The following is a 60,948-nucleotide window of genomic DNA, read 5'->3' as shown; positions in this document are numbered from 1 at the left end:
GCGCGCAGACCGCTGGTAGGCAGTATCCACGCGTGTAACCACAGTAGCAGCGCCACCGTCAAAGAAGAAGAAGCTTGACAAGTTAACCACAAACGAAGAAGAAACAGTAATTTGTTGTGTATGATTTGAGAAGACCAGCAATGATGAAAGTAAATAAACAGCGACTTTTGATGCAGTTTGAGTTAAATCACTCCTCAACTTGGCCATTCTTTGTTTTCATCGTCGCAAACGGAAATACCTATGACGCAGGTTTTTTTACCTGACGGGAGGGGTTCTTGTGGACCAATCACAGCGCTTGTGGTCCGCGTAGAACTGACACGCTTTTAAAATTTTTGTGAGGTGCACGTCAGGCTACGCAGAGCTACGCACAGGCTATGGATAGCCTACGGCGTAGAACTTACGCATGACTATAAATTGGGCTTTACATGATCACGTCAAAATTTTTCCGAAAATGGCGATCGCCCCCTGGTGGCTGTCTGCAGTAAAGTCATACCTATCCATGCAAACCAACGGGACTCGGCTCTAAATAAAAAAAATATTTACACTTCCAATTACGTTTTCCGAAAGATGTTTTTGGTCCTTTAAGGTAGTTGTTATCAGGCTGATATATGTTCAATTGTTCATTTTTGCGATTATCTTCATTTTAGCTAGTAATTTGATGCTATAGAAGCGGGGCGTGTTGTTATGATTGGCGTGGTTGAATTAGGCGCGCAAGTGTTTGAGTGGAAGTTTGATACAGCGGCTCCCCCTCGGGCTCTACGGACGATTCCTTCTGCGCACCAAACTAACGTTTTTACGTAACATGCCAGCGCCTATGATCAGACATTTTTGGGCTTAATTCATTACAATGGAAGGAAGCGACATCACGTCGTCCATCTTTTTTTTACAGTCTAGGGTTGAGGTCCATTAAAGTCCACTATATGGAGAGAAAAAACTGGGAATATTTTCCTCCAAATATTTTATTTATTTTTGACTGAACACACAAAGACATAAACATCTTGGATGATATGGGGGGGGATTAAACTATCGGGATTTTTCTATGAAAGTGAAGTAATTCTTTAAATGCACACACAATGCTCTTCTAATTCTGCTATAGCTATTGCTAAATCTAATGAATATAAATTAAACATACATATAAAACCCCTAAACCAACATTTTACTGGTGGTCAAATGTCCTATCAACGCTGTGCAAAAACAGAATTATATTAATGTAGCCTAGCTGTATGATATAGATCATAAAATCAAACTGTAAGGCACTTATCTATGAATGGCTATTTGTGTAATTTAACATATTATACTTGTTTAAAAAAAACTTACTAACAAACTCTTTACTTGAGCAGTAATTAAGCAATCAGGCATGCATTATTTCCTGATCATTTTAATGCTATTACTTCTGAGAGGCATTTTTAAGATGTGTTTAGTAAGTTGGCTCAAGTGTTCTTGCTATGGAAATTAGCAGGACCCCTTTAATCCAGCACTTTAATCCACTAATTACCTTTAGGCCCCGAAGGGTTTACACTTATGCCCTCATTAATTTAATCAGAGCTTGTTTTTCACCCCTCCTTGTGAACAATACAACTTAACAACAATAGCCTAACGTTATATGAAAAGGAATGACGTGGTGTTTGTAAATGCAGTCCTAAAAATAAGTCACAATAAGCAGTATTAGCGGCACATGGGTGCAAAATGGGTTTCATACAAAATCAGATGCTTGTTTTGGACTGGACAGTAGTTGGATATGTAAAAATTGTTGACTCATGTACATTTACACGTAACTCTTGCCCTGTTAACAAAATCTAACAACAGAAGGAGCAGGGCCGGTGATCCACTTGCATTGGGGTCGCCCCCCTCCTTCCTATTCCCCCTTTTGTTTGGTACCCAGCGGTAACCATGGCAACCAGCATCACAAAGCCACCTGTACTTTAAGAAATGCTGGCGAGTATCAGGAAGGTCTACATATACAAGCATGGGTGTGACCTATGCCACACTACAGAAAAATAAACACAAATTAATAATAAAAAATTATACGTTCATCATAATTATAAAGATCCCTCAGTGTTCTGTGCTTGCATAAAAAGGCACGGCAGTAGGCGGTGTGCAATAAATGTACGTAAACATACACATGCACATCAGATGAGGGAACTAACAAGTGCTGTCACCATGAGTAGATCAAGCGATGCAACAATTCATGCAGTCTAGTCATGTTCCTTAGCAACAGAGACCTGTCATTTTGATGGCTAATCATCCAAGCAATCCCTCGTTGGACCTTTTAGACAAACCAAATGCTGCATGTGGTAGTTTGTTTTGCTGCTGCTGCCAATTTAAACCACTTGTGCAGGTGTGTTTGGTCACTTAAAGGAATATTCCACTTTCATAAAAAAAAATTCCCAATAATTTACACACCCCCATGTGATCCAAGATGTTTATGTCTTTATTTGTTCAGTCTAGAATAAATAAAAATATTTTTTTTGAGGAAAAACATTCCAGGTTTTTTCTCCATATATTGGATCGCAACGGTTTACAGTTTAAATGCAGCTTCAAAGGTGATCCCAACCGATGCATAAGGATCTTATCTAGCGAAACGATCATCATTTTCGGCAAGAAAAAAAATCACTTTAAACCACAACCTCATGTCATGCACCAGCCGTATAACGCATCAGCGCGACCTTACGTATTATGTAATCACGTTGAAAGGTCACACGTTACAAATGTGACTGCAACAAACACACGGATTGTAGGCAACAGTTTACTTCCTGGGATTGGTGACGTGGACAAGGCCAACATTATCATAATTCCTCCAGCTTTGACTCAAAGACTGTAAATTAACTCCTGTTAGCATTGCATTAAGAGCGAATCTTTCAAACATGGTAAGGAGCGTCACATTTCCGGCTGACGTCAGAGATATTCAGGCCAATCACAACATACAGATCAGCTGGCCAATCAGGAACACAGAGATTTTCAATTCAAATAGTTTTGTACTTGAATCAGTGCGTTTCAGTAAGAGAAGGAAATCCAGAGCTACAGAAAATAATGGGCCCTATCTTGCACCCAGCGCAATTGACTTTGTCAGTGACGCATGTATCATTCGTATTTTGCACCGGCGCACAGCGGGTTTTTCCCTCCACAGACGCACGTCGGCAAACTAGGGAATGAACTTGCGCTCCCTGGGCGGTTCAGCGCAAAAAAGGAGGCGTGTTCCGGCGCAAACCATCCCTGATGCTATTTTGCAGTTTCAAAAAACAATTGCGCGTTGTTCATTATGCTATTTTAAGGGCGCATGCTTGACCATAATGTATAGCGTGCACAACCCACACACACTTTGCTTATCTAATCTACACAGATGCAAGTTATTTTTGCAAATCATAAATTGTTACAATAAAAAATATTAACACATGAGATAAGGGAAATCATAGTGGTGAGCATCGTGGTGATAGTTTTTTATTTATTGTGTGGCTGCGTTAAAAAATTCTCATGCAAATAACGATTAAAATATTTTCATAAGTTTGTTGTGTGGCTGTATTACGTTTATTTTATGTAAATAATAATTAAAATGTTTTCATAAGAAACCTTAATGTATGTGAACTTGATTTGTAAGTGTTCTTTGGGGTTGGACTGCTTGCTTTTCTTGGCTTTCTGGGGTGAGGGTAGACGCAGCGATGTCCTCTGCTGGCGTCAGGTCATGTGTAGAGGCAGATCCACCTACCGTTACATGGCGTGCCCGATTTATGCTGGCAAGCTTGGGATTCCCCCGTCTCCTGACATCATTGTAGCGCTTGGCGCAACGATGGGGATGCCAGCTGATGAGACTGTGGCTATTTCCTCTCACGCCTGTTTAACCTACGCTGATTTGGGCGGGTTTCTCCCATCCCCATACAAAACAACTTCTCTGCCTTTGACTGCTCTTACAAGAACCTCGGTCTCCTCGGCTGTGAGCCGCTCCTGGCGTGCGCCTGGTAAATCCGTCATAATAATAGCAACCCACCATGGAACTTGCGCCCTTGCGTTTAAAGGGAATGTTGGAAAGCTTTCTGATTGGTTTATTTGACGTTACACCCAAACCACACCTATGAATAATGAACCTACTTCAGATCAACCCCTTATTGATTTGCGCCTGGCGCAAGAGTTATTTTTCCCGCCGGGAAAATAGCAACAGCGCCCAAGATCCGCCCACAAAGTCACTTGCGCTTTGCGCTTCGCACTTGGGTTTCAGATCGTTAAAATAGGGCCCAATGTGTTTTTTAACCATAAACCACGCAAACACATTCTAGGGGTGTGCGGGGCAAAGACTAAAGCGGGGTTAGTTGTAACACGGACTGTTAAAATTGTTAAAAGTTGAGCGTTTATTTTTTTCTGGTATTTTTTTCACGCTGCCAAAAGACAGAGAAATGTATAATGTTTTTCCAGAGAGTTATTGATGAACGAGTGTTTTGGTGGCATGTAAGTAAATTTTTCATCATATGTGGGTTTTTTTTGTTTCTAAGTTTGGTGTGTAAGATACCAAATCCAATGCTATGTCATATTAATAAGTGTCTTGTTGACTAAAACAAAGCATCGTTTTGAAATATGTCTTCAGCTCTTAGCAACTTTTTTGGTGGGCTTGAAAATATTTTGACCCAGCGGGGTTAATTGTAACGCTGTGTTACAACTAACCCCTCAGCACTTACGATATGAAAACCGCTAACGTTAGCGTAATTCTTGCTGTTGTTTTAAATAGGCTACACACGAATGATTACTGACTGCCAACAAAATAAATGTCCCTCACTTATTAAAAACTGTATGTCAAAATTTATTTTTGTTGATATCTTTAATATTGATTATTGAATAAGGTCACGTCAAAGATTGAAATCATAATGAAATGAATGGCTAAAATCAGACTTTGATGCTCATTATCTCAGAATATGATTTTGAAACTGTAGTATGGTTATTACAGACTGGGTCACATATAAAAAATGTTTTGTCATAATTGTGCTGCTTTTTCTCACATATTTAGACATTTGTATCCATTTATAATTGAATTATTGTTAGAAAAGCGCTGGATGAATGAATACAATGTGGATACCTGTCTATTATAGACAGATATATAAACAATATCCACTTCAAAGTATATAGACAAAATAGTATTGAAATATTTGCCTGCAAACTTCATTTTTAACAAGTGTTACAACTAACCCCCTGCCTGTTACAATGAACCCCACCTATGGGGTAAGTTGTAACGTTTGCACTTCTGTCACGTTTGGTGTAATTGTCCTAGAATGGTAAGTACTAGAAACAAACTTCAAATGTTCAGAGATGTGTGTGTTGCTCGTGTAAAAATATAATTCATCAAACTCAAATATTTTTTTAATGATTGAGCCAAAACCAAAAAGTGTTCCCCTAATATACCAAATACACAAAATAACATTGTTTTTAGCAATGAAATAGGTCTACTTTAATTTCCTATCGACTACACAAAGAAAGACAAAACATCTTGACAATCTTAATAAATAATTTGATGAAAGTGGAATTAGTGATTTAGATAGCTTATGAATATCAAAATAAAATAGAAAATGTAAAGCGGATGAGCGATCAGATTCCCTCAGTAACATATTTTGTTTAAGGTGATAAGGTCACCATTATGCCCCAAGTTCAAAACTAGTAAAACTAGTAAATCAGATTACATTAAGCCAAAGATGTCATCCAAAGTACAAGAGTTGACAAAAGAATACAAAACCCCCCATTAATATAATGTTTTAACAATTAGTGCCGGTCTGTGGGTTGCGCATTACTCATAATATCATCTCCCAAATGTCTCACCCACCATTGCATCTCATAATGCTTTGTGTTGCCGTAAACGTTCGCTAGACCCCAACGGCTGTACAATCTTGCCCTGCTCTTCTCCTCTAGAACAAAGATGCTATTCAGTGCAGCAGGACAGGTAAGAGCGCCCAAATGGAGCTCAAGTGGGCACTAGGCTTCTTGACTAAATAACCAATGAGCATTCTAATCTTCCATTCTCTGCCTCCCATTCCATTTTGATAATGCACCATCGCCAGCAGCTGCTAAAAGCCTGTCCGCCAAGGGGGAGGGGACATTTTTGGATGAAAACAAAAAGGGGAAAGCGGTCGTCTTCAAGATGCTTCTGTCGAGCCGGCTTCAGCATTTTGTAAAGGCCAGCACATTATGACCAACTCTCGTGGTTGAAAAAGGCAGCAGTGCGCATATCACTGTTCCTCTAACATCCTTTTTATTATTTTATCCTTTTTTCACCAAAGCCCACAGCCTGCCATTACAGAAAATTACAACTTATATGTCTACATTCTTAGAAGCGGATAATTTGATGGAAGCCCATTATCAAGCACTCAAGTTATACGCGGCACTGGATTTTTCTGCTTTTAATACCCTTACGCTAACCTATTTTAATTTTTGCCTTCAAGATATATGAGGACTGTAAAAAGAAGAAGATGTCCAACCAAATGTCTCCATCAGAAAGACTTTTCATTTAGCCATTTTCGTTATTGTGTTAGTTTGATTTTCACTTTCTTGCTGGAAAAAGAAAAGCCTCCAAATTCAGTTTCATCCAATGTGGTCCGCCGCCATGTTGATTTCAAACCGAGGCTGTGAGGGATGGATGTCCAGGGCGTGCACTTTAAACCTACTGTTTTGTATCAGGATGCTGGTCATTGAGACATCAAAATACACCGTTTTAAATTTCAATAGGACAAAGAACCTCAGAAAACGTGGAAAAATGTGGATTGTTAAGAAGGGACATATGACCTAATTTGATGAGAATAGCGTTTTGGGTACATAATATCTGTTTTGGATATTAGCCTGTTGGCTAATCGCTAATTTTGCATGTTGTAAACATGCTTACTTTTGTTTAAAACACCAATATAGTGCAACAATACAGTATTTTATAAGTATACATCTCCAGTTATGTCGCATAAGAGTATGTCTTATGTATTTTCTTTTATATGTTTTTTCAAGACTTAAAGAGCATCTATTTCATTTCTAAAAAAAACAACGTTATTTGTGTGTTTTGTATAATACACTGTGTTTGTGTGGTTTATGGTTAAAAAACACATTGGCCCTCAGCTCTCATCCCCTTTAAAAGCCAGTTGCGCTGGCGCTATGTCTAATCCCTATTTAGATGGCGATCCCCAGTTTAAGATTAATGTTAAATAATTGTGTTGTTTTTCACTTGAATGTAAATTGTTATTTTTTTATTAAAACCTTTTAAACCCGTTTTCTTTTAGTCATGGAAGTAAAAAAGCAGGCTTTTAATTGCTTTAAATGTATGGCTATCCAGTGTCATCAAAAAATAACTTACAAGTATGTAAGAAAAGGTTTGTACTCTAAAAATACTTTATTTGTAACAAACAGGAGATAAAGAATTTACAAACGGCTCTCCGCACGTTTCAGCACTTGGACAGCGTCATGAGTTTTTTTTAAGCATTACTTAAAAATGTTTCTCATCTCACCATATCCACAGGTACAGAGTCATCATATACAATAAATCCATGAGGTAGCATTTAAAAAAAAAATATTTAAAAACAGATGCATTTGTTTAAAGCAAAGCATTTATTTACTTACCCGGCTGCAGGTGAAGCAGCTCTTTGTGCTTTCAAACGTCTCATAATTCGTCCTCATTTATGTCCAAGAGACTCAATAATAATCTTTTACATTCAATCCTTTAATCTTTCATATTTAAAAGTGTTTTTGTGTTGCTGCGCATTCATGTATGTGATAAGCAAACCCACGTTGTCGTCCCGTTTATAGGCGTATATTACTAATGCGCTCTTTAAATAACAAAAAACATATTGTGCCATTGACTTTAGAGCAGGTTTTTGTTGGTAAATGGCGTAGTCTATTTTAGTTGCCTCAAAAAAGCAACGCGCCAACAATGCGCCCGAACTCACCTCGTTTTCAGACCAGAACGCCCATGGGCACAAAAGGGGGTGCAAATGCATTTCCTATTTAAACAATGTGGCGCTAAACGTGAAAATGATAATTGAGCAGGGTGGAAACTAGCAAAAGACACTTGCATCACGCATTGCGCCGGGTGTAATGCGGCTTTCACATAGGAAGCGGTGCACGCTGCGCAATGAAACCCATTCATTTCAATGGCTTGCGCCGCGCAAGGGCGGTTTGTTGTTGTGACGAGCAAAGCGCGGGCGCAGCGAACTTTTGCGCTGCGCTCTGTGACGATTACCCGCGCGGGCAATAGAAATGGGGCGTTCAAACAAAATGGACGAAAAAGCTTATACTCAGGTCTGGCCAGCAGAGCACAAGCGGCGAGCGCAGCGCACACTGCTTCCTATGTGAAAGCCGCTTAAAGGGGATCACACACCGGCCGCGCAGCTCAGCGTCGCGTCGCGTCTAGGACAACTCGGAGGTATTGTAAACCCGAAGTGCACATTAAATAGCGCAAGCTTCGTCAGATAGCGTCTACTATATAAATATACGTTAGCAGCCAATTTTAATTATTAATGATTTGGGACAAATATGATGTTCTTTAATGTTAAGCTATGTGAGTGGCGCTGTGGCGCGACAGGGATTTGAGCAACTTCCTGAGTAACAGCTGGGCGGCGCGGACAGGCACCACCTGGCGGCGCCGGTGTGCGTATACTCATAGAAAACAATGTGTTAGATTTTTTTAGAACGGTGCGGGGCTGGCCGGCCAGTGTGCGATCCCCTTAAGATAGAGCCCATTATTTTCCACAAACCATACATTTTTGTAGCTGCATATTTCACTGTCTTTCTGAAACGCACAGACTTTATACAAAACTCATAGATTTGAAAATCGCTGTGTCCCTGATTGGCCAGCTAATCTGGGGTGCGTTTCCCAAAAGCATCATTGCTAACCTGTTAGCAACTTAATTGGTTGGCAATTAGGATGGCCATTTGTGCCAGTTCCGCCGGACACATCCCGAACATGTTTTCGGGTGCGTTCTCCGGAAGTCGCGTTGGTTGACCCCATACGTCAACAAGGTTTAATATTTCGGGTTCAATTTTAGAAAAGCAACCGTTACATTTCAAGGTAAGAATGAAACTACAATGATTGTATGTCTTAAAAGAAATAAATCTTATTTTTTTATGTATTTTAACTGAAATGTGAGAACCTCGATGACGTATGCGGTCGCGCAACGCGACTTGAACCGGAAACATGTTCGGGACGTGTCCGGCAGAACTGGCACGAATAGCCACCATATTGGCAATGGGAAATTGCATTGAAACCAACAAAGTTAGCAACAATGCTTTTGGGAAACGCACCCCTGTACGCTGTGATTGGCCTGAATACCTATGACGTCAGTCGGAAATGTGACGCTCCTTACCATGTTTAAAAGATTCGCTCACAATGCAATGCTAACAGGAGTTAACTTACAGGCTGTGAGTCTGAAATGGGAGGGATTATGATAATGTTGGCCTTCTCTACATCACCAAACCAAGGAAGTAAACTGTTGCCTACAATTCCTGTGTTTGTTGTAGTCCATGAAAAGAGATTTACGTCGGAAACGATAACTAGCGTCATCGTTTACTTTGGGGTATGTACTGTTTACATGTACTTATACACACTTACACACCAAAGGAAATCGTGAGTTGGACAATAGGTGCTCTTTAATAACATGTGATTGACTTGATAACAAGCTGTTTGTGATAATTGGTTGTGCAAGTATTGTTAGAGGTAAAACCCCACATGAACCCCAAAATTTGTGTACAAATGTTATTTAGTCAGAAATGAATCCTGCTTGCGTTGATTTCGATCAATGTACTTAAAAAAGTTACCGGAGGAAAGTTTTCAACGTATTCATGCCTTATGTCACGACTTGGAGATATGTACTTAGTTATAGGACTATATTAGTGTTTTAAAGAGAAGTAAGCATGCGCACAACATTAAAAATTAATGATTAACCAACAAGCTAATAACAAAACAGATTTTATGTACACATTGCACTGCTCTTATCTTAAAATTTGGTCATATATCCCTTCTCATTTTATCAATCCATGATTTCTGAGGTGTGCTGTCCTGTGGAAATTAGTAAAATGATATATTTTATGTGTTTTAATGGATGAATGACCAGCATCCCGATACAAAACAACATGTTTAAAGTGCACGCTCTGGACGTCCATCCCTCACAGCCTTCGGTTTCGTATCAACATGACAGCAGGCTGAATGAGGCGCGTGCCAAAAACGTTATTGCCTGTTTTTTGTAATTAAAATTGTCATATAGGACACTTGATTTGAATTTATAAATGAATAAATCACAAGGGCAGCTGATCCTTTTTACATTTATGCATTTGGCAGACACTTCCAATCCAAAGTGACTTGCATACAGTGCATTAAAAGCTACACATTAGGATCAAACTCACCACTGGGCTAAAGGAAGACTATTTGCTACAATAAAAAACAAAAGCGAATCACATTGTGCCATAAAACTTTATAATTCAGTATAATGTTTAAAGTAAAATGAACCTGAGGTATTTGCGTAACAGAACTGGGGGTTTGGGTAGTTTGGGTGCATAGGAGGAGGTCCACTTGAAAGGTTAGTTAGGTAGGTTGTCACACAGAGCTGTTGAGAAGTCTGACAGCTTGTGAGAAGTCTGGCAGTTAAATGAGGAGATGATGGTCACAACAGGGTTACAAAAGGTGTAATGCAGTCCTCAAACCCATCTCGTTCTGAAATATGGCTCCTTACTTGCGTTGACAGTGCGACTTAGTAGCTGACTAGTAAAGTGAGCGTTTAAAGTCCATAGATTTTCACCGTCAAAGCTTTAAAAGCTTTAATTTAGCCGAAGCCGTTCTGAGAAAAACAATAATCACATTTCATCGTTTCTTCTTAGAGAGAAATTTTATCGCCGATTGCAATGTTTACATTCACATAATATAGTCAATCCGACTGAATTTAATCTGATTGCAGGTTATGACTGTAACATTTGTCATGCACCCTGTCAAGCAATCTGATTAAAATGTTTGTTTACATGTACATTCTATATAATTCCAACTCAGTAAAGCGCAAGCGCACAGCCAGGGTTGCCAGATTCGTGAATCAAAACCATCCCAATGGACATTCAAAACTAGCCTCACTGCAAAAAATGACTTTCTTACTTAGTATTTTTGTCTCGTTTTCAATAGAAATATCTAAAAATTTTTAAATTAAGATGCTTTTTCTTGATGAGCAAAATGACCTAAGAAAATAAGTCTAGTTTTAAGACAAATAATATACAATTTAAGTGAAATTGTCCTTAAAACAAGCAAAAATATCTGCCAATGGGCTGAGAAAAAAAATTGTGAAATAAGATTTCTTTTTTCTTAAACACTTAATTCAAGTAAATTTTTCTCACCCCATTGGCAGATATTTTTGATTGTTTTAAGCACAAATTCACTTAATTTGTATTTTTTTGTTTAAAAACTAGCATTATTTTCTTAGGTCATTTGCTCATCAAGAAAATACATCTTGATTTAAGAATTTTTAGATATTTTTACTGAAACAAGACAAAAATACTAAGTTAGAAAGTAATTTTTTGCAGTGCTTAAAGCATCCCAATGACTATTTCCATCCCAAATGCCAATAATTAATGAACTTTCATCTTTAAACCCCAGAAAAAAAGTTTACACTTGGCATCACGGCATCGAGTTAAATCTACAAATGTTTATAAGTAAACATGGCTAAAATATAAAATAAGTTAAATATACCTAAATACAATGTATTTTGAATCCGATTGAGATAAAAAATTTGCATTTGATCGACCTCAATTGTATGATTAAGGGGTTTACATGAAGGCCTATCAATACGATTGAGCCATAAAAATGGTCACAAATGGATTATTTGGTTGCATGTAAATGTAATGTTAAAGACGACTAGTAAAGGTTGTCAGTTCCAGTCCTGTTGAGACAACTTTAGATTTCAAAAGCACTGCGATGCTTCATGCAGAGAGAAGGGACCTGATGAACACACGTTTGTAATAAATGTTTCAATCACTATGTTGCGCAATTACTTCATTGACAAGTAAATTGCTATATGTCCACAAGCAAATGCATTTTATTTTCAGATGCTGTTAAAGACATGCTGCGCAGTTCTGTAATGTGGCATCAAAACGCCTTATTTTTAAAGACTGGACAGCGTGAAGTAACGGCTAATTTCTTTTAAATCAAATCCACCAAAAGGATTTATCAAAAATAAAGTATATAATTTAATTGTCATTGTATTAAATATAATCATTGATAAGAGTACTGCTGTAGGGTAGATACATTTGATTTATTATTCAGAGGGCAAAATATATTATTCTACATTAAGATGTTAACACCAAAAACATGATTTATTGTTTTAATGAAGCAGTGACCCAAAAACTAGAAATGATTTGGCATCTCGTGAACACAATCTTCGAAAGTAGGTGTTAAACCATGTTTCCGAGCTGCATTACGTATAACATGAGTTCATTGCTCAAAAAAATCATTTTAGGTAAAATATGTACAGTATGTGACTTTCATATGATTACCTCTTTTAAATAAGTGTGCTATTAAATGTAAAATGCACATTATGATTGCAAGGTCTATGCAGATATCCTGCAGGGTCTCCCCAGCAGTAAGAAAGTGTGTGCTACTAATATGTGCAAATGGATGCCTGAGTAGCTCTCATTATATGGCTCCTAGGGTTACTAGGGTCATGCACACTTTCAAATGGATCTGTAATATTTAAACCTGGTTCAACCCCTGCCCCTTAAAGGTGCTCTAAGCGAATTGAAGCGTTTTAGACCATAAAACATTTTTTGTTTCATACCGGAAACATCTCCTCACTATCTGCTTGCTGCCTGTCCGCTGATCAAACTGTAAAAAAACGCGATCTCTGTAGACAGCCCAGGCTTCACAAACGGCAATATCAACAAATGGCCAAACCTAGCAGCACAAAACAAAACAAAGTATTCCAGCCAATAAACGACAAGAAGGATTTGGGGGTGGGGGTTGGGCGCGTTCATGAAAGCACGGAAGGGAGGGGGAGGGGGAGGAGTTAGCTACGCTCTGTCTGTTTGAAAACAGTTCAAACATCAACAGGAAGTGACGTCGCACATAATTCGCTTAGAGCGCCTTTAAGAAATGTTGAGGCGAAGATAAAATATCATGGCTTGATTTCGAGTGAATATCACAATGTAACACACATTATTCAGTAACATATAAACATTACGCAACCTTACAAAATGTTGTAATAAGCGGTTTCTTATAGATGTATGATCACGTTTGATTAAGACCTTAAAGGGACACTCCACTTCTTTTGAAAATATGCTCATTTTTAGTTCCACTAGAGTTAAACATTTGATTGTTACAGTTTTGGAATCCTGAAGCTGATCTTCGGGTCTGGCGGTACCACTTTTAGCATAGCTTAGCATAATCCATTGAATTTGATTAGACCATTAGCATTGCGCAAAAAAAAACCAAAGTCTCGATATTTTTATTTTATTAAAAGTAACTTTGTTGCCTCCTTGGTTACTTTTTATTAACAGTAACCAAGGGGACTATTTTCGGCTGCGTAATATCATTGCGCCTCCCGCAGCCATTTTACGGCAGCAAAGTCCTTGATTATTACGCTAGAATGAGAGTATAGCGCCTAGCCATATCGGCCTAGAAAATCACAACTTTTTATTTTCCGTTGGTTTTAGTACACAATGTAATTACAGAAGACTCAAGTTTAAAATGGGAAAAATATCCAAACTCTTTGGTCATTTTTTTAGGGCGATGCTAATGGTCTAATCAGATTCAATGGATTGTGCTAAGCTATGCTAAAAGTTTTACCGCCAGACCCGGAGATCGGCTGAATGGATTTAAAAACGGTAAAATCAAATGTTTAACTCTAGGGAAGCTGGAAAATGATCATATTTTCAAAAAAATATGAGTATATTAATGATAATGATAATATTTTAAATATCATATTTTATAGACAGCAAAATCCACTTTTTGGTGTTTGGACATAAATGTGTGTTGGCAGTGTGTGAACACAACCACCCTACAATAAAAAAAATCCACCCACTCATTAGACATGCCGTTTTGATTCTTTTACCAATGTGATGTCACACTGATAAAACCCCGCCCACAGCCACTGACTGACAGTCTTGCATTACCATAGTTTCCGTCCTGAGTGAGATTTATATATATATATATATATATATATATATATATATATATATATATATATATATATATATATATATATATATATATATATATATATATATATATATATATATATATATATATATATTTATATATATATAAATATATCTTAAAAATTAGATACTATTGTCTCAGACTGTTTTAACAGGAAACAGATCTATTTTAACTGAAAGCGCGCACTGGCGCTTGTTTTACGTGTACTACGTACATGCACAGTTGAACGCACAGCCTGCACATGCATGCATGCACGACCTACGTGTACAATGTATGCAGGGTTTCAAAAATCTGCCGATGTGCTTACAGTATGCGCACACTCTTCTGATGACGAAAATTGCGCCACACGCACTGTACGCAGACCCTCGTGTACACTTAAAACAGACTATACTTCGGCCTTTACCCTTTAAATTGCACAAAAGTAAATAGCAATTGTGCATCAATTTTCATATATCACAAGTTTTTATGCTATATTGATGTGGTTTTTTTCAGGCAATATCGCAGTGTCTAAAGGTGAAAATATTAAATACTTTTTTATTTGTAATAAATAAATTATATTGTAATAAATAAATAAATGCAATAAAGTATATATTTTATACATAAAATTATCACAAAAACGTTTTATTGGTTAGTGTTACACTCTTAGAGGTTTTACCAACAACGGCCACTAGGTGTCTTGTCACAAATTAATAAATGACTGTCACTGCATTATTATTACTGCTAAAAGGTTTTTAAATGAAACTACATTCTTAGTCCTTTACAACTATATATAGTTTTTTCGTAATAGATGAAAATGTACATGCAAAATATTGAAGTAAACTTAAGTGCCAGTTAAGGGTTTAAATATGGTACGGCATGTTTGGTTGGAGGATAAAGCTGCATTCAGACAGCCAGCGATATTATCGCTGTGTGTCGCCCGTCTCTTTCAATGAGGCATTTCTAAATCTGCTTGTCATAAACGAATGAGTACCATCCAGTAATTCAGGAGTCGACAGGGGTATTTTGATGTCATCCGCCCAACACCGTATGAAGTCGACCATGCCCAACGGCATTGTTTTTGGAATGATTTATCGTGAGACAACTAAATTACGTTTCAGTCGTATAACATCGGTTATTGGAAATGCTCTCATTTCACAATAGTTGTTTTTCAACAATAAGAAAATAACGCTAAAGTTTTGCACAAATCTTGAATGGAAACGCAGCTACTGTCTCTTTTGGTAAACGAGTGAGGAGCTCATTTGCATTTAAATGGAAAATGTCATGCAATCCCATTTACTAAAGGGGCTCACACACCGGAAGAGAAGCGCAGCGCCGTGCCACGCCACGTCTAGGACAACTCGGAGGTATCATACACCGGAAGTGCACATTAAATAGCGTGAGCTTCGTCAGATAGCGTCAAAATGCAAAATATACGTTAGCAGTCAATGTTAATCGTTAATGATTTGTGACAAATATGATGTAATTTAATGTAAAGTATGTGAGTGGCGCGACAGGGATTTGAGCAACTTTCTGAGTCGTAGCTGGGCGCCGTGGACAGGCGAAAACAATGTGTTTGCTTTTTTTAGAATGGCGCGGCGCTAAGCTGCGCGACCCCATTTATTCACTTATTGCTTTACTTCGAACCAAATTGTGTCTTGATGTAATTACAAAATTACCTCTGCTATTTTAATAGCAATTTGTTTTGGGTTTTAATGCAACCTATAGTTGAACTAAATGCCAAAATGTTTGTTACATGTCAAATCTATTGTTTGCGATTTATTAAAACAACCTTCCCCAACCATTTGTGCTACAGATGTAAAGAATAATAAAAGATGAGAGGTCTTTTAGGACCTTACCACTGGAAGGTCTAATGTTTACCTTGGACCGCATAAATATCCAGGTAAAGCATTTGAAGTTATTCAACAAATAAACACACACAAACAGGATTTCAATCGATAGCCTAGCAAAGAAATCACATAATGCACCAAGCATGCTTTTTTCAAGGCCAGGGATACTTTCTGATGTGCAAATCACAAATATATAGCGAGTAAACCATTAAACTGTATTCAGTCAAACGCGTTGGCTGTAGTTTCTAATCACTGCCCACAAAAGCCCAGCAGGGAAACTTTGGTTTCATGTCGGATAGACACAGGCTATCCGCGGACATCTGAAATCTTCGGCCATCTGGGTTAAACGCTAGGTAGGAGTAGAGGAGACGCGTTTTCGTGTTGGCTCTGAAAGGACAGCCGTGGCCGAAAAAGGGATTTCTAACAAAATGTGGCAATAAAATACAATCGTCTAGCAAGCATATTGTTACGTCTTTGAAAGGGTCACACACTTACATGCCAGTCTTTTGTTTTAAACCGCCCCTTTTTTTATTTATTTCCAGCCCTCGAGCTACAGCGCGCACTAAAGCTGGGCTTGTATAAAAGCAGATGTGCGTTGCAGGCCTGACCTTGGTTGCTATGGGTACTAGGGACAGACTTATATTCAACCGCCTGCCTGAGTTCCTGCTAATTGCCGTTGCCGTAGCAACGAAGCACCTGATGTAATGGTAGGAAAGGGCAATAATCTTACAAGGGTCCATTTATTTATAGGGAGCTATTCCACCCCGAGCCTGTCAACTTGAAACGGACCTTAAACCTTAATGTTTATTATTTGAAATATGTATGTATATTTAAAACAACATACTTTCGAGAGCACACAGTGGGGAATCAAATTTCCTGAAACAATCAGTCACATTTTAATGCCTTTATCAGGAAGTACTTGAGATTTATGCGTAGCTGAAAGCCACATATGACCTAATATGAAAGCAAACGGATAACATGAGCATTAATATTTCACTCTTTAATAATTATCAAAAAGGTAAATAGCATGTACATATTATTGGAGATGGGAAAATGATTGAAAAAAAAACACACGCTGAACTGGGTTGACCTTCATCGTTCAGCCTGTATCACTCATGGAGATGCTGTGCAGAAAACGACAGTCAAGACGTCTTGGTTTACAGGGTTTGTTCCTCCTCACATCCTTCGAGCTTTGCGAGGGCGACAGCCATTGTGTGGCACCGGGGTGTTGTCTGTGATGGAAACAACCTCCAGTCCTCCCATGGTTAACCCTTTAATGGCAGACTACACACAGAGGGAAAAGAAATCAATGTAGGCCAAGTATGTTAGCTCATGGCAACACGATTTCTCTAATGGACAAAAAGAGCACCTGGTTCCAAATACTCCTAAACCTGTTACATATGTAAGTGTTCATATTATTGCATACATAATAAAAACTAGGATTGCATGATATTGAACAAAAATGCGATGTGTTATAACTTGCTAAAATGCAATATAATAATGCTTTAAATTTGTAAAATCTGATTAAAAGTCCACTATGTAGATTTTTAGCAGCATCTAGTGGGAGATTGTGAATTGCAACCAACAGCTCAGTCCCAGTGCAACATGACTTAGGATAACAGTGCTGCTTACACACCAAAGACGAATCATCGCGTTCCTAACTCTAGATTACTCGCGGGATTTAACTTGTCATGTGTCTTGACATTTAACTTGTCGCTGGAGTTAAATATTTTCAACTTGCGCAAAGACGCGTTTGGGACGAATAGCGCATTTTTGCGTCAATCACAACGGCCTGTGCGAGTTTGCGTCTATTCGCATCTTTGCATTGATTTTGTACGTAATCTACTTGTGCAATCGTTGAATTTGCGTTTTGGTGTGTATGCCCCATAACAGTTTGAGGCCGGAAGTTGGCGGAGAGAAACACGCTACTTCCATGTTTTGGACCGTTTCAAAGTTTTAAACCACGTTAATATTAAGCAAGTTATTTAAAAGATTTAATTGAAAATATATATTTATGATATATGAGATGCAATTACATTTTATATAAATATATACTTTATTTTATATAAATATATGAAGTTTTGTTGCAAAACGAGATACATCCGTTTTTAACATTTGTCAAAAAAAGTTTATTAATCATGTTATTATTAATTATTAATGTTATAATCATGTTATTATTTTGTTTTTTGGTGCTACTTAGCTGTATTTTTTAAGTTATGAAGGTTTAAATCAAAACAAACCAACTGCAGTTGAATTGATATTAATTGGAATGCACAACCAAAAAACGAGATTTCTGAAAAATTAAAAAAAAGTTTATCTCGTTTTGCAAAGAAACTCTTCATATACTATATTATATATAAATATGTAGGGTGATTGCAGAATAAGTGAGACATTTTTTGCCATTGAGGTGTGTGTGTGTGTGTGTGTGTCTGTAAAATAATGTAAAAGGTAGACAATTGTTAAGTTTTTTGTTTGTTTGTTTTAAGTCAAATGTATAGTTTAGTATCCATCTGTTTTGTTATAAATAATATGATAGCAATATAAATTGGACACAAACCTTAAATAAAAATAACAATAACAAGGCTTGAGCATTTGATTTTATTGAAAAAACATTTTTATACTCCATTTCACAACTAAATAAAAAAAACAATATTATAGTGATCATTTAATTTTTTTTAATTTAAATTATTAATTTTTTACACAATAATCAACACACACATCTCTGCTACAAATGAACACATAGGGCTCTATCTTACACCCGGCCCAATGCAGCGCAATGCAAAGTGTCTTTTGTTTCCACCCTGCGCAATTATCATTTTAACGTTCAGTTCAGCGCCACGTTGTTTAAATAGCAAATGCATTTGCGCCCCCTTATGCACCCATGGGCGTTCTGGTCTGAAAACGAGGTGTGTTCAGGCGCATTGTTGACCCGTTGCTTTTTTGAGGCAACTAAAATAGACTACGCCATTGACCAACAAAAACCTGGTCTAAAGTCTAAAGTCAATGGCGCAATATGTTTTTTTGTTATTTAATGAGCGTGTTAGTAATATGCGCTTATAAATGGGACGACAATGCGGGTTTGCTTATCACATACATGAATGCGCAGCAGCACAGAAACGCTTTTAAATATGAAAGATTAAAGGATTGAATATAAAAGATTATTACTGAGTCTCTTGGACATAAATGAGGAATAATTAAGAGACGTTATGCTGCATTTAGGGGTTGTGTACACCAAAACTTTTACGCCCGCGGCCGGCGCATGTTTTCAATTGTTTCCAATGGAAGCTCTGCGTTTTTCAAATAAGCCAGCAGCTAGCGGGTTTTTTCCGCCCTGAAAACCGGCGCTCGGCGGTTTTTCCGCGCTCGGCGCTGAGCGTCGAGAGTTGAAAGAGATTCAACTTTGGGAGAAAAGCTCCGCTCGTCAATGTCAGTTCTCACACGGCCGCCCAATCACAGTGGAGGAGGGGCGGGACATTACCACAGCAACCAACCGGCTCGCAGCTGAAGTATCACAGCTACCAAAGTGCAGAGCGGAAGAAAGCTGGCACTCAGCTGAAAAACAGCTGGCATTCGGCGTCCTCAAGACGTTTTCAGCCGCGTTTAAAAGTTTTGGTGTGTCCAGCCCCTTACACCAACCGCGGTAGAGGCGTGAAGCGTTTTTCCCGTCGTTAAATTAGCAAAAGTGGAATCGGACACGCCCATTTACACCGTGTGCTTTAGACGATGCGCTTAGATCGTTAAAATAGGGCCCTTAAAGTTTGTTTGTGGGACCTGCTGTTATCGTACAATTACACCGAAAGTGACAGGAGTGCAAACGTTACAACTTACCCCATAGGTGGGGTTCATTGTAACAAACAGAGGGTTTGTTGTAACACCTGCTAGAAAATGTAAATGTAAAAGTTAAACTTAAATATAAAAATTAAACTTAAAAAAGTCAGAATTTTTTTACTGTATAAAACACAATGGACCTGGCGTAAATCAAGGTGAACTGGCCTCTACTACTGTAGTAGTCAGGTGAACCCGATTTACATCACCACAGTTGCGGCCTCGCATTGATGCGTGTATGCCGACCGCTGTTTGCCTAAATGCATCTTTATTCTAGAAGTTTCTGACCTCACTGAATAAAGCAGGGTAGGTAAAGGAGTCGTGCGAGTCTTAAAGCCCTCCTGTTGCCAGCAGCTCTGGAGGGGTTCATTAGATCCTCATCCAGTCTTAATGTCCTCCTCTGGCTCAGACTAAAAGCATGTGGACCACAACGGAGCTCGGGGAACTCATCGGTCAGTTTCAGAGTATTGATTGAACACCCATCTTTCATAACTGATGTTATTGCTATTGAAATGATGACTTGGATGATGAAGTGATTGTAAAAATTTTATATAAATCACATGAAGCATTATTAATCTACTGTAATAATGTTACCTCACTCAATGGTACTGAGATTCACTGAAATAATACACTGATGCCAAGCGTTTTGTATTGTTGCAATCCCACTTCAAACCTGTTCTCGATTATTTTCTGATAAATGTTGAATTTCATAACAACCACTTCAATTAAACTATATGTTTTGTGTGTTTTCTCAGGTTTGATTTTTTTTTATAGAAGTGTTCGCTGAGGCAGCTGCCCACACATAGGGTTAAAAATCGACACAACTCCTTAAAGGAAGAGTTCATTACTATTTGAAAATGTATTCAGTGAAATTGATTGTAATAATTTCACTCTTTAGATTGTCACGGTTTTTCAAAAGTGCTAATGAAATATTGTGTTAATATAAATCAGCCTCTTGGGACAGAACAAGTGTCTGTAGTTGAAGACCCAGTCTGTAAAAACCCAGCTTATTTGTCATTTTTTCATCCTGGATAATTTAAAGAACATTTTGTCAAAATCTAACCTTGATATCTTTAATATGGGTTGAAATAAATGCCAGGATATTTAAGAATTTTATGTTAATAAATATTGCAATGCTTATCAAACTGCATAAGTCAATCATTTTATATTTAGCCATTTTACTTCATTAAATTGAAATAAAAATTATAATAGTGACAGTTACAAATGTAATACACCGCATTTGCATATACAGTTTTTACAGGCAATGGACTACTTGCACAACTACTACCGTGTTTACTTCTACATCTCGGTTGTTTCAAAAATGAAAATGTTTTATGCTCAGAATACTTAAAAAAATAAGGCCATGTGTCTCAACTAGTTTTGATCTAAATTAGTTAAAATTACAAAAAAAGTAGTGCTTTTACCAGCAAAGGCCACCATGTGTCATTGGTTTGCTACATCCTATTGTCACAAATTAATAAATTACTGTCAATGCATTATTATTACTGCAAAAAATGTTTTAAAATATGAAAAGGAGATTCTAAGAGCTTTTCAATGATATATAGGTTGTCCAGATTTTTAAAGATTTAAATAATAAAATATAAGTGTTATAAATATGTATTAACTCTTTCCCAACCATTGACGAGTTAACTCATCAATTAAAGTGCACCCATTTCATTGCTAAAAAACAATACTATTTTGTGTATTTTCGATCTGAAAAGCGTGAAAAGTGTCCCTGATTGGCCAGCTTATCTGTACGTTGTGATTGGCCTGAATACCGCTGACGTCAGCGGAAATGTGACGCTCCTTACCATGTTTAAAAGATTGGCTTACAATTCAATGCTAATTAAATAGGCTGTGAGTCAAAGCAGGAGGAATTATGATAATGTTGGTCTTGTCTACATCACCAATCCCAGGAAGTGAACTGTTACCTACAATCCGTGTGTTTGTTGTAGTCCAAAAAAGAGATTTATGATAACTCGCGTCATTGTTTACTTTGGGTTTGTACCTTTTGCATATCGTTAACATGTACTAATACACACTTACACACCAAAGGAAATGTAAAATTGTGAATCGGTGCTTCTTTAAAGGAAAAGTTGCCTTGCAATGACCCTGCAATCCGTATTTCCTCTATTATCCACCAGGTGGCGCTCCTACACAACTTATAAAACCCGGACGCAACCCCTTAGGGCAAACAGTAAGAACTTTGTGTACGTTTTGATCATCACATATTTGAGAGGGGATAAAAAGAGAACAAATGAAGATAGGATGAATTTTTTTTAAAGGGATAGTTCGGCCAAAAATGATATTAAACCCATGATTTACTCACCCCCAAGCTGTCCGAGTTGCATATGTTCATCGTTTTTCAGACAAACACATTTTCGGATATTTTAGAAATGTTTTAGATCTTTATGTTGATTAAATGTAAAGTTATGGGGTCCACGACCTTCAAGTCCAAAAAAAGTGCGTCCATCCTTCACAAATTAAATCCAAACGGCTCCAGGATGATAAACAAAGGTCTTCTGAGGGTAATCCGAGCGGTGTTGTTGTAGAAATATCCATATTTAAAACTTTATTAATGAAAATAAATACCTTCCGGTATCGCCACCATCTTAGACTCCTCTGTATTCAGGAGAGAGTATTAGCGTAGTGTACGCACTTTTCTTAGTGACGTATGACAAATTCGGAGGGCGGGGGCACAGAGCAGCAGCAGAGTAGCCTCTGTAGGCTGCGTAAGCTCTCACCCTGAATGCGGACGCGAATAAGATGGCGGCGCTACCGGAAGGTAGTTATTTACGTTAATAAAGTTTTAAATGTGGATATTTCTACAACAACACCGCGCGGATTACCCTCAGAAGACCTTTGTTTATCATCCTGGAGCCGTTTGGATTTATTTTGTGAAGGATGGACACACATTTTTTGGACTTGAAGGTCGTGGACCCCGTAACATTACATTTAATCAACTGAAAGATCTAAAACATTTTATAAAATATCCGAAAATGTGTTTGTCTGAAAAACGATGGACATATGCAACTCGGACAGCTTGGGGGTGAGTAAATCATGGGTTTAATATCATTTTTGGCCGAACTATCCCTTTAAGCATAGGGTCTGTTCTTTCATTTTATATATTGTATGTTTATATATTTAAAGAACATTTCTGGAAGGCATTAAACTTTTGTGAAAATCATAAAAAAATTATATTAACGCAAATTGCTCATAGAAATCTCATTCTTTTCTCAAAATGGTGATGAAATATGTAAATGAGGTTCTTAGAGCTTTCCAACGATATATAGGTTTTCAAGATTATTTTAGCTTTAGAATAAGCTATTATCGGTTTAATAGTTCCGTAAACAATTTGGGCCCACCTGTGGGCCCGTGACCATGGGTGTTGGACCAATTATACTTTTTAAGACCAATGTTATTGGACCCTTTCTCTAATTTAACACATATGTATGTTCACTTTTCAGAGCGCCATCAGTCAAATCAATTCCACTGTAGAAATACCCTAATAAATTAAACTGTCTGTTTTTTTTAAAACTGTCTAGTCTGTTCTGTGTTTCAGCTACAACTTCCATGCGGCTGCTTCCTCAAAATCATTCCACTTGGCTTATAAATTAAACTCCATTTCGTGTTTTCACTACTTTCACCTGCTGCACTACAGGTCTGCGCGTTTTTGTACCTCTCCCCCAATGTTCTGTTCCACACCCACCCGCTCAAACAAAACATTAAATTATACAAAGTAGTGCTGTTGGTTAGTAGTCTTATTATTATTATTTTTAATTACACAAAATTCATGATAAATTAATGTATTTTATAAAATGTCATAAAACTGGGGCCCCCTGGCACTATCTCGCGTCCCCCAGTTTGAGAACCACTGAGATAGTTAATATAAATGAAGGAAACCTGCTGGCTTATGCCAAATGAAATCGCCTTTTAACTGACATGTCCCACGCCGACCATCTTTTCGGAAAACCGACCATGATATGCTCTCTCTCTTTTAAAGTGCACTTGTGGCAACACTGTTGGGGTGGACGAGGGGACCCACACACATTTTTTTGCTTCCGTGCACATGCCCGTGAGAGTTAGTGGGTTAACACTATTGGCAAGGGTTTAAACAGCAATGGTACTTTTACCCATCATTAGTCTTATTTACCTTCTGTTAGTTGCTAAGGAGTAAAACTGAACTGCTATTGTTTGCCAGCTAATCCATTTTCAGATCGGTCTCTGCTGAACTAAAGCTTTAAAAATGGTTATTTTCCTTTTTAGGATAGTGTTGGTGACATTAAGAATATTTTTTGCTTTTGTCTCTATGAATGCAATTTAAAATCTGCTTTCGAAAACTTTTGGTTTCAAACGTAGCTACGGCACATTGTAAACACATATAAAAGGAAAATTGCGTGATGTACTATTTCAAGCCGGAAGTACGTCACAATGTCTTTTGCAATCAAATAATATACTGAAAAAGTGTCACAAAAAATATTAAATATAATTGTGTGATTTATGTATGATAATATTGTATAACATCTCTCAGATCAACCAAAAACTACTCACCAAGCGTCCAGGACCGAGTCCTTTAACCAGCACACGGACATACGTGACCCCCTTCGCCCTCGCCTTCTGCTTAAGACAAACATGCATAAATTCCGGACATTTAGCATAATATAGAACTAATAAATCGCTGAAGAAAACAAAATTGCTGGGGCTTAGAGTCTGGGGTTTGTCTGAAACCACTAATTTATATCATAACGCTTGTGTCCATACAGCAAATGAATGGTTATCAGCGAGAAGTCATATACTGATTATACAGACTGCTGTGAGTCAGACTTCTCATTAGACTCTTCATAGCGGACGCTGATGAAATTACAAAAAAATAGCATGAAAATAGACAAGTGGATGTATAAACATGAAACGGAAATTCTGAATGTTATTTCAATACGCGGACGGTCTAATTATCACTATAAGCATCAACGAAATAGTCGATCGCATACTGCTGTTTAACATTATCTCCAAAGGAAAACAAATAAAAACTTTATCACATACATAATAACACACACACATACACACAAAACATGCAGGTATCTATGGACATGAATTATATGACACTACATACCAAAATAGTGTTTGTTTGAAAGACAACATTTCAATACTTTAAGATCACTTCGCTATGACCCCTATGTGCTGTGTAGGGGTGCTAAAAAGTTCATTTAGCTCTGTGGATGTCTAGCAACATTTGTTTGCTTCAGTTGTGTTTCAATTGCATTATTGCAATGGATTTTTGTTTAAAAAGTGTATTTGTAGGTGTCTACATTTTTTGGGCTCCCTAAAACTCATAAATAATTTTTATTTTTCCATGTTCCTCATATTTAAAAAAATAAAATAATAATGCATCTGTTCAGACTGGCGGCAGGCCTTTAAAATCCAAATAAAGCATGAAAACCAGTCCAACAGTACCTCAAGGACATCTTGGTGTACTTTTAAAGCAAAAAATGACTAGAAAGCAACGTGCTGCCATCCAGTGGACAACATCAAAATAGCAAACATGGTATTGTGACAACAAAAATAAAGTGCATCACTGCATAAAAAAAAGTATAATTCTTCAAATTTAGCAGATGGTTTATCCAAAGCGACTTACAAGGTTTAGGAAACAATAATCTTCAGAAACAAATGAGTAGTTATATACACAGCCATGGAAAAAAATTAAAAGACCACTCCAGTTTTGCCTTTAATTATCGATATGGTATTACGACCATTTCTGTCCAGTGTCTGTTGAATTCCAACAAAAGCAAACCTCATGAGGATAGTAAAGTCACCCAAAAGCAGTGTGAAAAGATGTGTTTACAAATTAGGGTTATTCCATAAAATTTATATTTTTGCAATTTTCCTAAAATACATTACTAGCATTTTGTGTCCGTATAGTTCAATTAAATGTAAAAGGGTTGAAATTTCAAAATAAATTAACAGATTACTTGCATACATTCTCTTTTTGAGGACCAAGACCAATTTCCGGTTTTATTTCATTTTGACAAAATATTTGGGGGATAATTGCAAAAATGTCAATGTGGTGTTACCGGTATGTGTCAATTGGTGTAACTAACTGTTTTTTTTAAAGAAAATATAAATATATTCATAAAAAATGTGGAATAAAATATAATCATCTAGTTTAGTGTAATATGATTTTGAAAATTAATATGATATGATAATTTGTCAAAGATTATTTAGAAAACAGAGCTGTTTTCAGCATATGTCAGGACAAATATTACAAAAACGCATTAAAATTTACATTTAGAAATAACTAATAAAATGATATTTTTATATGTTTTTTTATGATTATGCTTACATGCCATCAAGGTGGATAAAATATTCAATATTTCTCATTCTTTGACGCAATTGGTTACACCATTTAACATTTTCAGATCCACTCAGTCTTAACTTTCATAAAATTGGTGCAAAAGTTTTTTTTTTAAAGATTTTTGAATTTCTCATCTTGCCAAACTGTTTTTGTCAGTGACCCAAATAACTGCAAATAAAATCATTATTTTTTTTACAAACTTGGCAGAAATGTTGTCGGTAGTTGGCAGAATTAAACAAAAATGATAATTTTAATTAAAGGTGCCAAAGAATGCATTAAAATATTTTGCTAAATTGTTCTCTGATATCTACATAGAAGATATGTGGCTTTATTTCAGCATGGAAAGAGAGAGTGTTCAACACTACAGACAGGCTATTAAAACCGCCAGATCTACCTATCTCAGTACGCTTATTAAAGAAAATCATAACAACCCTCGTTTCCTCTTTAGCACAGTTGCGAAACTGACTAGAAACAAAGAACAAACAGAAACCAATAGTAAATTCCAACACAATAGTAACGACTTCATGAACTTCTTTACTAACAAAATTATTTCTATTAGGGAAAACATAGAAACTACGCAAGCAGCCACCACTCAACCCAATAGTACATTTACCACTAGATTATCATACGAACATCTTGAGTTATTTAAACCTACTACAATAGAAGAGCTCTCTAAATTAGTAACGTCATCTAAATCATCGTCCTGTATATTAGACCCCATTCCCACAAAATTACTAAAAGAGGTATTTCATGTAGTGTCCGACTCGGTACTAAATATCTTTAACTCATCGCTAGAATTAGGATACGTTCCAACAGCTTTCAAACTAGCAGTTATTAGACCGCTCATTAAAAAACCAAACCTTGACCAGGGAGATCTTAATAACTTTAGACCAATCTCAAATCTACCTTTTCTTTCTAAAATACTAGAAAAAATAGTGGCAAGCCAGCTACGCACATTCATAGCGAATAATAATACATATGAAAAGTTCCAATCAGGATTCAGGCCCCACCATAGCACAGAGACAGCGCTGCTTAGAGTTACAAATGACCTCCTATTAACATCCGATCGTGGTGAAATCTCAATCCTTATATTACTAGACCTTAGTGCAGCCTTTGACACAATAGATCACAGAATCCTACTCAATAGACTAGAAAACTATGTTGGCATCAGTGGTCAGGCGTTAGCCTGGTTTAGATCGTATCTAACCAATCGATATCACTTTGTTTATGTAAATGAGGAAGAGTCACATCACTCCCCCGTTACATACGGCGTACCTCAGGGATCAGTTCTAGGCCCTATCCTATTCTCGTTATATATGTTACCTCTAGGAGACATTATCAGGAAACATAACATAAGTTTTCACTGCTATGCGGATGATACCCAGCTTTACATCTCGTCACATCCTAGCGAAACCCACCAGTTTGCTAAGCTAACAGACTGCATTAGTGATATTAGGGACTGGATGGCACATAACTTTCTTATGCTAAACTCCAATAAGACAGAGATACTTATTATTGAACCAAATCGCTCCAAACATAATATGTCAGATTACAAGTTGCCCATAGATGGCTGCACGGTGGTGCCATCTTCCACGGTTAAGAATTTAGGCGTAATGTTTGACAGCAATCTATCTTTCGATAGTCATATCTCCAACGTCTGCCGCACAGCATTCTTCCATCTTAGAAATATCTCAAAAATACGCCATATGCTGTCTGCATCAGATGCAGAAAAGCTTATCCATGCTTTTATGACCTCTAGATTAGACTATTGTAACTCGTTACTCGGGGGATGCCATGCAAATCAGGTAAACAAGCTACAGCTGGTTCAAAACGCCGCCGCAAGAGTGCTTACTCGATCTAAAAAGTATGACCACATTAGTCCAATTCTGGCATCTTTACACTGGCTACCAGTTAAATATCGCATACAATTTAAAATATTACTAATCACCTACAAAGCCTTAAATGGCCTAGCGCCCTCGTATATAAAAGAACTACTATCAGAATACAATCCACCACGTAAACTGCGATCACAAAATTCTGGTTACTTAATTATCCCTAGAATATCAAAAGTGTCTAAAGGTGGTAGATCCTTTTCCTACTTAGCCCCTAAGCTCTGGAATGATTTACCAAATAATGTTCGAGTATCAGACACAGTCGATCAATTTAAATCTAAACTTAAGACATTCTTCTTTAACCAAGCATTCACATAGAATGTCCAGTAAATGTACTTTTCACGCAGTAGTTATTTTGTCTAGAACAAAGCACTCACATACCTCATACGGGTAATTTACTCTTGCCGCAATAGTTAGCCTGTCTGGAACCGAGCTGAATTAAACCACTATAATGTATGACACTTGCATTACATGCGAACGGCCCCTACGCTAATAGAATTCTGTTTTTGTCTCCCTGTCTCGTCCTCGACTCTGAGGACAATGAGACAAACAGACCCAGTTCCTGTTGCTGTGAAGGTCATCGCACCACTAATCAACTGGCTGTCCTTCAACGTGACGCCCAACCGATGCGCGACCAACGGCCACCGGCTGAACCAGTTTAATCCGCTTACACGCTTCCTATCCCTACCGTGTCTATATATTATAAATATAAATATTAATCTCTCCCTAGGGTTTTTTGTCCTTCTAGGATTTTTTCCCATTGGGTTTTCTCCTAGGGGGTTTTTTAGTCCCAGGGAGAGTCAGCCAACTTTGGCTTAACTTAGCACTTTACTGTACACGTTACATTATTAATATGCTCGCTTACACGGTTTTTTATCCTTAGCCGCTATATTCTACTTCTTATACTATGTATTGATTTTCAATGTTCTCCTCTACATCTACTCATGTAAAGCTGCTTTGCAACAATTAACAATTGTGAAAAGCGCTATATAAATAAAATTGAATTGAAATTGAATATTAAGTGCAAAAATGATCCAGAAACAGATTATTATGTCCATTTACAACCTTAGGATTTGTCTTTAGAATGAAATGGTCTATTATTACCTTATTTGAAAGGGTCATGAATAATAATGTTGAGCTCTACTCTGATTGGCTGTTTCTCAGAGCAGCCCCTTCAGTAGCTCTGTGTGTGTATAAACAGATCTTATGTTTGAGTCTGTATCAGATGAAGACAGTGTTTCCCATACATAGGCTCTACTTGGGCGCTGCGCCCAGGTAAATTGCGACCCGCCCAGGTAAAAAAAATCACTTTACGAATTTCCGTATTTTCTGAACTCGACTGGATGACCCGTGTTTTGGAGAGACAGAGAGAGAGAGGTGAGGGCCGGGTGACCGTGAAGATGATGCATGCGTCATAAACTCATCATCCAGCGCGGCAAACTGGATCAACTGCTGCACATACAGAGCAGCCAGGGAACAACACTGCGACCAAAATGGTTGCATATGCTTATGTGCATATGTGTTTATAGCATCCAAGTTGGCTTCATTTTGCGTGCAAGCACGTTGTGTCTCTCCCGTTGAGTGTCCGTTCACGTGCTCTCTGTTTCTCAATGAATTGGGTGCGACGCGAAGCAACCTCAGTGTCACATTGTATCCTTTCATGTTTCTGAACTTGAGCAGAGTTTTACCATTAGAGGTCTTTCTTCACTGAGGACGCGGGACCCGTACGGTTCCGGGTTTATATTTCAAATGGTCAGTCGGGTCCGGGTCGGTCCTAGTTCATAACTTCGGGTCCCAAGTCTGATTAATATTGTGTGTAAAACCCGAGTCGATCGGAGAACGGCCGCGAGCGCATAACAACTGGCTCTTGTCACGACCACGTGCCGCTTCATTTTCTTTATCCCATTTTTTTATAATCTTACTATTAATAGACCATATCTTTACTAAAATCTAAACAGTTTGCACAGAGATTGTAGCAAAAAGCAGTGCTAATAATGAATGAGCAAAGCTCTAGCTGACTCAGGATATAAAAAACGCAAAGCTGTAATGTAAAGCGTGTCATCGGGACAGCAAGTAGACTTTTAAATCTGAAATAATTAGTGGATTATAATCGGCAAAAGGGAAATAGAAAGCAGAAGCAGTAAAAGTGCCTATCTAATAGAAATTATTAACATTATAACATCAGTAACATTTATAATCTATAGACCTGCACTGTCTATTAATAGGCTGAAGTATACATAGTATTGTATATAATTGAGTTTGATAAAAGGGGTCATCAAATTGCTTCATATATCAGTGCAAAAACATAGTGTTTTCGTGGTGCTTTGACAAACAGTGTCAGCTTTGTTTATGGCAAAGAAAGTTTGGGGTGGTTAGATTAATGAACTATAATGTGAAATTAATATTAATGTTTAATAAATCAAAGTATTGTGTTGTGTCACACATTATTAGTTCTTTGTCACATGTATAATAGACCATTTTTTGTCGGTGGATAATAATGATTGCCCTTTTCACCAGCTACCACCACAAGTAAATTTCAGATCTGTGGGAAACACTGGAAGATACAGATTTTGAGGGATAATCAATTGTTTGGAGATTGTTAATGAACGTCTCTCAGTGGTAAGTTTGTGTTTTTTTTTTCAGTATGGACCTGCAAAACGTAACTGTAATGTAAATAGTAGAACTTCAGCCTAAGCGCTAGCATTAACTAGCATATAGCGCTAACTCAACAGTCACAACTTTTTTTGAGCATTGTAACTACATTGTAATTAATTTAATGTGTAATTTAATGTTAAGAGCGTACATCTCGACTGTAATATCACAGTTGGTGTTATGTTGAGATTGGTCTGTTTTCCAGCGGTCTTTTGCATGCATGAGGTTTGAGGAAACAATCGAGTTTGAGGCTCACGATATTTCATTTCCACACACAGAACTCTTAGTATTCATCTATGCTGAGGTAAATATAAGCTTAAAGGTGCCATAGAATGTAAAGCTATTCTATGGAACCTTTAAACTTATATAAATGGTAAATTTAGAATAACTAAATATAATCTTGAAGTGGTCTCTTAATTATTTCTGCGGCTGTGAATGTGTATATATTACTCTGTATGATAAATCTCACCGCAGCAGCAGAAATCCCAGCAGTCTGTGCAGCAACAGGGGTGGATTTCTTCACGTTCTTGAAGCCCTCTGAGCCGCACGAGGTTCGGACCATGTACTGACCCGCGCTGTCTGTCACCTGAATGTGTGTGCTGGTTCGAAATCAAAATCAGAATACAATGAGAACGTTTATCACAACAAACATGTCTGACCTAAAGTTAACAAGGACAGTTGGATTTATGTTTGGTAATTCGTACTTGTTGTACGTGGCTTTGATGTGTGCGATTGGTAACTCTTCATACTTCTTGCTGTCCCATCTCTGCGAGCTCTCCTCGCCGGGAAATGGAGGGAAGAGACTAAGCAGAATAAAATACAAGCAAAAGCATTTATATTTTACTATGAAAAATAATTATATCTATACTATTCAAATGCATAAGTTATTTTCAGAAAAAAATGTAATAATGAATATGTTCAACTGTACAGATGGTCAGTGTTTGTGTATAAGACATACTCCTTCAATCTTGTTCTGATGGGTGCCGATGGGTTATTTGTGTCCACGCCGGGTTTGACTTCAGCCTCTTGTAATCGGATGGCACTGCATGACAGCGGACGTGAAAGTCTTACATTTTCTTCACTGCAAGAGACAAACAATGTGTGTGCTTTTAGGGGCTACAAAAATTGAATTTGGGGACAATTCAATGGTATTGAAAAGACAAGGAGAGCCAGGATTATTTCTTCAAATAATGGTGTGTTTTCCGTCATGTACATGCATGAGGATGGCATGAGGGTAAGTAATCAATAAGATACATTCAACTTTTTCTTTAATGTTGCTTAAACACTCAGAACATGCCAATTAGACCCCATATAAAAGGTACTGTGGTAATACCATGGTGCATTTATGAAAACATGTTAATGCCATAGTGCTATGAAGGTTAAATTATGATATATAATTTAAAACGTTTTAGACTTTTATATTGCACGTGCATGTGCACTGTCAGAAGATGCATCTTTACCACAGTTACGTACACAATTCCTCCAATCCCAGCGTGAAATAACGTGAACGTAAACGTGACAGACAACACTAACATCACATCACACATCAAAATTACACAAATGCAAAGTTAACTGTAGCTGTTAGCAACCACACAGATAACTTACATCAATCGTCCCGATGAATTTAGTGTCTCAAGCAGCGGCTGACGCGAACTTTTGAATAGACTGTATAACCTACGATACATAATGTGTGTGTTTAATTCAAGCACTTTATCCAAACACGCGCATTACTTTACGCTGCTCTGCGGACATTGAGGGTCATGTGAAACGGAATATTACACTGTTTCAGAGGGGTGTTTTACTTATCTTTGTATCTTTGTAAACTAAATAAACATGATTTTAAAATGTACAGATACAGTCTTTTATAATTAGGTTATATTATTATCCACAAAAAGCGCACTTTTGTGTTAATATACTGATATTAACGCACTCTCACCCCTATTTCCAAATGGTTGCGTCCGTTTTGCCAAACCCGCAACGCATTGTGGGAACGCACGTGCGGTCAACATGGCGGCGCCCTTTAGGAGCGTATATCGGCCGCTATTTAGAATAATAACAGGATCTGGGAGATTAACGTTAGGGTTGCGTAATATTTCTTCTGGTAAGAATCTGTGGTGCGCGAAAAATCTCAAAACTGCGAGTGTTGCGTCTCCATGGTCGCTACACGGCGCAGTTTGTCTGCAAAGGCTGCCTGTCATCTCTCAAGACAGAAGCCCCATAGAGGAAGAATTCATGGAGCTATTGCAGCAGGTAAATTAAATATACTAAGTACTACTAGACTGGTTTTAGGGAACGTATTAAGGGGAGGTTTATTATAAGGGTAAGTTCCTTTTTTGGCACATGCTGTTATTGTAAATTCATGCAAAATTTAGTTCATTCAGCACATGACGTCAGGTGACAACATGCCCCAATGGGAGGTTAGGTTGACAGTGAAGGCTGCCACTGCAGACGTCAAAAGTTTAAAAACTAAACTAGGTTAAATTGTTAAGTTGTGTGGGCTGTCACGATTATGACATTTGGCTGATAGTTAATTGCCTAAAAATTGTGCCGATTATGACAATTAATTATTTGTTTTATTGCTTTGACATTTAATTCTTATACATTTTTGTTGTTGTTTGTTCATGAAATCATTTTCACACATTGTTGTGATTATTTAACTTAAATCTTTTGCAAGGTTTACCTGGCAGTAAATATTAATACTAATAAAACGGTTAGTTCCAATTAGGGGTGCTTAACGATTAATCGCGATTAATCGATAGCAGAATAAAAGTTTTTGTTTACATCATATGTGTGTGAACGGTGTATAATAATTATGTATATATAAATATGCACACATGCATGTTTAATTATAAGAAAAAAAATATTTATATATTAGGTATTTATATTTATATATAATATAAATTATAAATAAATATACAAATGTATATACACATGTAAACATTTCTTAAATATATACATGCATGTGTGTGCATTTATTTATACAAAGTTATTATATACAGTTCACACAAATATATGATGTAAACAAAAACTTTTATTCTGCTATCGATTAATCGCGATTAATCATTAAGCACCCCTAGTTCCAATCCTTGATTCTGATTGGTCAATAGGTGTGCTTTATTCACGATAAAACACAGCTATTACTGCTTCACCCAACGGTTCTTTTTATCAATGCACGCTTAGAAACACCCTTAGCAATCACACATATCGGTTTGTTGTTTTTATTTGAGCTTTCATGCATATTACACATTGGAACACATTTTTGTTCATGGTCAGGGACTATTTTTTCTAGCGGAAGGAATGCTTTTTATTGATTTTACTCCATGAAAGTTGCACTATTTTTTTTTTACTTTAATATTGTGTGGTACCCGTTTTATAAAAGCAATAAGGTACTTGAGGCAAGTGCTTTAGGCAAGTGCTTTTACGACTCTGCTTCGCGTCGTGCCTAACAACGCCCTTCAGCCATTACTTATTCACAAGACAGCACAGCTTCTCGTACCTTATTGCTTACACATAACTGAAAATAAAAATGCAATCAAAATAAACTGACCTTAAATACAGGCCTTAAATAGTAATAACAGGCCTTAAATAGTAGCCAATCCTACTAAGGTCATATTAGTACTGGACCACATGGCTGCAGTGGCTGTTACTTCTTATCAAAGTTTTGCAGCATTTCTTTAAATGCAGTTTTTCCCACTGTATTGAATGCATTAAGGAGCGCCATCTGATACAGTCTCGTTTATACAAGCGCTGCAGCTCCCCCTTGTGTTTTTTAGAGCGATATGCAATTTTTGCGACGAGGTCAAGTAATCGCGCTGAGACGATTACTTAATCATTGTGACAGCCCTAAAGCCCCGGTCGCACATGAGCCATTAGCAACATGTTTTTGTTTCAGATGGAGTTAGAGAGAAGTTTACTTTCAGACCACGAGTTGAGGCTCTTGGAAGACGCAGCACGTATGAGTCGGAAACAGGAGGAGGACTACGATTCGGATGAAGAGAAGGATTATGAAGATGAAGAAATTGTTACAGCACAGGATCAGGAAGATACATGGGAACAGAAATTCAAGCAGTTTCATCCTGCACAGAGGTCCAAAGGTGAGCAAAAGTATTCTTCAAGGTCAAATTTGAACACATTTTAAAGTAGTGTTATATAAAGGGCCATCTATAGATCAGCATCTGATTCGCAAATATCTCCACAGGTGACAAGCTCGATGTGAGTTCTTCAGAGCGTTGTTTAGCAGACAGCCTGATTTTGCTGGTCAAACAAGATATTGGAAGTCAAAAGGTTTGGCTTTTGCCTCAGATACAGTGGCAGGCTGGAGAGACTCTTCGACAGACAGCTGAACGTGCCCTTGGAAATCTGCCAGGTGATACCTTTTATTGACTTTTCTGTTTAGAGTTGTTCTTTTTGTACAAGTATAGCTCAGACTCATTTATGTGGCACTGTACAGGGTTTCCCGCAGAAAATGTGTTAGTTAAGGTGGTAGGGTTGGGGGGCGTGGCAATCAAAGGGGCTTAGGCGTAACAATGAAAATTAAAATATTTTTATTTAAAACACTCAACTTAATTTTGAAGAAACTATGACAGAAAATTAACACATACTAGATTATTAATGAATTAAATGTTTTTAACAGATACCCTTTAACGGGAATAGCTGTCTGATGAAGTGAAACTAAAGGGTTAATAAACACAAACTAAAGCGAACGTCTGGCGAACGATGATAGATAGCGCAAAACTTGTAAAAACTGATTATTTCCCACTATTAATTTCAGTATCTTAAAGGAGTGTAACTACTGTAGCATGTAAATAATGTGAGCAGAGCGCTCAACAATTATATCTAATAGGCACGTGAAACCTAGCTAGCAGGTTGCTCAAACAACAAAATCACCAGTTAACTTACTTTAAATTTGCATGAACTATAGACTAATACAATAACAGGCTTAAATAACCCCAAAACATAAGTCCACTTACAGTTGTCACAGACACGTGTTTTACCAACTGGCTATCCTCCAGACATGACGGACCACGTCTTTCTCATTTTGGCCGTGTGGCGCGCGTGCACGCTCGCGGTGTGAAGAGCATCCTCGCTATTCTCCGAGATGTTTTATCAACTGGCTACTTATCCTCCAGACAGTGACGGTCCGGACCACGTCTTTCTCATTTCGGCCGTGTGGCGCGCGTGCCCACACGCGGTGTGAAGAGCGTCCACGCTATTCTCCGAGATGCACTTGACAGGCTTTTTGCCGCAATTTTTGTTTTAAACGACCTAGTTAAGGCGGTATGGTTTCCCAGCTTAGGCGGGCCGCCCAAACTGAAAAGTGCTGCGGTAAACTCTGATGTAACATTGAAAATCTAGCAGCATTACTTTACCATAACTAAATTAGAATAAATTACATTTTTTGAGGAAAACATTTCAGGATTTTTTTCCATATAGTGAACTTTAGTGGACCTCAACAGTTTACAGTTTTAATGCAGCTTCTAAATGCAGATCCAAACCGAGGCATAAGGGTCTTATCTTGCAAAACAATTGCCATTTTCACCTTTTTTAACCACAACTTCGCATCTTGCACTAGTAAATTATTGTTTTTTTTTTGTATGAAAGTGAAGTAATCCTCTAAGTCTGATGTACTTTTATCTTGTAGGTGCAGATCTGAAAGCTACTTTCCTTGGCAATGCACCTTGCGGATTTTACAAATACAGATACCCAAAAGACATTCGAAAAGAGGGCAGCGTTGGAGCCAAAGTGTTTTTCTTCAAGGCCATGACGTGTAACCCCAAGCACTTACCTTTAGAGAAGAATTCATTTGCCTGGGTTAAAAAAGATGAACTTCAGGAATTCCTCAAGCCAGAATACCTGAAACAAGTCAATCGCTTCATCATGAGCTTGTAATATAAGAAGAATATGCAGGATGTGGACCGATTGTATGTTATTAACACCTTTTCATTACTAGCTTATACACATGTACATTGTCACCGTGGCTTTTCACTGTGTATTCACTGATTAATCTTGCTGTAATGTTATGAATGAGAACTTTGTACCCTGACTGCTTATGTAACATTAAATTGCCCGTTTTTCCACTTGTAAAAGCTAATGTAATTTTTATATTCCTCTGATTAGTCTCTTATTATTATCGCTTCATGTTTAAAATATTACACCATATAATTTTCACAGTCCTAATAATGGCATAATAAAAATGGATGGCCAAAATGAGTCATAAAAACAGTCATCTTTTGCCACTTGAGGGCAGTAGTAGGACAAGGAATGGCGTATAGACACTTCGGTACATAAAGACCACCCACACACCCCCCTCTAAGACATCCTTTATATGTTTGGCCAGCATCTAATGTAAATGTCTTGTACTTTGGTTCATCTTGTGTTTCTATAGTTCCCCTTTTCCCGCTGTTGTCACACAGTCCTTGATTTTTGTGCTTTGCTTGTGGAAATGGGGATTAGTAATACTATGAATTATTTAGGTACCTTGTTAAGGTAGGTCTGTAAAATTGGCAGAGTCACTTTTGTCAGTGTTTTGGGATTTGGAGAAATTACTTTGTGGTAAAAATCCAAATAAATAGTGCAGCCGTGGACCCTACAGTTATAAGATGGGTAACTTCCCTGCTAAAAAAAACATTGAAACCACACAGAAATTCGATTTAATCAGATCTAATACAAATTCTGATTGATTCCATTACAATACCATTATGAAGCATTACAAAATTACTTTGTGTAGTGTGTTTTAGGCCTTATGTACTGATACTGATCCACCAGATAACATCCCAGCAACAGAACGCAACACATTACCAGTAGAGAGAGACCATTATAGTTTCTTTTAAAACTAATACAATTTCAGGTATAACCATTAAATCCATGACAATTTCTATGATTGTGTACATTGTTTTATTCAGCAGGGTTATTTTAAGCATCTTAAAGGAGACATCTCACTTTCTCCATATTTAAGTGCCATAATTCGGTCCCCAGTGCTTCTGTTAACTTAGAAAATGAAAAGATCAACCCAGTAACTTAGTTTTGGTAAACCATTCTCTGCAAGCAGGTGAAAAAATGGGTTGTTGAAATTTGGCTCCCTTTGTGATGTCAGAGGGGGATAATACTGCAACTCATTTGCATTTAAAAGGACACCCCCCCCAAAAAAAAAAAAACAATTAAAAAAGTGGCTATTTTAACATGTTATAATATATTATCTATATGATATTTTGAGCTAGACGTACGTACATACGTACTCTGGGGACACCAAAGATTTATTTGACATCTCAAAAAAGTTGTCTTTAAGACATAAATGTGCAGCTGACAAATATGAAGACTTCAAAATCATATATTATCTCCCCAAAAGAAATTATAAAGAATAAGGTTATTTAAGGGCCATTGGCATTTACTATTAAAAATTGCGACTTTTCCCAACGTGGTAAAACCTTTTATATCACTGGATATTAAAACCACTGCGTTACTGCCATTGTGAGTAATGTGAATTATAAAACATCTTGAAGGTTAAAATATGAAACGTCTGAAGGTGTTACTAGTAATAATATGCGTCAAAGATATGTGCTTGCAAAAGCAAAACCTAAATGTTCAAACCAAAACCTTAAAAAGACACTGAACTTTTATTTGAAAATATGCTCATTTTCCAGCTCCCCTAGAGTTAAAACATTTTCCAGCTCCTGGTAGATTTGTACCGTTTTGGAATCCATTTAGCTGATCTCCGGGTCTGGCGCTAGCACTTTTAGCATAGCTTAGCATAATCCATTGAATCTGATTAGACCATTAGCATCGCACTCAAAAATGACCAAAGAGTTTCGATATTTGTCCTATTTAAAACTTGACTCTTCTGTAGTTACAACGTGTATTATAGTAAAATAGTCCCCTTGTTTACTTTCAATAGTAGAGGACTATTTTCGGGCAGTACGTAATATCATTGCGCCTCCTTCAGCCATGTTACAGCAGCAAAGTGCTTGATTATTACGCCGAATTGAGAGTATAGTTCCTAGCCACATCTGCCTAGAAAATCACAACTTTTCATTTTCCGTCGGTCTTAGTACACGATGTAACTACAGAAGAGTCAAGTTTTAAATAGGAAAAATATTCTTTGGTTATTTTTAGCATGATGCTAATGGTCTAATCAGATTCAATGGATTATGCTAAGATATGCTAAAAGTGCTAGCGCCAGACCCGGAGTTCGAATCCCAGCCGATACTTTGACGATCCGGTACCCCTCCACCCTTTCCTTTCCTGTTTTCTCCTATACTGTCTATCTAATAAAGGCCAAAACAAAAAAAAAAACCTGTATAAAACAGCCTTACTGAGTTATGTGTACTTAATACTCTATATTTGTCAAATAATCATGGAACTTTTAGATATTTAGATCAAGTTTGTAAGTTTTCAAAAGGTTAAACTTAAAGTTAGACATGGTCTCAACTACTTGTGAGTTAAAACAAACCAATATCGCTAAGTTTATTTAACTCACATTTTTACAACAGCTTGAAATGTTTTACAGTGTAACTTAAAAAAAGACGTATTATACGTTCTTTCACTTCAAATCCACTTAATCCCAACCTCATGCCTTTTAGAAATACCACTTTGTTGGCAAAATCCATTAAAAGCCACATGAGTCCTTGTGTATTTGACATATCAATAGTTTAATGTTACATTTTAGGTATTTTACAATTGAATTTAGACTATAGATTTTTTTTTTTAGATAATTTCAACAACCTTTACTTTTCAACCTAATTTTAATATTGTGAAGATGTTTGGAAAAGTCATCTTTTTTAATGAGTTTTTGCTTGGTGGGCAAAGTGCAAAGTCAAGTGTGCATATTGAGGAAATATGACAGTCAAATTTGTTAAATACCAAGAAATGACTAAAGTGACATTTGGGAAAGTAAGGCATTTCAGTTTTCTGACTAATAACATTTGGATTGCCATTAACCCTTGTGGGTTGTTCCCATTCACTACCCTTTCGGGTTGTTCGTGGACAAAAAAAGCCACTGAATTTTACGGCTGTAAAAATTTATCAGTTTACATTTTTTTCTAATTTTTTTTCATAAATCTGTTAATCAACCTCAGTACTGATCAAACATACCAAATGTTTACAAAATGTCCATGATTTTAACTCTTTAATTGCCAAGTTCATAAGTGGTGTCACTGAATTGATGGAAAAAAAACACACACAATTACATATTTTCAATAGAAAAAGTGATTGTGGACTGGATTTTTTTTACCCTTTTCACAGTCTTGGGCATGCCAAAGATTGGTAAAAACATTGGCTTTGGTGCATTTTTAGTTTTTGTGCAGCATCAGTTTTTATTCTTTTACACCCTCTGTTTTTGCCCCATTGACTTCCATTATAACAACATTTTTTGATTGCAAAGCCATGACATCATATAATCATGCATTTTTGATTGTTGGTGGTTTTTCCTTTTGCTAAGAGGTAAAATTTTAATTTTTACTGTTGATCACCATGTGGCACCATTAATGGTGCTACATGGTCAAAAAATGTTGTTATAATGGAAGTCAATGGGGCAAAAATGGCCACAAACAACTAATTAGGGAGAAAAAAATAAAAACTGATGCTGCACAAAAACTAAAAATCAAAGCCAACGTTTTCACCAATCTTTGACAAGCCCAAGACTGTGAAAAAGGTTTTAAAAAATCCAGTCCACAATCACTTTTTATTTTGAAAATCTGTAATTTTGTGTGGGTTTTTTTCATCAAATCAGTGACACCACTTATGAACTTGGCAAATTAAAGAGTTAAAATCATGGAATTTTTTGAAGCATTTGGTAGTTTTGATCAGTACTGAGGGCGATTAACAGATTTATGAAAATTTTTTTTAGAAAAATATTCATCTGATACATTTTTACAGACGTTTAATTTAGTGGCCTTTTTTGTCCACGAACAACCCGAAAGGGTAGTAAATTTGCCCATGATATATTGTTGAGTTTTTTTAAAATTTCAAAGCATTTTCTCAAAATATGTGTAAATATAAGATTTGTCACCGAAAATCATTCCATTTGCTGAAACACAGAGAAAGTTGTGGCCAAATTAAGACATAAAAAAACAAAAATGGCCTCAACAACCCACAAGGGTTAAAGTGAAATAACTGAACCTAAACAAAGGAGACTGATAATAATGCTCATTTACAAGAAAACATGTCGGTCACACACAAAGGGTTTTGCATATAAGCTCTTCAAATACATCTCATGTTCTTTATTCAAAATATGATTACCTGGACATGTTTTTCTGAATCCAGACATTATCATAGTGTTCTATTTTAATTTGATCCATGTATACATCTAGTGCACTTAAGCATACTCAGGACATTAGCGTCTAAGCTAATAGAAGCGAGATAGACAACATCACGCATGTTTGCTGCAGAGACATTTCGACCCAAATCCCATTTCAAATTAAATTGTCCGCATTTAGCTCATAAACACGCTATACCTCAACAGCTTAATTTATAATTTGTGGGTCAAAATGGGGCCTCCGAGGTCTTAAGAGACATTTCAATGGAGCCCGGAAAGCAATAAAAGGGGTGTAAATATGAACCTTTCCTCCATTTAAAGAGCACAAGCGCTGAGCTCAGCTGTATAAGAACAGGTGAAGTTACTGAGAGGATGAACCACAATTAGCTGATCAGCATCTTTTGTCCTCTTAGACCTTCTTCGCTGTGCTTTGTCATGTCTAAGAGGATTACACAGCTGCTGACAATATTACTATTGATATTTCCACTCAGTGCACTTTCTAATCCTCTGTTTATTTTTTAAACAGGCCCAAAAGTCCCATTTCGAAAAAAATAAAATGACCAACCATCCCTTAAAAAGCAAAGCCCAGAATCAATCGACTAATTCACATGCTTCAAAGATTGAAAATGGGATAGTTAACCTTATTCTTTTTTTCTTTTTAGATCATCCACAAAAGACAGTTTAGTTTTCCAGGTAATAAACTATTAGCATCATCAAACTCCTTGTGTTTAGTCCACAGGGCACGATTCACAAACCTGCTTTTGTTTCCTCACTTCAAAGAAAGCATTTGACCTGTTATAACGAATGAGCTACATAATCGAATATCTGATAAGCTGCATGTGGTTTATTGATCTGAAACAAACACAGCTTTGCTTGTTTTACAAAGTAGATACTTTGGATAACCAAAGTGACTGACTAAAACCTTTAGCAACTTGGCTCGAGTGCTCAGACGTTTCAGAAATGCAGGTTCAGAGTATACCCCGAAACAGGGGCACATGACCCCTCAGTAGTGGTAATCTTTCTCTATTAAATTAAAAAATACATCTTAAAAAAAAAAAAAATTACATTTACAAAGGAGGCCTTCCAATTTTATCCGAAAGATTTTCCTGCACAATTGAAAAATAAGTGTACAACATCTCCCTCTCTGTCCAACAGAAATCACATTTGACATCTACTTCAGCATAAAACCTAAGAAAAAGTGTTTAAACAGGGTACACCAGATTGTGTTTTTAAAATGTACTTCTCTCATCCTTTCGTTATACAATATTTTTTGGCAGCAACCATGCATATTTTTCATTCAATGCACTCAAATGTATAATGGGATATTGATGCTTGTTTGTGTTACATGTTGCTTCATTCAGACGCAACTGCGCAGTCGCAGACGTCATCAGAATTGAAGTGCTGTTGTGGACTCCTTGCTGCTCCATTTTGTTATCTGAAGAATTAAAATGTCGTGAGAAACGCTCACAACACTTCCCCAAACCGAAGTACGGTAATGTGCAGTTAACCCTCGATGTCACATTGGCGACTAAAAATAAATGTGTGCAAATTGAAGAATTAATTTCGGAGTATATGTGAGTTTGGTTCCAAAACGCGATAAATGCCATTAAAAAAAAATGTGTTACCACCAAAATCAGAATTGCATCAGGTCCGTTTTTTAGTTTTACGCAAAATCCAATATCCGCTTTGTTATTCTGTCATCTTTTCTACCTTTTTTCCCAAAACACGATAAATACAATAAATCGTCTCCACAAAATAACAGCGCACCATTCCACGCACTGTAAACAACAATGACGGCGCATTGAATACACACAGAATCTTTGTAACAGAAAATCATAGTTTTCATCTTGTCACTTTCTTGGTATAGAAAACACATTTTTACTGAAATAAGTCTAAATGGATTTAATGCTTTTTGGAACCAAACTCTTCATATGCAAATGCGTCAGTTAATGTTGATTTTGTGTTCAAATAAAATGTATGACACAAGATGTGTTAAAGCAATACAAATAAATACATTGTGTTTTGGCAACAATGGTTAGTTGTTTTAATTTATCAAAACATCATAAAGTGGCCTGTGTGTGAATGCACTTGATTCTTGGGTAGGGAGGTTTAACCACCAGGGATAAATCACCCATGGGCTGCTGCCACCACGGCTGGAAAAAATCCTAGAGGAAACACTGTACTTTATATACTTTATTTTCATTTTTTATATACTTAAAATTTTTGGTTTGGCTTATTTGCACCAATAAAATATATACAATAAAAAACAAAAGTACAATCCATATATTGTGCAGGGAGAGGCAAAAACCCCAAAGGACTTATTTAAAGCCTCCAACAACAACAACAACAAATATGTAATTAAAGAAAGAAAGAAAACAAAAAGATGAAAAAACCATTAAACTATTAAATAATATAATAATATACTTCAAAACTAGGGTGCATAAAATACAAAAAACCTCAATGAACAAAAAAGCCGCAATAAAATGATTCTTTATACACCTTTTGTAACTTATTAAAGAAGAAACATTTTCATTCCATTAAATTAAATTAAATTAATTAATTAAATTACATTAATTTATAACATAACGCAGTTGTTAAACACAACATAAATAAACATAAATGCCATCTGCCAATATGCCAGATTCTGATTGAATTAATTAACAAAAGTTAGTCAACACATTTATTTTTGTGGTTTTCACATTAGGGCCATCATTTTGAAATAGGCAAAACTCCTATTGGCAACCCCCCAAACAAGATCATACAATTTTACATGCAATATTACATACAAAAATCATGTAAAAAACATGTGATGATGTAACACTCAAAAGTAAAATGCATTAAATAATTCTACAAAGCAGATAAAAATCAAATAAAATAACATTGTTATTAAGGTGAGAACATAGTAAATTTGTAAGAACTTACTAGAAATAAAACTAAGTTAAAACTACAATTTTATCATTCTTCATTTTCTAAGGGCAAATCATCACAAGTGTATTGCTTGATAATTACATATCAATTACATATATATAAATATATGTGTTAAAAACAGAGAAAAGCAGGTTGTGGTTATGAAAAACTGCAATACTTCTGGGCAAATCACACATACCACCAAGGAAAAGACTCTAAAATCTTCTTGTTGTTTCTTTTATGTGTGTTTATGCACACATTTCTGTGAGCTGTGCACACTGTGCCCCCTTAAAAATAATTGGTGCATGACGCCCCTGCCCAGACAAATCTGTAACATTTATTTTTGGTGGACCAAATGCTTTGATACATTGAATATATCACATCACATAGTAAGCAGATCCTTCACAGTGATTGGTCAACACAGCAGTAGTAAAATCCACAACACTGCTGTCACACAGATCACCTGTCCACCTGTTATGCCAGGATCTATTTATTTAATGTCTTGATAGCTTTCATAAATGATCAATTGATGATTTGGCATTTTATTACAGCAACTAGATAGTAAAGTTTGAAGACAAACTTTATGTTGGCTTGAGAAAGCGTAGCCTGAACGTTTAAAACGGTTTGACATAAGTTTAGTTTAGTAGGCTATCTGGCTGTTAGTATGTTTAAGTATGAAGGTAGCATGATTTACCATGAAGCTAGCATGATGTTAGCATGATTAGCATGAAGCTAGCATGATGCTAGCATGATTTACCATGAAGCTAGCATGATGTTAGCATGATTAGCATGAAGCTAGCATGATGCTAGCATGATTAGCATGAAGCTAGCATGATGCTAGCATGATTAGCATGAAGCTAGCATGATGCTAGCATGATTAGCATGAAGCTAGCATAATGCTAGCATGATTAGCATGAAGCTAGCATGATTAGCATGAAGCTAGTATGATGCTAGCATGATTAGCATGAAGCTAGCATGATGTTAGCCTGATTAGCATGAAGCTAGCATGATGCTAGCATGATTAGCATGAAGCTAGCATGATGTTAGCATGATTAGCATGAAGCTAGCATGAAGCTAGCATGATTAGCATGAAGCTAGCATGATGCTAACATGATTAGCATGAAGCTAGCATGATGCTAGCATGATAAGCATGAAGCTAGCATGATGTTAGCATGATTAGCATGAAGCTAGCATGAAGTTAGCATAATTAGCATGAAGCTAGCATGATGTTAGCATGATTAGCATGAAGCTAGCATGATGTTAGCATGATTAGCATGAAGCTAGCATGAAGCTAGCATTATTAGCAGGAAGCTAGCATGAAGCTAACATTTATTGCGTTGCTAGGGTACTAAGTTTGGTTGCTAGGGAGAAAATTGGCATCCCACAATGATCACCCTTCAAGCCACAAGTAAAACGGTCCAACCCCCGTGTCTCTACAATGTTCTGATGCGGAGATATAAGGCTTTGTTTATTCCGTTGCTAGGGTACTAAGTTTGGTTGCTAGGGAGAAAATTGGCATCCCATAATGATCACCCTTCAAGCCACAAGTAAAACGGTCCAACCCCCGTGTCTCTACAATGTTCTGATGCGGAGATATAAGGCTTTGTTTATTCCGTTGCTAGGGTACTAAGTTTGGTTGCTAGGGAGCAAATTGGAATCCCATAATGATCACACTTCAAGCCACAAGTAAAACGGTCCAACCCCCGTGTCTCTATGATGTTCTGAAGCGGAGATATAAGGCTTTGTTTATTCCGTTGCTAGGGTACTAAGTTTGGTTGCTAGGGAGAAAATTGGCATCCCATAATGATTACACGTCAAACCACAAGAAAAACGGTCCAACCCCTGTGTCTCTACGATGTTCAGATCCAGAGATATAAGGCTTTGTTTATTATGTTGCTAGGGTCTTCATATTTTGTTGCTAGGGGCGTGGCTTAATACCTCAATAAGAATCCTAAGAGACTGATTGGATGCCTGAGTAAAATGAGCCCACCCCTATGTCTCTATGACACTCTGGTGCAAAGATATCCATCTGGGCTTTTTATAATGGTAGTCTATGGGAGATGTTGCTAGGGTACCCAAAATTGTTGCTAGGGGCGTGGCTTAATAGCTCTGGGGTGATCCTAAGAGACTGATTGGATGCTTGAGTAAAATGAGCCCACCCCCATGTCTCTAAGACCCTCTAAAGTGAAGATATTCCATCTGGGACGCTTTTATTCCCTTTTATGGGCATGTTTCCTGCCACATTATAAGTCAATGGGAAATTTTGGGGGCCTCTTACACCCCAGGGGTACAGCTTACACCCCATTGTGAGGTATGTTCTTACACAGCCTGTCAGCCTCCTTAAATGTGGTAAGCCACAAGTTTCTACAAGTTTCTCACTCGCAGCTTTGACCCGTCAAAGTTTGTCTCAATGTTAAGTCAATGGAAATTTTGGGGTGTTTCAGCGCCCCGTTTAGGAATTCGGAAGGTCCCATCAGTTAGAAAAGATATAGCACACCTCGTCAGATCAGACCGAAAGTCTGTCCAAAGTTTGATGGCTGTAGCTTGAAAGCTCTAGGACGAGTTAGAGTTAGAAATTTTAGTCTCAGAAGAAAAGAAGAGGGAATAATAATAACTAGATATTAAAGTTTGAAGACAAACTTTATGTTGGCTTGAAAAAGCGTAGCTTGAACGTTTAAAACGGTTTGACAGAAGTTTAGTTTAGTAGGCTATCTGGCTGTTAGAATGTTTAAGTATGAAGGTAGCATGATTAACATGAAGTTAGCATGATGTTAGCATGAAGCTAGCATGATTAACATTAAGCTAGCATTATGCTAGCATGATTAGCATGAAGCTAGCATGATGCTAGCATGATTAGCATGAAGCTAGCATGATGCTAGCATGATTAGCATGAAGCTAGCATGATGCTAGCATGATGCAAACATGATTAGCATGAAGCTAGCATGATGTTAGCATGATTAGCATGAAGCTAGCATGATGCTAACATGATTAGCACGAAGCTAGCATGATTAACACGAAGCTAGCATGATGTTAGCATGATTAGCATGAAGCTAGTATGATGTTAGCATGATTAGCATGAAGCTAGCATGATGCTAGCATGATTAGCATGAAGCTAGCATGATGCTAGCATGATTAGCATGAAGCTAGCATGATGTTAGCATGATTAGCATGAAGCTAGCATGATGCTAGCATGATTAGCATGAAGCTAGCATGATGCTAGCATGATTAGCATGAAGCTAGCATGATGCTAGCATGATTAGCATGAAGCTAGCATGATGCTAACATGAATAACACGAAGCTAGCATGATGCTAGCATGATTAGCATGAAGCTAACATGATTAGCTAGCATGATTAGCATGATGTTAGCATGAAGCTAGCATGATTAGCATGAAACTAGCATGATGCTAGCATGATTAGCATGAAGCTAGCAAGATGTTAGCATGATTAACATGAAGCTAGCATGATGCTAGCATGATTAGCATGAAGCTAGCTTGATTAGCATGAAGCTAGCATGATTATCATGCGGCTAGCATGATGTTAGCATGACTAGCATGAAGCTAGCATGATGCTAACATGACAAGCATGAAGCTAGCATGTTGCTAGCATGATTAGCATGAAGCTAGCATGATGCTAGCATGATTAGCATGAAGCTAGCATGATGCTAGCATGATTAGCATGAAGCTAGCATGATGTTAACATGATTAGCATGATGCTAGCATGATTAGCATGAAGCTAGCATGATGTTAACATGATTAGCATGATGCTAGCATGATTAGCATGAAGCTAGCATGATGTTAGCATGATTACCATGAAGCTAGCATGATGCTACCATGAAACTAGCATGATTCTAGCATGATGAGCATGAAGCTAGCATGATTCTACCATGATTAGCATGAAGCTAGCATGATTGTAGCATGATTAGCATGAAGCTAGTATGATGCTAGCATGATTAGCATGAAGCTAGCATGAGGCTACCATGATTAGCATGAAGTAAGCATGAGGTTAGCATGATTAGCATGAAGCTAGCATGATTTAACGTGAAGCTAGCATGATTAGCATGATGCTAACATGATTAGCATGACGCTAGCACTATTTGGCGTGCAGCTAACAAGATTTGACATGAAGTTGGCATGATTTAGCATGAACTTAACAAAATGTATTATGAAATTAGCATAAAGCTAGCATGAAACTAGCATGAAGCTAGTTTGACTTAGCATGGAGCTAGCATGAAGCTAACATGACCCAAAGACCCAACCCCCATGTCTCTATGATGTTCAGATCAAGAGATAAAAGGCTTTGTTTATTATGTTGCTAGGGTGTTCATATTTGGTTGCTAGGGGCGTGGCTTAATGCCTCAATAAGAATCCTATTAAGACTGATTGGATGCCTGAGTAAAATGAGCCCACCCCCATGTCTCTATGACACTCTGGTGTAAAGATATCCATCTGGGCTTTTTATAATGGTAGTCTATGGGAGATGTTGCTAGGGTACCCAAAATTGTTGCTAGGGGCGTGGCTAAATAGCTTTGGGGCGATCCTAAGAGACTGATAGGATGACTGAGTAAAATGAGCCCACCCCCATGTCTCTACAACACTCTAAAGTAAAGATATTCCATCTGGGACGCTTTCATTCCCTTATATGGGCATGTTTCCTGCCCCATTATAAGTCAATGGGAAATTTTGGGGGCCTCTTACACCCCAGGGGTATAGCTTACACCCCATTGTGATGTATGTTCTTACAGAGCCTGTCAGCCTCCTTAAATGTGGTAAGCCACAAGTTTCTACAAGTTTCTTACTCACAGCTATGACCCGTCAAAGTTTGTCTCAATGTTAAGTCAATGGAAATTTTGGGGTGTTCGAGCCCCCCGTTTAGGAATTCGGAAGGTCCCATCAGTTAGAAAAGATATAGCACACTAAGTCAGAGCAGTCTGAAGGTCTGTGGAAAATTTGGTGCATGTAGCTTGAAAGCCCTAGGACGAGTTAGTGTCGGAAATTTAGTCTCAGAAGAAAGCGGAATAATAATAATAAAAATAAGTTTAATAGCAATAACAATATATTGGCTTTTTCAAAGCCAACATAACTAGATATTAAAGTTTGAAGACAAACTTTATGTTGGCTTGAAAAAGCGTAGCCTGAACAATTAAAACGGTTTGACAGAAGTTTAGTTTAGTAGGCAGTCTGGCAGTTAGTATGTTTAAGTATAAAGGTAGCATGATTACCATGAAACTAGCATGATGTTAGCATGATTAGCATGAAGCTAGCATGATGTTAGCATGATTAGCATGAAGCTAGCATGATGCAAGCATGATTAGCATGAAGCTAGCATGATGCTAGCATGATTAGCATGAAGCTAACATGATGTTAACATGATTAGCATGAAGCTAGCATGATGTTAGCATGATTAGCATGAAGCTAGCATGATGTTAGCATGATTAGCATGAAGCTAGCATGATGTTAGCATGATTAGCATGAAGCTAGCATGATTAGCATGAATCTAACATGATGGTAGCATGATTAGCATGAAGCTAGCATGATGGTAGCATGATTAGCATGAAGCTAGCATGATGCTACCATGATTAGCATGAAGCTAGCATGATGCTAGCATGATTAGCATGAAGCTAGCATGATGTTAGCATGATTAGCATGAAGCTAGCATGAAGCTAGCATGATTAGCATGAAGCTAGCATGATGCTAGCATGAAGCTAGCATGAAGCTAGCATGATTAGCATGAAGCTAGCATGATTAGCATGAAGCTAGCATGAAGCTAGGATGATTAGCATGAAGCTAGCATGATGCTAGCATGAAGCAAGCATGAAGCTAGCATGATTAGCATGAAGCTAGCATGATTAGCTTGAAGCTAGCATGAAGCTAGGATGATTAGCATGAAGCTAGCATGATGCTAGCATGATTAGCATGAAGCTAGCATGATGCTAACATGATGGTAGCATGATTAGCATGAAGCTAGCATGATGCTAGCATGATTAGCATAAAGCTAGCATGATGCTAGCATGATTAGCATGAAGCTAGCATGATGCTAACATGATGGTAGCATGATTAGCATGAAGCTAGCATGATGCTAGCATGAAGCTAGCATGATGCTAGCATGATTAGCATGAAGCTAGCATGATGCTAGCATGATGGAAGCATGATTAGCATGAAGCTAGCATGATGCTAGCATGATTAGCATGAAGCTAGCATGATGCTAGCATGATGGTAGCATGATTAGCATGAAGCTAGCATGATGCTAGCATGATTAGCATGAAGCTAGCATGATGTTAGCATGATTAGCATGAAGCTAGCATGATGCTAGCATGATTAGCATGAAGCTAGCATGATGCTAGCATGATTAGCATGAATGCTAGCATGATGCTAGCATGATTAGCATGAAGCTAGCATGATGCTAGCATGATTAGCATGAAGCTAGCATGATGGTAGCATGATTAGCATGAAGCTAGCATGATGCTAGCATGATTAGCATGAAGCTAAGATGATTTAGTATGAAGCTAGCATGATTAGCATGAAGCTAGCATGATGCTAGCATGATTAGCATGAAGCTAGCATGATTTAGCATGATGCTAGCATGATTTAGCATGAAGTTAGAAAGATTTATTATGCAATTAGCATAAAGCTAGCATGAAACTAGCATGAAGCTAGTATGACTTAGCATGGAGCTAGCATGAAGCTAACATGACCCAAAGACCCAACCCCCATGTCTCTATGATGTTCAGATCCAGAGATATAAGGCTTCGTTTATTATGTTGCTAGGGTGCTTATATTTGGTTGCTAGGGGCGTGGCTTAATACCTCATTAAGAATCCTAAGAGACTGATTGGATTCCAGAGTAAAATGAGCCCACCCCTATGTCTCTATGACACTCTGGTGCAAAGATATCCATCTGGGCTTTTTATAATGGTTGTCTATGGGAGATGTTGCTAGGGTACCCAAAATTGTTGCTAGGGGCGTGGCTTAATAGCTTTGGGGTGATCCTAAGAGACTGATTGGATGCCTGAGTATAATGAGCCCACCCCCATGTCTCTACGACATTCTAAAGTGAAGATATTCCATCTGGGACGCTTTTATTCCCTTTCATGGGCATGTTTCCTGCCCCATTATAAGTCAATGGGAAATTTTGGGGGCCTCTTACACCCCAGGGGTACAGCTTACACCCCATTGTTAGGTATGTTCTTACACAGCCTGTCAGCCTCCTTAAATGTGGTAAGCCACAAGTTTCTACAAGTTTCTCACTCGCAGCTATGACCCATCAAAGTTTGTCTCAATGTTAAGTCAATGGAAATTTTGGGGTGTTCGAGCCCCCCGTTTAGGAATTCGGAAGGTCCCATCAGTTAGAAAAGATATAGCACACTAAGTCAGACCAGTCTGAAGGTCCGTGGAAAATTTGGTGCATGTAGCTTGAAAGCTCTAGGACGAGTTAGTGTCGAAAATTTAGTCTCAGAAGAAAGCGGAATAATAATAATAACTAGATATTAAAGTTTGAAGACAAACTTTATGTTGGCTTGAAAAAGCGTAGCCTGAACGTTTAAAACGGTTTGATAGAAGTTTAGTTTAGTAGGCTATCTGGCTGTTGGTATGTTTAGGTATGAAGGTAGCATGATTTAGCATGATTTATCATGAAGCCAACATGATAAACATGAAGCTAGGATGATTAGCATGATGCTAGCATGATTAACATGAAGCTAGCATGATGCTAGCATGATTAGCATTAAGTTAGCATGATTAGCATGATGCTAGCATGATTAGCATGAAGCTAGCATGATGTTAGCATGATTAGCATGAAGCTAGCATGATGTTAGCATGATTAGCATGAAGCTAGCATGATGCTAGCATGATTAGCATGAAGCTAGCATGATTAGCATGAAGCTAGCATGATGTTAGCATGATTAACATGAAGCTAACATGATGTTAACATGAAGCTAGCATGATGCTAGCATGATGTTAGCATGATTAGCATGAAGCTAGCATGATGTTAGCATGATTAGCATGAAGCTAGCATGATGTTAGCATGATTAGCATGAAGCTAGCATGATGTTAGCATGATTAGCATGAAGCTAGCATGATGCTAGCATGATTAGCATGAAGCTAGCATGATGCTAGCATGATTAGCATGAAGCTAGCATGATGCTAGCATGATTAGCATGAAGCTAGCATGATGCTAGCATGATTAACATGATTAGCATGATTAGCTTGAAGCTAGCATGATGCTAGCATGATTAGCATGAAGCTAGCATGAAGTTAGCATGATGGTAGCATGATTAGCATGAAGCTAGCATGTTGCTAACATGATTAGCATGAAGCTAGCATGATGTTAACATGATTAGCATGAAGCTAGCATGATGCTAGCATGATTAGCATGAAGCTAGCATGATGCTAGCATGATTAACATGAAGCTAGCATGATGTTAGCATGATTAGCATGAAGCTAGCATAATGCTAGCATAAAGCTAGCATGTTGCTAGCATGATTAGCATGAAGCTAGCAAGATGCTAGCATGATTAGCATGCAGCTAGCATGATGTTAACATGATTAGCATGAAGCTAGCATGATGCTAGCATGATTAGCATGAAGCCAGCATGAGGCTAGCATGATTAGCATGAAGTAAGCATGAGGTTAGCATGATTAGCATGAAGCTAGCATGATTTAACGTGAAGCTAGCATGATTAGCATGATGCTAACATGATTAGCATAACGCTAACACTATTTAGCGTGCAGCTAACAAGATTTAACATGAAGTTAGCAAGATTTATTATGAAATTAGCATAAAGCTAGCATGAAACTAGCATGAAGCTAGTATGACTTAGCATGGAGCTAGCTTGAAGCTAACATGACCCAAAGACCCAACCCCCATGTCTCTATGATGTTCAGACCAAGAGATATAAGGCTTTGTTTATTATGTTGCTAGGGTGCTCAAATTTGGTTGCTAGGGGCGTGGCTTAATGCCTCAATAAGAATCCTATTAAGACTGATTGGATGCCTGAGTAAAATGAGCCCACCCCTATGTCTCTATGACACTCTGGTGTAAAGATATCCATCTGGGCTTTTTATAATGGTAGTCTATGGGAGATGTTGCTAGGGTACCCAAAATTGTTGCTAGGGGCGTGGCTAAATAGCTTTGGGGCGATCCTAAGAGACTGAAAGGATGACTGCGTAAAATGAGCCCACCCCCATGTCTCTACGACAGTCTAAAGTAAAGATATTCCATCTGGGACGCTTTTATTCCCTTATATGGGCATGTTTCCTGCCCCATTATAAGTCAATGGGAAATTTTGGGGGCCTCTTACACCCCAGGGGAATAGCTTACACCCCATTGTGATGTATGTTCTTACAGAGCCTGTCAGCCTCCTTAAATGTGGTAAGCCACAAGTTTCTACAAGTTTCTCACTCAGAGCTATGACCCGTCAAAGTTTGTCTCAATGTTAAGTTAATGGAAATTTTGGGGTGTTCGAGCCCCCCGTTTAGGAATTCGGAAGGTCCCATCAGTTAGAAAAGATATAGCACACTAAGTCAGACCAGTCTGAAGGTCCGTGGAAAATTTGGTGCATGTAGCTTGAAAGCCCTAGGACGAGTTAGTGTTTATAATTTTGGGGGGATAAGAAAGAATAATAATAACTAGATAGGTACATTTCCTGAAGAAAATGTGAAGTGGTGCTTGCCGTAGCAAAATTCCCGGGACAATATATGATTATACTCCAACCCAAAAGTAAAACAGTCCAACCCCCTTGTGTCTACGATGTTCTGATGTGGAGATATAAGGCTGTGTTTATCCGGTTGCTAGGGTACTGTATTTGGTTGCTAGGGAAAAATTTGGCATCCCATAATGATTACACTCTGAGTCACGAGTCATACGGTCCAACCCCCGTGTCTCTACGATGTTCTGATGCAGAGATATAAGGCTTTGTTTATTCGGTTGCTAGGGTACTGTATTTGGTTGCTAGGGAAAAGTTTGACATCCCATAGTGATTACCCGCCGAGTCACGAGTCAAACGGTCCAACCCCCGTGTCTCTACGATGTTCTGATGCTGAGATATAAGGCTTTGTTTACTCTGTTGCTAGGGTACTGTATTTGGTTGCTAGGGAAAAATTTGACATCCCATAGTGATTACCCGCCGAGTCACGAGTCAAACGGTCCAACCCCCGTGTCTCTACGATGTTCTGATTCGTAGATATAAGGCTTTGTTTACTCTGTTGCTAGGGTACTGTATTTGGTTGCTAGGGAAAAAATTGGCATCCCATAATGATTACACTCTAAGTCACGAGTCAAACGGTCCAACCCCCATGTCTCTATGATGTTCTGATGCGGAGATATAAGGCTTTGTTTACTCTGTTGCTAGTGTACTGTATTTGGTTGCTAGGGAAAAAATTGGCATCCCATAATGATTACACTCTGAGTCACGAGTCAAACGGTCCAACCCCCGTGTCTCTACGATGTTCTGATGCGGAGATATAAGGCTTTGTTTACTCTGTTGCTAGGGTACTGTATTTGGTTGCTAGGGATAAAATTGGCATCCCATAATGATTACACTCTGAGTCACGAGTCAAACGGTCCAACCCCCGTGTCTCTACGATGTTCTGATGCGGAGATATAAGGCTTTGTTTACTCTGTTGCTAGGGTACTGTATTTGGTTGCTAGGGAAAAAATTGGCATCCCATAATGATTACACTCTGAGTCACGAGTCAAACGGTCCAACCCCCGTGTCTCTACGATGTTCTGATGCGGAGATATAAGGCTTTGTTTACTCTGTTGCTAGGGTACTGTATTTGGTTGCTAGGGAAAAAATTGGCATCCCATAATGATTACACTCTGAGTCACGAGTCAAACGGTCCAACCCCCGTGTCTCTACGATGTTCTGATGCGGAGATATAAGGCTTTGTTTACTCTGTTGCTAGGGTACTGTATTTGGTTGCTAGGGAAAAAATTGGCATCCCATAATGATTACACTCTGAGTCACGAGTCAAACGGTCCAACCCCCGTGTCTCTACGATGTTCTGATGCGGAGATATAAGGCTTTGTTTACTCTGTTGCTAGGGTACTGTATTTGGTTGCTAGGGAAAAAATTGGCATCCCATAATGATTACACTCTGAGTCACGAGTCAAACGGTCCAACCCCCGTGTCTCTACGATGTTCTGATGCGGAGATATAAGGCTTTGTTTACTCTGTTGCTAGGGTAGTGTATTTGGTTGCTAGGGAAAAAATTGGCATCCCATAATGATTACACTCTGAGTCACGAGTCAAACGGTCCAACCCCCGTGTCTCTACGATGTTCTGATGCGGAGATATAAGGCTTTGTTTACTCTGTTGCTAGGGTACTGTATTTCGTTGCTAGGGATAAAATTGGCATCCCATAATGATTACACTCTGAGTCACGAGTCAAACGGTCCAACCCCCATGTCTCTATGATGTTCTGATGCAGAGATATAAGGCTTTGTTTACTCTGTTGCTAGGGTAGTGTATTTGGTTGCTAGGGAAAAAATTGGCATCCCATAATGATTACACTCTGAGTCACGAGTCAAACGGTCCAACCCCTGTGTCTCTACGATGTTCTGATGCGGAGATATAACTGTTTGAATTTTATGTTGCTAGGGTGCTCAAAAGTGGTTGCTAGGGGCGTGGCTTAATACCTATGTAAGGATCCTGAGAGACTGATTGGATGCCTGAGTAAAATGAGCCCACCCCCATGTCTCTATGACACTGTGGTGCAAAGATATCCATCTGGGCATTTTATAATGGCAGTCTATGGGAGATGTTGCTAGGGTGCCCAAAATTGTTGCTAGGGGCGTGGCTTAATAGCTCTGGGATGATCCTGAGAGACTGATTGGATGCCCGAGTAAAATGAGCCCACCCACTTATCTCTACGACACTGTAAAGCAAAGATATCCCATCTGGAACGGTTTTATTCCCTTATATGGGCGTGTTCCCTGCCCCATTATAAGTCAATGGGAATTTTCGGGGGCCTCTTACACCCCAGGGGTACAACTTACACCCCAATGTCATGTATGTTCTTACAGAGCCTACCACCCTCTTCAAATGTTGTAACCCACATGTTTCTACAAAATCCTCGAGCGGAGCTATGAGTTGTCAAAGTTGGGCCCAATGTTAAGTCAATGGGATTTTTCGGGTGGTTTTTCGCCCCCCTTTCGGAAACCCTGCACCCGATCGCTTATAAAAGATATAGCCACCATCTCCTCAATAAGCCGGTTGATTTGAGCTCTCTTTCATGGGTCTACGACAAACCGTGCGGGACGAGTTACGCGCCGAAATTTTGTCCAGAAATAAGAATAAAAATAATAATAATATCCCTGAGCAATAGTAATAGTGATGCTTTGCATAAATGCAAGCACCACTAATAATAAGTTTAAAAGCAATAACAATATGTTGGCTTTTTCAAGCCAACATAACTAGATAGGTACATTTCCTGAAGAAAATGTGAAGTGGTGCTTGCCGTGGCAAAATTCTGGGGACCATATATGATTAAACTCCAAGCCAAAAGTAAAACGATCCAACTCTCGTGTCTGTACGATGTTCTGATGCGGAGATAAAAGGCTGTGTTTATCCGGTTGCTAGGGTACTGTATTTGGTTGCTAGGGAAAAAATTGGCATCCACTAGTGATTACCCTCCAAGTCACGAGTCAAACGGTCCAACCCCCGTGTCTCTACGATGTTCTGATGCGGAGATATAAGGCTTTGTTTACTCTGTTGCTAGGGTACTGTATTTGGTTGCTAGGGAAAAATTGGCATCCCATAATGATTACACTTCAAGTCACGAGTCAAACGGTCCAACCCCCGTGTCTCTACGATGTTCTGATGCGGAGATATAAGGCTTTGTTTACTCTGTTGCTAGGGTACTGTATTTGGTTGCTAGGGAAAAAATTGGCATCCCATAATGATTACACTCCGAGTCACGAGTCAAACGGTCCAACCCCCGTGTCTCTACGATGTTCTGATGTGGAGATATAAGGCTTTGTTTACTCTGTTGCTAGGGTACTGTATTTGGTTGCTAGGGAAAAAAATGGCATCCCATAATGATTACACTCCGAGTCACGAGTCAAACGGTCCAACCCCCGTGTCTCTACGATGTTCTGATTTGGAGATATAAGGCTTTGTTTACTCTGTTGCTAGGGTACTGTATTTGGTTGCTAGGGGAAAAATTGGCATCCCATAATGATTACACTCCGAGTCACGAGTCAAACGGTCCAACCCCCGTGTCTCTACGATGTTCTGATGCGGAGATATAAGGCTTTGTTTACTCTGTTGCTAGGGTACTGTATTTGGTTGCTAGGGAAAAAATGGCATCCACTAGTGATTACCCTCTGAGTCACGAGTCAAACGGTCCAACCCCCGTGTCTCTACGATGTTCTGATGCGGAGATATAAGGCTTTGTTTACTCTGTTGCTAGGGTACTGTATTTGGTTGCTAGGGAAAAAATTGGCATCCACTAGTGATTAACCTCCGAGTCACGAGTCAAACGGTCCAACCCCCGTGTCTTTACGATGTTCTGATGCGGAGATATAAGGCTGTGTTTACTCTGTTGCTAGGGTACTGTATTTGGTTGCTAGGGAAAAAAATGGCATCCCATAATGATTACACTCTGAGTCACGAGTCAAACGGTCCAACCCCCGTGTCTCTACGATGTTCTGATGTGGAGTTATAAGGCTTTGTTTACTCTGTTGCTAGGGTACTGTATTTGGTTGCTAGGGGAAAAAATGGCATCCACTAGTGATTAACCTCCGAGTCACGAGTCAAACGGTCCAACCCCCGTGTCTCTACGATGTTCTGATGCGGAGATATAAGGCTTTGTTTACTCTGTTGCTAGGGTACTGTATTTGGTTGCTAGGGAAAAAAATGGCATCCACTAGTGATTACCCTCCGAGTCACGAGTCAAACGGTCCAACCCCCGTGTCTCTACAATGTTCTGATGCGGAGATATAAGGCTTTGTTTACTCTGTTGCTAGGGTCCTGTATTTGGTTGCTAGGGAAAAAAATGGCATCCACTAGTGATTACCCTCCGAGTCACGAGTCAAACGGTCCAACCCCCGTGTCTCTACGATGTTCTGATGCGGAGATATAAAGCTTTGTTTACTCTGTTGCTAGGGTACTGTATTTGGTTGCTAGGGAAAAAATTGGCATCCACTACTGATTACCCTCCAAGTCACGAGTCAAACGGTCCAACCCCCGTGTCTCTACGATGTTCTGATGCGGAGATATAAGGCTTAGTTTATTCGGTTGCTAGGGTGCTCAAATTTGGTTGCTATGGGCGTGGCTTGGGAGTGGCCAATTATGTGCCCAATTGTTACACCCCTAGTCATAAGTATAACGGTCCAACCCCCGTGTCTCTACGATGTTCTGATGCCGAGATATAACTGTTTGAATTTTATGTTGCTAGGGTGCTCAAAAGTGGTTGCTAGGGGCGTGGCTTAATAAGTCTTTAAGGATCCTGAGAGACTGATTGGATGCCTGAGTAAAATGAGCCCACCCCCATGTCTCTATGACACTGTGGTGCAAAGATATCCATCTGGGCATTTTATAATGGCAGTCTATGGGATAGGTTGCTAGGGTGCCCAAAATGGTTGCTAGGGTAACCTTACACCCCATTGTGGGGGACGTCCTGAAATAGTCTAGCCCCCTCTTCAAATGTTGTGACCCACATGGTTCTACGAAATCCTCGCTCGGACCTATGACCCGTCAAAGTTTTTCGCAATGTTAAGTCGATGGGATTTTCGCCCATTGACTTTGAATGGGAAATTTCGGGTGCCTCTTACACCCCAGGGGTACAACTTACACCCCAATGTGATGTATGTTCTTACAGAGTCTAACACCCTTTTCAAATGTATTAACCCACATGGTTCTACAAAAATCTCGCTCGTACCTATGACCCGTCAAAGTTTTTGCAATGTTAAGTCTATGGGATTTTCCCCCATTGACTTTTCATTGGGGCACTTTTGGGCGCCTCTTACACCCCAGGGGTACAACTTACACCCCAATGTGATGTATGTTCTTACAGAGCCTACCACCCTCTTCAAATGTTGTAACGCACATGTTTCTACAAAATCCTCGAGCGGAGCTATGACTCGTCAAAGTTGGGCGTAATGTTAAGTCAATGGGATTTTTCGGGTGGTTTTTCGCCCCCCTTTCGGAAATCCTGCACCCGATCGCTTATAAAAGTCATAGCACACCTCTCCTCAATAAGCCGGTCGATTTGAGCCCTCTTTCATGGGTCTACGACAAACCGTGCGGGACGAGTTAGGTGCCGAAAAAACGTGCAGATGTAAGAATAAAATATAATAATAATTTTTACAATAGTAATAGTGATGCCTTGCATAAATGCAAGCACCACTAACTAGATAGGTACATTTCCTGAAGAAAATGTGAAGTGGTGCTTGCCGTGGCAAAATTCTGGGGACCATATATGATTAAACTCCAAGCCAAAAGTAAAACGATCCAACTCTCGTGTCTGTACGATGTTCTGATGCGGAGATAAAAGGCTGTGTTTATCCGGTTGCTAGGGTACTGTATTTGGTTGCTAGGGAAAAAATTGGCATCCACTAGTGATTACCCTCCAAGTCACGAGTCAAACGGTCCAACCCCCGTGTCTCTACGATGTTCTGATGCGGAGATATAAGGCTTTGTTTACTCTGTTGCTAGGGTACTGTATTTGGTTGCTAGGGAAAAATTGGCATCCCATAATGATTACACTTCAAGTCACGAGTCAAACGGTCCAACCCCCGTGTCTCTACGATGTTCTGATGCGGAGATATAAGGCTTTGTTTACTCTGTTGCTAGGGTACTGTATTTGGTTGCTAGGGAAAAAATTGGCATCCCATAATGATTACACTCCGAGTCACGAGTCAAATGGTCCAACCCCCGTGTCTCTACGATGTTCTGATGTGGAGATATAAGGCTTTGTTTACTCTGTTGCTAGGGTACTGTATTTGGTTGCTAGGGAAAAAAATGGCATCCCATAATGATTACACTCAGAGTCACGAGTCAAACGGTCCAACCCCCGTGTCTCTACGATGTTCTGATTTGGAGATATAAGGCTTTGTTTACTCTGTTGCTAGGGTACTGTATTTGGTTGCTAGGGGAAAAATTGGCATCCCATAATGATTACACTCCGAGTCACGAGTCAAACGGTCCAACCCCCGTGTCTCTACGATGTTCTGATGCGGAGATATAAGGCTTTGTTTACTCTGTTGCTAGGGTACTGTATTTGGTTGCTAGGGAAAAAATGGCATCCACTAGTGATTACCCTCTGAGTCACGAGTCAAACGGTCCAACCCCCGTGTCTCTACGATGTTCTGATGCGGAGATATAAGGCTTTGTTTACTCTGTTGCTAGGGTACTGTATTTGGTTGCTAGGGAAAAAATTGGCATCCCATAATGATTACACTCCGAGTCACGAGTCAAACAGTCCAACCCCCGTGTCTTTACGATGTTCTGATGCGGAGATATAAGGCTTTGTTTACTCTGTTGCTAGGGTACTGTATTTGGTTGCTAGGGAAAAAAATGGCATCCCATAATGATTACACTCTGAGTCACGAGTCAAACGGTCCAACCCCCGTGTCTCTACGATGTTCTGATGTGGAGTTATAAGGCTTTGTTTACTCTGTTGCTAGGGTACTGTATTTGGTTGCTAGGGGAAAAAATGGCATCCACTAGTGATTAACCTCCGAGTCACGAGTCAAACGGTCCAACCCCCGTGTCTCTACGATGTTCTGATGCGGAGATATAAGGCTTTGTTTACTCTGTTGCTAGGGTACTGTATTTGGTTGCTAGGGAAAAAAATGGCATCCACTAGTGATTACCCTCCGAGTCACGAGTCAAACGGTCCAACCCCCGTGTCTCTACAATGTTCTGATGCGGAGATATAAGGCTTTGTTTACTCTGTTGCTAGGGTCCTGTATTTGGTTGCTAGGGAAAAAAATGGCATCCACTAGTGATTACCCTCCGAGTCACGAGTCAAACGGTCCAACCCCCGTGTCTCTACGATGTTCTGATGCGGAGATATAAAGCTTTGTTTACTCTGTTGCTAGGGTACTGTATTTGGTTGCTAGGGAAAAAATTGGCATCCACTACTGATTACCCTCCAAGTCACGAGTCAAACGG

General features: G+C 38.4%; 2 protein-coding genes across 2 annotated transcripts; one reads left to right on the top strand and one right to left on the bottom strand.

Moving 5' to 3' along the window:
• Positions 1 to 16,945: 16,945 nt before the first annotated feature.
• On the bottom strand, positions 16,946 to 32,457 carry mrps11 (mitochondrial ribosomal protein S11). The gene is made up of 6 exons (XM_065294219.2): positions 32,284 to 32,457; positions 31,637 to 31,759; positions 31,383 to 31,481; positions 31,148 to 31,277; positions 24,337 to 24,402; positions 16,946 to 17,244 (listed from the first exon to the last, which is right to left on the bottom strand). The coding sequence occupies exons 1-6, from the start codon at positions 32,361 to 32,363 to the stop codon at positions 17,137 to 17,139; spliced, it is 606 nt and encodes a 201-aa protein (XP_065150291.1). The 5' UTR covers positions 32,364 to 32,457; the 3' UTR covers positions 16,946 to 17,136.
• A 195-nt stretch (positions 32,458 to 32,652) lies between these two features.
• On the top strand, positions 32,653 to 36,789 carry mrpl46 (mitochondrial ribosomal protein L46). The gene is made up of 4 exons (XM_065294218.2): positions 32,653 to 32,928; positions 34,571 to 34,772; positions 34,877 to 35,044; positions 36,320 to 36,789. Exons 1-4 carry the CDS (start codon positions 32,686 to 32,688, stop codon positions 36,565 to 36,567), a joined length of 861 nt encoding a protein of 286 aa, XP_065150290.1. The 5' UTR covers positions 32,653 to 32,685; the 3' UTR covers positions 36,568 to 36,789.
• Positions 36,790 to 60,948: the final 24,159 nt, after the last annotated feature.

This window comes from Paramisgurnus dabryanus, chromosome 2 (assembly GCF_030506205.2).
Source record: "Paramisgurnus dabryanus chromosome 2, PD_genome_1.1, whole genome shotgun sequence".
NCBI classification, from domain to species: Eukaryota; Metazoa; Chordata; class Actinopteri; order Cypriniformes; family Cobitidae; genus Paramisgurnus; species Paramisgurnus dabryanus.
Note: the sequence above shows the minus strand (reverse complement) of the source record. Positions and strands in the feature narration are given on the sequence as shown.

Coding starts and splice junctions, on each gene's coding strand:
- mrps11 (XM_065294219.2), bottom strand. CDS start 32,363: ATGTATCGTAGGTTATACAGTCTATTCAAAAGTTCGCGTCAGCCGCTG. Junction 31,760..32,283: donor AATTCATCGGGACGATTGAT/GTAAGTTATCTG, acceptor TGTCTCTTGCAG/TGAAGAAAATGTAAGACTTT. Junction 31,278..31,382: donor ATCAAAGCCACGTACAACAA/GTACGAATTACC, acceptor ATTTCGAACCAG/CACACACATTCAGGTGACAG.
- mrpl46 (XM_065294218.2), top strand. CDS start 32,686: ATGGCGGCGCCCTTTAGGAGCGTATATCGGCCGCTATTTAGAATAATA. Junction 34,773..34,876: donor TCCTGCACAGAGGTCCAAAG/GTGAGCAAAAGT, acceptor ATATCTCCACAG/GTGACAAGCTCGATGTGAGT. Junction 35,045..36,319: donor TGCCCTTGGAAATCTGCCAG/GTGATACCTTTT, acceptor TTTATCTTGTAG/GTGCAGATCTGAAAGCTACT.